Source organism: Gossypium arboreum, chromosome 3 (assembly GCF_025698485.1).
Source record: "Gossypium arboreum isolate Shixiya-1 chromosome 3, ASM2569848v2, whole genome shotgun sequence".
NCBI classification, from domain to species: Eukaryota; Viridiplantae; Streptophyta; class Magnoliopsida; order Malvales; family Malvaceae; genus Gossypium; species Gossypium arboreum.
The window spans coordinates 64,658,702-64,730,790 of record NC_069072.1 but is presented as its reverse complement, the minus strand read 5'-3'; the positions used below and the strand labels follow the sequence as shown (position 1 = coordinate 64,730,790).

Sequence of the window (72,089 nt, the reverse complement as noted above, 5' to 3'; positions counted from 1 at the left end):
TCAAATTTTTTAATTTTTTCTTAAACTTTTAGATTTGTTTCAAATTAGTCCCTAATTGTTCCTAAATTATTTTTTAGGCCCTGAAAGCCAATTTAAGGTCAATAATCGTAGTTATGCTATGAATTACATTTGAATTTGACTATTTTTATTTAATTTAATATTTGAATGGTTAAATGTTAGTAATTGTTATGATATGTATTGTAATACTCTGTAACCCTAATTCGACGACAGAGATGGGTTAAGGGTGTTACACGAAGAACCACGAATTAAACACAGAACCAAAAATAATTTTCTTACTTTTAGTAGGAAATTAAAACTCTCTCTTATAAAAACCGATAGAAGTGTTATTCTCGAAACATAGAATTTATGCTTTCGGGTTGAATAACAATATACAAAGTTGTGTTCTTTTCGTCCTACCAGTGCCATATATTTATAAGGAGAGATTGAGAAACTCTAGTTGAATTAGTAGAATACAAATAGTACTTATTTAATAGAAAAACCAATCTTCTAATTGAATTAGGAGAGAGGGGCGGCTAACCCTAGTTAAATACATTAGGGTTTTCACCCGTCATACATATTATGAGGGGTTTTGGACCTCTCCTGTAACAGCCTAATTTTCAGTGGTATCGGAATAGAGATTTGAGATCACTAAATCCGACGGGTGAGTTGAAAATTTAATAAATTAATACCTATGAGTCAAATGTGAATATAAAAGCATTTTTGAATTAGTGAATTTGGTGATTTAAAAGAATTAATTAGGTAAATTGGGTCGAGAATGAAGTATCGAGACCTCGACTTCATAAATCGAGCCATAAATATTTTTAGAAATATTTATGGAGTGTTGGTGAGGTAGTAATAAAATTTAGTCAGAAAATTTTGACGTTTGGGTGGTTAATTAAATAAAAATGGGACTAAATTGGAATATCTAGAATTCTCTTCATTTCTCTTCATATTCATCAGCTGAAAAACAGCCATGGAGGAGGGTTCAAGCTGGTTTTCATACTCTAGCTTCATGTAAGTTTAATTCTTGCTTTCTCCTTGACATTTTTATGTTTTTGGACTTTTACAATTGGGTCCAACTTACTATTTCATTAGTTTTTGATTCCATGTCTAATTTTTGAAGTTGTTATGGATGAGTTCTGAAAGTATATGATGATTTGGCATGGAATTAAAGCTTTAAATTGTTTATATTCTGATTTTATTGAAAGAATTGAATAGAAAGTGAATGTTTGGGACCTAATTGTAAAAGAGTTTGAAGTTAGAGTTTTATGTGAAAATTCTGAATTTCAATAGTTATGAAATAACTTATAGTGTCTAGAAAAAGTATTAATTTAGAAAATTATCTTAATTGAGGGGTTAATTGAGCAAGGACTGAATTGTATGAATTGTGAAATTTGGGGTAAAATGGAAATCAACATTTTGCACTAAAACTGTTTTGGGCAGCAGCAGTAGTTTAAATTTGAAAAAACACCAAAAATTGTAGAAATCGAATTAGAGGATGAATAAAATATGAAATTAAATCTTATTGAGTCTAGTTTCTTATAAAAGAAATTATGTAAGCAATGGAATAGTAAATCATGAGATACAATAACTTTTGTGAGACAAGGTCAGAATGATTTCGGGTTCCCCTGTTCTGAAGTTGGAAAATCATAAAAAATTGGATAAAAATAATTAGAGGCTTAAATTTATATGTTTATAATCATGAATGAGTCTATTTTCAATAGCAACAAACGAGGACATCATTCGGATCTTGTACGAGAAGAAAATAAATTTTTAGTGAAGAAGGGTCGGAACTGTCAGACAGCAGAACAGGGGAGACTTCAATGAATAAACTGTATTAATTGGCCCAACCAAAAATTATGAAATTTTTATGGTAAGAAGACATATGAGTCTAGTTTCTGGGAAAATTTATGGATCTTAATTTGGAGTTCTGTAGCTCAAGATAAAAATAATTTAGTGACTATGACATAGATAGACAGCTTGAATATTCACATAAGTAGATAGTGAAAATTATGGATAATGTTACCTACAAGTGTATTGTTTATACTAAGGATGTGGATGGAGAGGAGGAGGAGGAAAATATACAAAAATATATGAATGACTCGTGTATAAATTGATCACATGCCCGATTATAATCGATAAGTGTTGGATTAGAAATGATATAATGTTTTATTTGGTATATTCATTATGAAATTATGATTATCGTTATAATACAAAAATTGAACTTGTGAGTTTATATGGCTAAATTTTAGTGATTATTTGTTAATTTTATGAATTTCATGATGTGTTTTTTCATATGTATTGATGATAAAATCGTGAATAATGTAAAAGCATGAAAATTGAATAAATGATCAAATTGAGCATTTCAGTTCAATGACAATATGAATTGAAGGAAAAGACCATGGTTGGACCATGGCAACAAGTGATAAGTGATAGCTTCGGCTACACTTATCTGATCAAGGAAAAGTGAAAGTGATAAGTGATAGCTTCGCTACACTTATCGATCAATGACAAATAACAAGTGAAAAGTGGTAGCTTCGCTGCCGATCGATGAAAAGTGGTAGCTCGGCTACCGATCGATGAAAATGGTAGCTCGGCTACGATCGATGAATAGTGGTAGCTTCGGCTACAAGTGACAAGTGACAAGTGATTTCCGTATAAGACCATATCTGGGATATGGCATCGGTGTGAATATGCTACTGTATAATACCATATCTGGGATATGGCATCAATGAGATATGTGATTCGTGTAAGACCATAGCTGGGCTATGGCATCGATATATGAATATGTGTAAGACCATAGCTGGGCTATGGCATCATTATGTGAAGATGTGTAAGACCATAGTTGAACTATGGCATTGAGAAAATGAAGTACTCAATTTCGTAAGACGTTCACTAATTTGACAAAGTTTGGTAAGTGTTACATGGAATTATGTGATACAAGGAAGTACGAGTTGATAAGATACGAGTATAGAACTTGGTTGATAAATGAATTCATTTGTGATTATATAATTGTTCATCTTGAATGTACTGTCCATATGTATTGATAATTCAAATGTTTTAATGAATAAAATTCTGATATGGAATAAATTGAACACGAGAAAAATAACTATGAAATTGAACTCGGAATTCATGAAAATGACGGTTATTGATATATGGAGACATGAGACATTGATATATGAATATGGAAAATGTTTGATAAATGTGTTTATTCATAATTATAGAATTATATACCTCATGTGTACTATTTGCATAAAGATGATATTTTAAATACTTTGGTTATTTAAGCTTAAATATGAAATAGTCTGAAATCAAGATAAGTTGTTATGAAAATATATTTAGATTACAGAGATATGGCTGATATATGTTGTATGATTACATAACGTGAAATTGTGTATATATATATGAGAAATTGAATGAGAATTAAGCCCATACACGTTTCTTGTTATTTATATGAAGTGTACGACTGACAAGGGTGATGAAGTTATAAACAGAGAGTTACACGGGTTGAAAACTCGAGCGTGTGACTCTCCAAAGTGTGAAAATTTTCTAAGTGTTGCAAAAGTTTCATATGTTTACGGTTTGGTCCCGAACCACCTTGAATGTATGTTTTGGGCCCCGTAGGCCCATATAAAGGACGTTAAACATATGTATGAAAGTTTTAAATTTAGAAAAAAATTTTATGGCTGATTTTTTTACATGATTGATCATATTAAGTTTGGTAATGCCTCGTACCCTATTCTAGGCTCGGAATACGGGTAAGGGTGTTACATCTTCTATATCAGGTTCAATTATATGTGTTTCTTAGACTTTTAACCTAACATTTTATAATTTAATCCAATTCGATGCATGTTTTTCTATTTCCTAAAATAAATATTATTAGAATTTTAATTAATTAATTAAAATTTTCTAATTAAATAATTTTCTCAACCGATCCTAATTCCGTTAAAGTCTTAACAACTTTACTGTAAAAGAATCTATAATAAAATATATTTAATTTCTACATTCAATTGATTCTCAATAACCAATTAATTTAATTCTATTTTCGAGCTTTAATTATTTATTTAAATAATAATTCAAAAACTTCAATTAATTTAAAGGTCATTTCCATACTCATTGAGAAACCACATTCATTTATAAATGTAACCTATTTCTTAAACTTTATAATTTTTATCCAATTATGGTCATTTGATTCTAAATGCAATCCATTTATGGATTCAACGAGTTAGCAGAGGGATCGATTGGACATATGTGATTAGGGCTAAAATGATTTATAATTAAGTTCTAGCTTTTCGCCTATTAATTATAAATTCATTTAGTCACAAAGTCATTCCACTATAGTATCTTGACTGAGCTCTCCCAAATTACATACCATTACAAAAGCTACTTAATCGGTGCCCATCCGATAACTTTGTCATAATTGTGTTACCCTCATAGGATATCCTTAATCACTTTGAGATAAATTCGTTCTCCCAAAATGATCATATTTGTAACATCCCGAATTAGGGCCTAGTTAGAATAGTGGTTTTAGGACCACAAATTCAATGTTAAAATAATTATTTTATGATCATTATGAGGTCTAGGATATGAAAATAAGCATGTGTTAAAGTTTTATAAAGAAATTCTATGTGTAAGGTGTCCAATTGAGAATTAAGGATCAAATTGAATAAATTGCAAAACATGGGTTCTAGAAGCAATTAGTATGAAATTGCTATGGATTATTAATTAGAGGTCCTTAAAGAGTAATTTTCCCAATTTCTAAGTTTTTGGAGAAAAATTGGCATGCATAGAAAATTTTGGAAGTTTAGTAATGAAGGGCATTTTGGTTGTTTGGGAAAAAATAAGCCAAAATCATGTCATTCATCTTCTCCATGCTGCCAAAATTTGCATGCTATCCATAGTTAGGGTTTTCAACATTTCAAGCTCAATAGTAAGTGCTCCCTAGCCCTGTTTTTAATGCTCTTCGTATTTTTGAGATCCTCGTAACATGATATCTCTATTTCTACCCATATTTCAAGCTAGGGTTCATGTTCAAAAATTTACCCATGCATGAGATGTTTGTGTTCTGATGATTTATGAAGGAATATAAGAGTTTAAAGGATAGTAAACAACTTTTACTAAGTAGTTTTTCATGGAAATGGCTTGAGGGACCATTTTGTAAAAGTGGTGAAAATGGGTAGAAAAATGTGAAATGAAAGAAAATGTGGGCTGCTATAGGCAAGAAAAATATTCGACTAGGCTTGGATAACTTAGAAATTTCATGCATTTCATTAAATGAGCCCTAGGAATAAATTGTAAAAGTGTGAAAGGTTAGGGGCAATTTGGTCATTTTCCCAGGGGTGAGTTTTAAATTCTAAAATGACAAATGTGATGTATTAATAGTCAAATTTTATTGATATAGACCCCGAGGAACCAATTCCAAAGGTCGACCGTGAAAAACGAAAGGTTTCAAAATAATCGAAATACGAAACCGAACCAATTACCATGTAAGTACGTATAACCCAAAGTAAACTCGTAATATACTTAAACATGCATGTTCTTGAATGTATAAAAATTTAGATATTCATGGCATGATAATTCATGAAATGTGCTTGTGTAAATAAAAGATGATAAATGTCCCGGTTGAAATAGAAAGAGAGATCCGATGGATAAATTATGGCTTACATGACATGAAATCCTGCATATGTTGCAAAAAAGGATTTAGCCCGGACAGGTAATCCGATGATCTCAAAATATAAAGGATCTAGCCTGGACGGGTGTTCCTTGAGTGATCGAGCCTCCCGAAGAATATGAGTGCATTAAGGATTTAGCTTGGATGGGTAATCTGATTAATGACTGAATTTAGCTTGGACTGGCAATTCAGATCAGAACTTATGAGAGCAATTGTTATTAAGAAGGATTTAGCCTGGACTGGTAATCTCGACATTGCTCTATGAGTTACTACTACGGGAGATTTAGCCTAGACTGATAATCTCGCCAAAAGATATAAGGTTCATGGGAGTGCGTATTTGAGATAATCACTTGTATGACTTGATGGTAATTGGGCTATCCATTGAAATTTCTAGGGAATTCAATGGGATTAGCATGAGAAATAGAAATGGAAATATTGAATTGATGAGCTCATCTAAGACTAATGACATGATGTATTGTAATGAGACTAACTTAATGATTGAGTGTATGTGATAAGGAAACTATTTCATGCTTATTGGAATTATTGCTTAAATATGGTTGTATGCTAATTAACTGGTAAGTTTACTTTCCAGTTATCCGGACTTACTAAGCATATAAATGCTTACCCCCTTCTCTTTTCCCTGTCTTACAGAGCTCGTGGACTAGTGAAGATTGGAAGACGGTTGGAGAATCAACACACTATCGACTTGTTCTACTTTGGTATATAGATACTTTTATTTCGTTTAATGGCATGTATAGGATTTTTGGTTATTTTTGTTATATGTGTCATTTGGCTAGCCAATATAAGGGCCTAAATGGTATACTTATTCTTTTGTATATGGCCATGAGATATGGCTCATATTGATGTAGGTTGTAAACCTACTAATGATGCATGTCTATGTTTAAATGGTTCATGAGATATGATGATGAGCCTTATCATGAATGGATGATTGAAATGGGACCTAATAATTTGAGAATGGACATAGCATATAATGGTATATGGTTATAATATGACCTAAGTGTAAAATGTAAAATGTTCTATGTTAATCCCTAATATGAAAAGGATAATTTAGCATGTACGAAACCGATGAGATGATGTTAGCATGCAAAAAAGTTATGTCAAAGTTGTGTAAGAGTATAATTAGGCCATGTTAAATACCATTGTAGTCTCTAAGTGTATATAATGAAAGAGGGTGACAAAAGGCTTGGAAGTTAGCCCTAAAAAGGTCCACACGGGTAGGCACACCGACATGTGTCTAGACCGTGTGTGACACACAGTCAGCCCCATAGGCGTGTTAACTGGCCGTGTGTCTCAACCGTGTGGAGGACAAGGCCTAGCGCACGGGCGTATGCCTTGGCCGTGTGCCTAAAAATGAATAATGATGTCATAAATAGAATGTCTGGATTTTTGAACACGGGCGATGACACGGTCATGTCTAGGCCGTGTGAGGGACACGGGCCAAAGACACGGGCGTGTACTTGGCCGTGTGAAAATCCTTGTAGGTTCAAAATGAAAAATAAATGAAAATAATTCAACACGATTGGGACACACGGGCGTGTCTCTAAGCACACGGGCGTGTGCTTTGCCTCTACACGAGCGTGTGAGTCATAACCCTAGCAATTTTTCTAAAATTTTCTATAGTTCTCGATTTAGTCCCGATCACTTTTAATGTATGTTTTAGACCTTATAGTTCCATAATCGGGACACTATGATATTGTTTGGTCTGTTTTAAATTAGAATGAAATTCTATAACCCATACTTTCTGAAAGTGTCTGAGTTTGTGTCTGGTAACGCCTCGTACCTTGTCCCAGTCTCGGGTACGGGTAAGGGTGTTATAATATTTTATCTCATGGTAACTATTATATTTTCCTTCATGAAAAATCAATTACTATCAAATAGTAATTAAGTCATTTATCATAATGACAAATGACCCATGGCTACGTTTACTTTCATCTATCATGCAATGCTAATTAGAGGATGTCATTTACCCATTTCTTGAACTATGAATTCCATTATTGTGAATGATGCTACATACTGTAGAAGTTGTATACCCACCGCACCAGCTTTCAATTCATTATCTATTTGAATTTAGGCTTTTACTTACATCAAAATATACAAGTCACGCATACATAGCCTATCATCCACTCAAGATTGAGGTATATCACACTATGAAGGTCACAAGTGAAAACATCCATAAACAGATTCAGGATCTATTCACTTAGGTCATGTTGTCACACCCTTATTTGGCTAGCTGGTTTTATTTGGAAGACTATGCTGGTGAAAACTACCTAAGTCATGAGACTTAGACAGGATAAGGTTGGTAACTTCATGGCAAAGTACTTTGTAGAACTTCGTAGATACTACAGAGTTCCACTTTACAGATTGGTGAGTTATTTGTTGTGGCGTGAACCTTATTAGGTGAACTTTCCCACTAATAAGTCTGCCACTTATGTTTTCATGTCGCTGCTAATGTAAGTGTAGTAGTTAGTGGGACACATTTTAGTCATTTAGCTTCCTAGTGGAGATAATGTATCAGAAAATAGAACACTTGGAGAGTATCATAGGATATGATTAATTAGTGGAAGCGTGTGAGAATGATTATTGATTAGAGTTAATCTTGAGTAAGATTTGGATGTGAGTTATCTATAAATAGGATAATTTGGTAGTGGAGAGAGGACTTATGTTTCATCTTCTCTGCTAGTCTTTGTAATCATAAAATAAAACCAAAAGAGTTTTTCGTTATTAACGAAAGTGCTGTCTGAGCTTTTATCTTAAGTTGTTTGTAGTAAACTCTTAAACTTTTCTCTAAGTTTTACTAGATAGAAAGAAGTTGTTGTAAGAGAAGTTCAATAGGATTTTCATTTAGATACTGGATAAGAAGGAAACTTTTATCCAGAAATTGTTTGCATGTCTACAAATTCATATTATTTTATAAAGCTTTGGTTGTTTTTTATGTTTATAGAAGTCAGTTTATTGTTTTAGCCAAAGAAATAGGAGAAGGTCCTAGTGCCAAAGAGAAGGAACCTGTATAAGCTCTAAGTAAAGATTTCTGGTGAGTTCCTTCATACCTTAAGTCTGTTATCTGTAACATTTCATTTAACTTTTATCATTATATAGCCAGGTAAGTGGTATAAGGTGTCGATGCATGCAAGGGCACAAAAGGTTAAACAAACCTAGAAGTCTAGTAAGTACATGGTGTAAATACCCATTCCTTGGTACACAAGCTCCGTATACAGACTGGTGTGAGGGGGAAATAGAGGGATGTTGTGTATGATGATGAAAAAAGACATAGGATAATATGTTTTGCCTCTGGTATAACACTATAGTGCAAACCGTAACTGGTGAAAAATCTGACCTTGCAGGAAAACACGTATATGTTCGATCACAACGAGGGATGTTAGGGGGTACGGAGGTTATAACTGGTAAATAACAAAGAAGGGAGTATGTGGGAAAAAGAGTGCATGTGTGTAAAATAAGAAGTGCACGTTGCATGAAATGTAAACAGTATGTCTAATAGTTATATAAGGGCAGTCCGCAAAAGTGGCGTTCACGTAGAGTAGTTGTGCCCGTGTACATCACACGCGAGTTTCCAAAAAATAGATAGTATAAGTCTGATCGTGCGAGTATCTACTAGCGGATACTTCAGATTAGAAAGAAAGTTGTATCTGCCAGATATGACGTACTAGTTTGTTAGTTTAAGTCTGATCTCTTAATGTCTGATGATCTTTATTGTGGGATTTTATTTCCTGGAAACTCACTAAGTTCTTTCAAACTTACCTAGTTTCTTTTAATTATTTCCATGTTCTTAGGTTGAATGTCGTGATAGCAGAGAATTAGCCAAATTAGTAGCCTATTTGTGAGCTTCTTTGTTTTTCTTCATGTGACATGTATGTTTTGGGGGTATTAGGATGATTTTTAAAAGCCACTATTTAAAAGTCATTAACTAGTATTTTGAGAAATGATAGTTTGTATTTATGAATGGTATTTTTAGCCTCATTGGCTTATTATTAATCACGTTATTAGATTAAAATGAGTTGAGTTTTTAAATTATTGCTCAAGTGATAACTCAATACAAAATTTTATTCGAGTTTGTGGATATTTTCTAAGTGTTCGCCAAACAGTATTTACTTGTGTCTTTAACATTTTAAAGTAATGTGGTACTTTTTTCTAATTCATTTTCAACCATATACATTTTCAAAATATCGAGACACTGCTCTGGTAAGTGGGTACCCGTCGAATTGAAAAATTTGTTTTTAAAAGGTATAATTATCTCAACAGTTTTGACTCGTGACGCTCTATACCTAAATTCGATGATCGGGTCGGGCATGGAGTGTTACAGTTTTATTGGTACCAAAACTTTGGTTTAATCGATTCTTGGAAACCATCATTAGTTAGAAACTTTGCAATGCATGTTACATAAATCTGGGTTGGTCCTTTATAATGTTGCTAACAAATTTTGTGTATTGTAGCAAACAAAGAAGAATGTCAATAAATTTTAGGAACGCTGAAGGGTAGGAGATAGAAAGCCCCTCAACCAATTAGTAACCCTGTGCCTTTTATGAGTTGCGGCGTGTTGGGGACTGAGGCTAAGGAGGCCCTGATAGAGATGATGGGCCATGTCATGGGACAATGGTTCAACAGGTACATGGGAGCTACACCAACCTCGTCCCATAAACGTTGTGATAAATAGGTGAGACCTAAGGAGATTGTGAGGACGACAAGAGTTGCACCCCTAACGAACCTTGCGCCCCTAATCCCAATTGTCATAATGTCACGAGGGGACTCAGTGGAGGTCATTCGTAAGCAAAGTGCCAAAAAGTTTAGAGGCAGTAAAGAAGATGATCCAATCGTGGCAGAAAATTGGCTTTCCTAAGTTAGTTGAGTAACTGAGGAGCTGTAGTGCTCCCTAGTCGAGAGTTTAAAATGTGTTGTCTCCTTACTTGAAGATTAGGCGTATCAATGGTGGACCACGGTAACCAACATGATCACTAGAAAGCAAGTGAACTAGGAATTCTTTCTAAAGAAGTTCAGAGAAAATTTTATTAACAGACTCTTCATCGAGTAGATGAAGAAAGAATTTTTGGAGCTCAAGCAAGTAAGGATGACAGTATTTGAATACGAGAAGGAGTTTATCAGGTTAAGTAAGTACACAAGAACTTGGTTCCAAATGAAGAAGGCTTGTGTATTAGGTTCGAAGGAGGGTTGAATGAGGAGCTTAAGGTGTTGTTATCTGCCATTGAGATCTAGGATTTTGTTGTACTTTTGGTGAAGGATCAAAGAATGGAGACAACATTCAAGAGAGAAATAAGGTCAATGATAGGGAACGGAAAAAGCCCGGAGCTTCCGGTACAGTTTTTAATGTTGGGTTTAAAAGATCCATAGATGTAAAAAGTTACTTTGCTGCTTTAGTGAGAGAGTCCCAGACTGCGGGCTTCCATCAAGAGTGAAGTGGATTCCAAGCTACATCCAAGGCCAACACTGGAGGATATCGGAGAATGAAGGATCCCATTTGTAATAGCTACAGGAAGAACCATACTGGAATATGCTAGGGGCTACAGGGGGATGTTACTGTTGGAAAAAATCAGGTTTAAAAACTACTTTCTTGCATAGCAAAAAATTTAAATCTTGAAAATTGACCCGATTTGTGATATTTATAACAATAAACCTTAACTAAATTTTGTACATGTGTTTTTGGATAAGCAAATCCTTGATGTTTTTTGGATTTCAACCAAACGATCTTCTCTGCTATTCTCATACCACGAACTGCTTTAATTGTGGACTCGAACCAATTGAATTAAAATACAAAACTAGAAAAAATTTTCCTTTTGGGGTGAAAACAAAAATTCTCTCTTCTTTAATCGAAATCGGTAAAATTGTTATTATGAAAAATATTTTTATAAGTTGAGAATAGAGGTGTTCATGGGCCGGGCTACCTGGCTCGGCCCGAAGGCCCGCTCAAAATGTGGAAGGGTTTGGGAAAAAATATATGCCCGAAAAATAGGCTTGGACAAAAAAATAAGACCCGTTTAAAAAATGGGCCGGCCTCGGGTAAGGTCTTTTTAGCCTAGGCCCAGCCTAAATTCGCTAAAGGACAAAAAAAATCTGTATTTTTTTTTATTTTTGAATTTTTTTTCTTATTGTTTTCTCTTTATTTTGCTACCATTTTACTATTGTGTTGCTACTATTTTGTTGTTATTGTTTGAATATTGTATAAAACTTATTTTATTATTAATTTTGTTATTATTTTAAAGGCATTTATTAAATTTTTTATTATTTTAGAGGCATTTGCTTGTTAAGTTACATCTATCTTAGTATTATTTAAGTCTACATATTTTTAAAATTTATTTTCAATTTGTTGGGAAATATTTATTTTGTTGTTTTTAGTATTTTGATGTATTATATATATTTTAAAATAATATAAAAATAATATTAAAAATTAATACGGGCAGGTCGGGCCAGGCTCGGGTTTTAGTATTTTTATCTAGGTCGGGCTTGGGCAAAATTTTAGGCCTGTTTTTGAGAATAAATTCTTTCTATTTTTCGACAGAATAACAATCTTTCAAAATTTGTCTCTATAGCTCTATCGGTGTCATTTATTTAGAGGAAGAGAAGGTAGAACTCTTATAGAGTTGTAGAAATTTATTTCCACTAGAAAGTAATATCTTAGTTTATCTAGGATATAAGGCAACCCTAGTTAATGATACTATGGTTTTGCTGTCCCACCTCCTTATGTGAGGTGTTTTGGGCCTCTCTCATATAGGATTCAATTACGAGTACTTTCTAGGTCTTTTGACCCAGTACTCTGTAATATGATCTAACCCGATTCAGTTTTTTTATTTCTCAAAATAAACTTTAATATTTATATGTTAAATAATTTCCTCACCCTAATTTTACCTAATGGAAATTTGACAATTTTACCTCCAATAAAATTTTGAGAAAATTCATTCAATATGTCACAACTCAACATGTTCACTATGACTGAATGATTTATTGTCATTTTCGGGCTTCAAAATAGTCCAAAAATATAAACTCATTCTTTCATCATTTTTTAAGTAATCCTATATAGTCCATTTCCATTTTTAATTTCATTTTTGGAAATCTACATTCATTTCAAAATGATTTCATTTCTCTATTTTGGAGCAAACAATAATAATTTCTGAATGTTTCCGATTTCTCTTTTTCTATTCATTTCATGCATTTGTATTCAAGCACGCAATTCATTTATAGTTTCAACGAGTTAGCGGAGGGACGGGTTGGACATATGTAGTTGAGACTCAAGCGATTTATAATTAAGTTTTGACTTTTCGCCTATTAATTATAAACTCATTTAGTCACGAAGTCATTCCACTATAGTATCGTGACTGAGCTCTCCCTAATGACATACCATTATGAAAGCAACTACTCAATGCTTGTCTAATGACCTTGTCATAAGTGTGTTACCCTAATAGGATATCATTGATCTCTTTGGGATAATATCCGCTCTCCCAATGTGATTTTATTTTATCTCATAGTAATCATTACATCTTCCTTCATGAAAAGTAAATCATTATCAAATAATGATCAACTCATCCATCATAAAGACAGACGACCCATAGTCACGTTTACTTTTCAACAACCTTGTAAATCCAATGAGAGGATATCATTTACCCATGTTTTGGGCTATCAATTCCACTATTGTGAATTGATGTTACATACTACAGAAGTCATACACTTAACGCACCAACTTTCGGTTCCTTATCTATTTAAACTCAGGCTTTTACTTACATCAAAGTGTATGAGTCACACATACACAATCTGCCATCCTCTCAGGATTTAGGTATGCCACACTATGAACATCACAAGTGAATAAATCCATAAACATATCCAGATTCTGTTTGGGTTTTGTTCGATGTACTGTTAGTCCAATTAATCACATCTATGTCTATCTTATGGGAGTCATCTGCTTCAATGTCTCCCCAATTGGTTTGCTCATTTCTAATTAGACTAAGGAAATGTTTAGGTTTGTCTACTACTACAAGCTATCTCTAATGTTTCAAGTTTATGTAACAAGCTTAAGTAGCTTTACAATTTAGCCCTTATCATGGTCTAAGCTTAATATCTATCAATGTTAAGCCTAATTCATCAATTTCTTTACAATTAAAATTTGCTAAAAACTTAAAAATTGAACAAATTAATGCATCGGATAGCTAAATTAAGCCCCCATGATTCAATATCCATAAAAAAAACTGGCTTAATGACTTACTTGATTAATGGTCAAAAGTTGAATATTTTCTTTCTTTTCTACTTCAAGGTACAGCAATAGGGAAGATGATAAAAATTTATTCTTTCCCACTAACTTATATATATACTTTAATTAAGGAATAACTAAAGTAACTAATCATGTTTTGTTTTAATTAATTAAGTTAATTATTAATTACAATTATAATTCATGGTATCTATTATCAATCCCACTAATTCATATCTAAGATTGGTTAATTTACTATTTTAGTTTTTTGGATAATCGGCCAAATGTGGTTTAGAGTTTTTGCAGCTTTCGTATAGAATACCTGGTCATGCAAGTACGGATCGTGATGTACAAGTACTGGAAATTGGAGTGGAATACTCTAACAAAGATGTTTTACTTACTGCACTGAAGTAGTACAACATCAAGAACGGCGTGAACTACTACGTCACGAAGTCCCGCTCTGAGAAATTCAAAGGAAAATAAGTAATGAAGGACTCGAGGTGTAAGTGGAAAATCATGGCATCTTACTATAAGAAATCGGGTTATGGACGATAAAAAAGTATCCCAGTCCCTATACGTGTGTTGCAAAGGGTGCAAGTCTGGACCATCCGAGGCTAGACTCAGACATGATTGCTGACATTATTTTACTGATGGTAAAGCCAATCCCCGAATTGAAATACTGGTGCTGATTGCGAACATACGTAGTCAGTACTAGTATACTCCAACATATTACAAAGTGTGGGTTGTAAACAGAAAGCTATGGAGAAGTTGCATCACGAGGGAGAGGGTTCATATAACTATCTACGACAATGGTGTTAGGTATTGGATCAGTATGTACTAGGTTCCGTAACTGACCTTGAAATGCATCCAGGGTACTGTGACGATTAGTTGGTCTTAGGGAAAAAAGTATTCTACCAATTCTTTTGGACCTTTGAGCAATGTAGAGAGTCATTTCAGCATTGCAAGCCTATGGTCCAAATTGACAGCACCTAATTATACCAAATGTATCAGCAACATCTGTTGCTTGTCGTTGTTTAGGACAGTAATCGGAAGATTCTACGTATATCGTTCACAATAACTCCTAGAGAAATGACATATGACTGAGATTTCTTCCTTAGCCAGTTGTGCCGCCTTATTTCCCGCAGCCCGACATATGTGTCATATTGGATAGGGGACCCAGAATACTTTCAGTGATTTATCGTCACGGATCCCTCTAGGATCGCACTCATCATTAGTACTATATACGACATGTGGGATCCAATTGCTACAAAAAATATCCTTCGACGACTGAGTGAGATCTAGTCATCGACATGAGTTTGTAATTCCAACTATGCATTCACGGCACATTGAATTTTCAATTGCGGGGTTATTTCATTGCACTAATTGGTTCCTATTTATCGATAGGTTACGAGCCCGTCTAATATGTTTTCTATCAAAAGTTGAACAACTTAAGCACCATTAATACCCTACGGTGCGACATATGTTTCAAATATACCGTTTAAAGAGTGGATGCAGTCGTATGACAGGGACATACAATACGGGCACATGACGTTAAACTTGACCGAGTACATCAATTCGGTACTGAATGTTGGTACTAAATGAGGCGCATTTTCGAACCAACGGCTCGTTATTTTCAAAGGCCTTATCTTGCCTATATTCGAAGCACCCATTCTCCAACCAACGGCCCGTTATTATCATCAAAGTCTCACAATGAAATAACCCCGATTTGGCGGGAGTAAGAGAATCGCCGCCAATCTTAGGAGGGAAACTAGCCAGCTAGGGTTTCAAATTGATGGCGAACTTGCAGATAATTACGGCAAACTGATCTGAAATTATCTGCTGCAAATGCTAACTGGAAGAGAAAGTTTAAGCAGATTGATCGGCAAGCGCCGCCGTTTTCTTCCCAACCTTCAATCTATTCTCTTTTCGCCTATCCGGGTAATCCTCTCTCGCTTTCTTTTATTTGCTCTTATCTTATAGAAAGGTAAAATTGACGTTGATTTTACATTTTTTTAGAGCTCTTTGAATCTATTGTCTGATAAAAATGGAGGCTTGACTGAAACTGAATCTTCCAAAGGCAAAGTTGAAATATCCAGTTCTGATTTGGTAACTTGCCCTGTTTGTGGGAGCAAAGTTCGTGGTGAAGATTACACTATCAATTCTCATCTGGGTATTTTCCTTTTCTCTTGTTTTCAATGCTATTGGTTAGCTATATATATTGCCCCGCGTCTCCTACTGCTATTTTCCCCTCATGTATCCATGCCCGACATTCGTGTCATACATTTCCAAAAACAGACCTAATTTTCTTCATGTATCTCAGTCTGGTTTCAGATATGGATATAGGGAAATGGCCTTCATACTCTTCATTTTTTCTCATGTATTTGTATCCGACCTTCATCCAACTTATATTTGAATAAGAATGAAAGAACATGACCTTTCAATAACTCATTTGTACACGTGCGTGTTTTGGATACTCAATTATATTTTTGTTCTTATTTGATTTATATCTGCTAATATGACTTAATGGGTTCAGACAGATGTCTTTCTAGAAGAACCAAGCGGAAGCTGACACAGCGGACACTTCTGGAATTAAACTTTGGTTGCTCTCAGTCAAAGCTTCAAATTTCCTCGGATGAATCAGAACGGCTGCTGAGTAGTGACCTTAGGAAGAATTGTTCTGACTGTGAAGAGAATGTCACTCGTTGCTTCTCGAAGATTGATCCAAGAGAAGAAAAAAGCCATGATCAGTGCAGACAATTGCCGCATACTGAGAGTGTTAAACAAATTGATGTGGCTGGTTCTGCAGAAAATCCAATCAGTGATGGAAGGGCAAACACCATGGTTTACTTTTCTGCATTGTCCACTGATAATGAGGAGTCCAGAAATCATATGGATGGAACTGTGGACAGCATATCTGGGATGGCTATTGATACTTTTATCGTCGGTCGTAAGTTTAGTGATGAAAAAGAGGTGAATCTAGGGGCAAACATATCTCTTCTGAGAGACCCTGATAATATTAAGGATTCAAATGCTATCAAGGTTCACTTGCTTTTGCCTTTGCATTTTGCATAATACTATATTGACCTTTTATTTCTTTCCCTTTTTTTTTTTGGTTTTGGAGGGGGGGGGCAGGAAAAAACTACTAATACCACCTTGTTTTCTTATTTAATCAGGTTCTTTCTGCAAGTTCTGCATGCTGTAAAGTGCTTGGTTATCTCCCTCTAGAGTTAGCTCAGTATTTATCTCCTCTGATTGAAAAGTACTGCTTGAGCTTTGAGGTGATGTAGTTCAAAAGAAACATGTTCAGTTTTTTTTTTTCGGCATGGCTACTCTTATGAATGTAATGTTCATATATACAGCATTGAATGGACTATAAAATGAATAAGGGAAGGACATGAATTAATAACTCCTTTTAAATGGGACTGAAGGAAAGAGTGTGAATAAACTAACATGTTCAGAAAACCTCAACCTACCTGTAGGTAAAGTGAGTCCAGTGGAAATGAGGTGTCAGAAATTATTTGTTATCATTCAAGAGTAGTAGAAAAGCTGATAAGAGGTAAAAGGGAAAAAAAAAAAGAACTCTACACTCATTTAATTTGATTCCTCCACCTAAGTGCCAAACTTGTCACAGTGGAGGTTTATCACTCTAGGGACCTAAGTTCTCAATCAACTGGCTAGGATTCCATTTATTATTTATTTATGTATTTATTCTTGGGTGTGTTTGTGTGAAGAATCCTAGATTAATTTCTTAAAAGTCATCGTCCTTCCTCCCTTTCTTCCCTGTGTTGGCATCTCTAACTGTAATCTTTTTAAAACATCCTACATGTGTCATGAACATTTCATTTTTACAAGCTTCTGAAGTTTTGGGAAGGAAATACATCCGTGACATGCTTTTCTCGAAACATTTTGATTATGTAATTCTGAATAGGCTACATATACCTGGCTAAAGAAATGGCTATATAATTGATTTATGTAGTAGATAATCACCTTAATGAAAATGTTGGTATTATCATATATTCTTCTCTCTTTCTCTCTTTAGAAGTATTTATTTAGTCATACTCTTTTAATCAATCAAATTGTCACACTCTTAAATTTATTAAAATAATGGAAACTGATAAGATTCTAGTTCTTCTCATCTCACTTTAGGCTTCTTGCAGGGGTATGTGATATCTGTTCCTAAACGTTCTCTTGATGCTGTTCCAATTCAGATTGTGTGTCAGAACATTATATTTAACGGTAAAAACGGATGTGATGAATTTGAGGCTTTACATTTGTGGCAAAAAGCTCTTCAAGTAGTTGAATTTGCAAAGAACCGCCCACCTAATACGACAAAATATCAGCAAAATTTTTGTTTGTTACTAAAGGAGGTTCTAACTAGTAGCCCTCACCTTTTCACAAAAGATGAAAAGAAATTCATCGGTACCGCTTCAAATCTTGGTTTCCGTTTTTTCCTGTCATTTAAAGTTCTACTTGGTTTTAATATCTTTATCATCTTTTGGCAGAATCATTCACTTCATTATCAGAGGATAGTCAGAGGCTTTTTGTTCGACTTTATACACGGAAAGGTTTTGTATTACAAATTAAGTTTGTATAATATCCTCTCCCTCACAATCTCTGAGTTCAATTTGTTATTTATACCTGCATGTATAGCTCCATTCTTCACTACTAGTCCTTATACATCGATTCTATTGGCTGTTTAACATTGAACTTAGATCGACTTAAGTAGGTAGGCTTTGGATCATGATTATTTTTTTCTGTGTTTCTGAATTACGAACTGAATATACTGGATTAGTGATCTACTCAAGTTTTTATTGTTGGATTCTTTTAAGAGCTAATTTATTTTGCATTGTTAAATAAGTTTCTACAAGTTCATTTTACTATCAATAGATGTAAACAGCTAAAACTGTTAAAAGCTACTAAGATTCTTTTCCATATTGAGTTTATTTGTGCTTACTCAGTGACTATTTGTCATCAGAAACAGCCTTGATTGTGTCTTCAACCCTATCCATTCAAATGGAGATCCACAGTCTCTATAAGGATGGTTGTTCTTTCTTTGTCTTTAAATATGCATGTGTGATACTTGTAGAAGAAGAGTCTTTGACATTGTGCTATACGAAGTTGTCAACCTACTAATTTACATTGTCCAAAATTGCGCATTTGTTTCCATGGTCAATAAATTTCATTGTCATGCTTTTTTATTTTATTTTAAAATTCAGGACCTTGGTTTCGATTGTCTACCATTATGTACCCTGAAATATGTAATCCTCAACAAGCTGTCAAGGAGCTGTCTGGTAATTTAAGTTTACTAAAATTATTCCTATTTCTATACCAAAGTCTTTCCTGACAGCAAAAACTTATTTATGTGACATTGCAGCAGCTGGCTATCTGTATCTCTTTGAAGATACAACTAAACTACATGATGATGAAATGAAGGACCTTTTGAGTCTGCTCACTGTTTCTGAGCTTCGTGACATTTTATGTACACTTAGAAAGGTTTGGATTTTTTATGTCTACTTCCTATTGTTCTTTGTGTCACTATAGCAAATCTATACTCTGTAAAAGCATTTCTTTTTATCCTGGTGTAGTGTTTTAGGCTTGGAATGTAATTATTATTATGCCAGTGTCATGTGCCACTGGCCAAATCATCTGCCAGTATGGTCATCTAACAACCCACTAGAATTTCTAGCTTAAAGTTCTTTTCCTTTTCCATTTTCTCATCATCATGTGTAGATGTTGTTGGCCAATGACCATACAATATTTGCAATTTTTTTATTTTGAGAAAACATATAAGGAAGTTGAGCTTTGCATTGCCCCATGAAAACAGAAAAAATGGAAGGAAAAAAAACAGAACTTGTCTTCAATATGAAGAGGTCAATATTTCTTATCGACTTCTTTCTTTTTCTTTTACCATAATGTCTTTGATGCTACTAAAGTTCTACTACAAAAGGGTTTATTGGATCATGAACAATCAACTAGGATTTTCTCTAAATAATTGTAGAAATCAGAGTATTTTTTATACTAAATAGAACATAAATCAGAGTTTTTATATACAACCTATGACACTACTTTAGGAAACTCTAAGTTAGGAAAGATACTAAATAGGAGATATGATCCCTTAAAATAAGGGATTTTAATAAAAAATATCTACAAAATATTCCTAAAATATTTACGAATATTCCTACACTCCCCTCAAGTGGAGAATATACATTGTATAATCCCGGCTTGAATAGGAATTTATTGAACATGTGTTTTGGCAAAGCCTTGGTAAGAATGTCGCAATCTGTCCTTCGAAGGAATGTAAGAAAGAGTGGTGTCTTTTTGTTGACTTGATCAAGAATAAAATGCCTATCAATTTCAACATGCTTTGTTCGATCATGTTGAACGGGTTCTTGGCAATCTGAATGGCGATTGATTATCACACAAAACTTCAAAGTGATCCTCCGATTTGTGCCAAGTTCTTTTAGTAATTTAAGTAGCCAAATTCCTTCAGATATCCCCAAAGCTAGTGCTTTAAATTCAGCTTCAAGACTACTTCTTGAAACAACAGATTGTTTCTTACTTCTCCAAGTTGTAAGGTTACCCCAAACAAAAGTGCAAGACCCACTAGTGGATCTTCTTTCGGTGAGATCTCCACCCAACTAGAGTCTGTAAAAATCTTAACAGATTCATCTTGTGTCTTCTTAAACATTAAGCCGTGTCCGGAGTTTTCTTCAAGTACTTGAGAATTCTATTTGTCACGCCATATGCTCTTCAAGAGGATTAGTCATGTGTTGACTTATCACATTTACGGGAAAAGCTATATCTGGCCTTGTCAAGGATAAGTAGATTAGTTTCCCAACTAACCTTTGAAATTTCTCTCTGTCTACTAAGGACTCATCTTCTTTATTGAATCTCAAGTTTGCCTCCATTGGTGTATCAGCCGGCTTACAGCCAAGAAAACCAGTTTCTTTGAGTAAATCAAGTACATACTTTCTCTGGTTGATCACAAGTCCTTCTTTTGATCTTGCCACCTCCATTCCTAGGAAATACCTTAGCTTTCCCAAGTCCTTGGTTTCGAATTCCCTGTTTAACAACTTCTTCAAATTGCTAATCTCTTCCTCATCATCTCCAGTAAGAATGATGTCATCCACATACACAATTAGGATAGCTTTCTTATTTGTAGAAGTTACCTTGATGAAAAGCGTATGATCGGCAAGGGACTGCTTGTAGCCATTTTGAAGAATGACTTTAGTGAACCTCTCAACCAAGCTCGGGTGATTGTTTTAACCCGTATAGAGACTTGTTGAGCTTGCAAACCTTGTTGCTACCTTCAATAGACTTTGAGCCAGGTGGCAATTGCATATAGACTTCTTCCTCAAGCTTGCCATTAAGAAATGCGTTTTTTACATCAAGTTGGTGTAATTTCCAATCGCAATTTACAGCCAAACTTAGGAGTACTCGAATAGTGTTAAGCTTTGCCACAGTGCAAAAGTTTCGTGAAGTCTATCCCATATGTTTGCGTGAAACCTCGGCCACTAGTCTAGCTTTGTATCGTTGGATACCGCCATTGGAGTTATACTTTACAGAAAGATCCATTTACAAACCGACGACCTTTTTTCCTTGAGGAAGGTCCGTAATGGTCCAAGTAGCATTTTTCTCTAGTGCACAAATTTCCTCTTCAATGACCCTTCTCCATTTTGGATCCTTTAGAGCTTCAACTATGCTTGTGGGAACTTGTCCTTTATCCAAAGTTGTTGTAAATGCTTGAAAAGACGGCATCAATGAATTATAACCAAGAAATTTTTCAATAGGATGCTTGGTGCAATTGCCTAACCCCTTTTCTAATAGCAATAGGAAAGTCATCTAGAGTAGTGGACTTCTTGATTTCTTCTTCCATTTCGCAATCGGACCCAAATCCAATTCTCGGCAAGAATCGATTGCAAAACAGTCTCGGGGATATGTCTTCTTTTCTTGTGTAGACACGAAGTTGTTTGGGTGGTGGTGTTTTTGAAGACCGTCAATTGGAGTAGGTGTATTTTCGGAAGAGTGTTTAAAGTGAGTGTAGGTGAATTAGTCATAGGTACTACAGGAGAATCAATGGGAGCATTCACAGTGATGATCTGCAGTAATGGCGAACAAAATGGCAATTCGAAGGTTGAGAATGAAGATTAGGAGGAGATACTGTTGTGGCTGAAAATCACTCCATGTTTCCCACAATTTCAGCTGAGTGAAATAGGAATTCGCTCATTAAATGTTATATCCATAGTGGTGAAAAATCGTTTAGAAGGAGGATGATAGCATTTATAACCCTTCTTAAGTGAAGAATACCCAACCAATACACATTTTAAAGACTTAGATCTAACTTGGACTTATTAGGAGCAATATTTTGGATAAAAAGCAGTGCACCAAAAATTTTAAGTGGCGAATGGAGGAGATAGGCTTAAAATGAGGAAAGTGTTGCAAAAATATAGATTGAGGCGTTTGAAATTTTAAAACCTTACTAGGCATCCGGTTGATTAAATATGTGGCGATTAATAAGGCTTCCCCACAAATATTTAGGAACATTAGTGGTAAATAGAAGAGAACGAGTAACTTCAAGAAGGTGCCTATTTTTTCTTTCGGCAATGCCGCTTTTTTGTGGGGTTCCAACACAAGAACTAATCTGAACTATGCCTTTTTCCTTAAAAAATCACCTAAAGACCTAGCAAAAATTCACCGCCATTATCGATTTAAAGAGCTGGATTTTAGACCCAAATTGAGTGAGAACCATGTTATAAAATTGCACAAAAACACTAGCAGCTTTCAGATTTATCTTTCAGCAAATAAGTCCAAGTTATCCTCATGTGATCATCAATAAAAGTGATAAACCACTTACAATTATCAGCATTCTTCACCCGAGAAGGGCCCCAAATATCACTATGGATCAAAGCAAAAGGGTAAGAAGGCTTGTATGTAGAAGGAAAATAAGATGATTTAGTATGTTTGGCAAGAGAGCAAACTTTGCAAGAAAAAGAATTAGGCCTTTTATTAATGAATAGAGCAGAAACAATTTTGCAAGGTATTGGAAACTAGGATGGCCTAAACGAAAGTGCCATAACATAACAAGATCAACTTTTCCTAAAGCGGTAAATGACTTGGAGATCTCGATTTTAGGAGAGGTAGGGAGGATGTAGAGACCATTATGCAAGTGGCCTTACCAATCATCTTCTTGAGTTCGAGGCTTCGCAAAGTACAATCACGATCATTAAAAATTACAGAGCAAAGGCAAGTCTGTGGACAATTTACTAACAGAGATGAGATTGCACGCCGATTTGGTACAAAGAGAACATTTTTAAGTGCAATCTGTTCATTGAGAATAACGATTGCCATGTCCTCTATTTTGCACAAGGTACCATCAGCCGTTTTGACAGCTTTACCAAAGGTATGGAAAAAATTGTGAAACAATGCCTTGTTACCAGTCATATGATCCGTAGCACCAGAATCGAGGATCCAATTAGGAGTCAACTGGGAGGAGAAAAATGCAGTAGAAGAAAGGTTACCTTCTGGATCTTTTATGACCAGATTACCCTCACAAGACCCTTGAAACTTTCCAAATAGTTTTTGAAGTTCAGCAATCTGTTCTTTAGTGAAACTAGTGATGAAGTGGCAACAAGGCTTGATTTATTATCTTGAGAGTGCTTGGACTTCCATCCCGAGGCTTACCATGAAGCTTCCAACACTTCTCCTTAGAGTGGCGGGCTTTTGCAATGATCACACCAAGGTCTCCCGCTTGGAAGAGGGAGATGATTGATGGGTCAATAAGGCGATCTTTCGAAGTGGAAGATGGTTCATCGACAAGATCACACACCTTCGGCTTTCTTCCTTCTTGACCATAGAAAGCCTTTCAAGGAGGGAAGAGGAGAAATAGCCAGACCCGCCGCGAACCTCGTCCGTGTTCTTATTTAAGCCTTGGAGAAATTGAAAAGTCTTCGTTGAGTAACAATTTGTCGATAAAGAGCAAAGATCTCTTGGATCTACCCAATCATAATGTGCATACAAATCTAATTGTTTCCAAAGAGCGTAAGGGTATTGTAGTAGAGTAATGTGCATGGTTCCTTGTTTAAGAGTGGTCGCTTGATCTTCAAATGATATAATTCAGCAATGTTATCCGTGCTAGAGTAGGTTTCATGATTGCACTCCAAATTTCAGCGGTACGTGGTGTAAAGAAGAAAGTTTCGCTTATACTGGGGTCATGGAATGAAGGAGCCAAGTCATAACTCGACCATTGTCACGCATCCACTTAGCAAAACCAGATCATCCACAAGAGGCTTCTTGATTTCACCAAGAACGTAGTCCAATCTTTCTCGCCCAAGAGAAAATCTTAACCGATTGGGACCATTCAAGAAAATTGTTGCCATTCAATCGATGGCGGTGATAGTCGACTGCATTTAATCGATGGAGCATCGGAACTAGAAAAATTTTCTGGATTTGAAGTAATCTCCAAGTAGGAGAAGGAGTTTGGACATGGTCTAGGTTGAAAAGAAATCGTAACCTAAGCTCGATACCATGTAGAAATCAGAGTATTTTTTATACTAAATAGAACATAAATCAGAGTTTTTATATACAACCTATGACACTATTTTAGGAAACTCTAAGTTAGGAAAGATACTAAATAGGAGATATGATCCCTTAAAATAAGGGATTTTAATAAAAAAAATATCTACAAAATATTCCTAAAATATTTACAGAATATTCCTACAATAATTTCTTTGTACTTTGATTATTCTTTATTGGAACTTTTGTGTCTGTTTGTGTATGTTTTTGAACATATGAAGCAACATTTTCTACAGAGTTAAAGCACTGATAATGAATTATCTAGCTGTATCTATATGATAACGAAATTGAAACATATTATCATCTTTTGTTCATATAAATCAATGACATGGTGATCTAATTCCAACAGTTAGGTAAGAAGTTCATATAAATCAATGAAAATGGTGATCTAATTCAAACAGTTGGGCTTTTCTTACATGCGCTCTTTGATTTCTGCTAAGCTACTCTTATGGAAGATTCCCATTTTTATTGCATATATTTTTCAACTGTTTACGTTTTCTTGAATTAATGTAGCACCACATTTATGCCTTTATCCCATCATATTTCTCTTAAAGAATGACTGTAGTTTTACTGTTCATCATTATTTACAAGCATGATTTGAGGTCAACATGTAGTTAAAGCACATTTAAGTTTGAATATAATACAAGTAGGAAATGGAGCATTTTGGTTGGGTCTTCCTAATTTTGGTTGATTCCATAGTTTATGCTCCTAAACTAATGGATTGGCCTCTGATGACTACACATTAAGAGATCTGCTGTGTGGACAGATACGGGTCAAACATTTTATGTCTATTCACTACAGTAACAATTATATGGAAATTTTGATTTGCCAACAGCGTAGGTTGAGTTGGTAGGGATCAGATGCTTTGCTTGTAAAGCTCAGGTTTGATTGCCACTGCCAACAGTTCCATGCCTTGGCCCTACTACTGGTTATCCTTCCGCCACCTAAACTTATTGATGTGATTTTTCAAAAGTAAATAAATGCATTAGATCGAACATTGATACTAGCTTCATTTCTTTAGTTCAGTCATGAGTTTAAGGTTTGCAATAGATGTTGCCTTTCCAATCTCAAATTGGCTTTCTTATTTTAGCGGATCTGTGCAAAATCGGGTATTTTAAGCATCTTATTTTCAGTGAGAATAATCCTATTGGCATGGCTTAATCCGTTAGTCTCGCAATCGAGATAAGATTCAGGGAACCACATTTCTGAAAGCATGGTTGTTGCCTGCTATTTTTGCACTAGCTGCTTTTCCTTATGTTGCACTAATTGTTCTTTGTCACCTCTTTTTTGTTTAGGATGTAGTAGTAGCACACACTTCTAACACAATACTAGTGTTTTAAAAGTCAGGCGTTGCTTGGCTATTTTAATCATCAAAACAATTTTTTTGTTTTGTGCTCCTCATTTCCCGTTATTCTAAGTAGTCATTTGTTGACTGAATTTCTATGTAATAGTCCAGTACACCCATGGTTTTTGCTTCTATTAACCGTTATGGTATCAAGTATGTGTTTCTTACTTTGTTTCTTTGATGGTCCTCTGTATTCTGTTGAGTGTTCAGAAATGTAATCACGGATCAAGAAAGCAAAATCTTATTGCATCTCTTCTTTCCTGCTATAAAGGTGGATCATGGTAAATATTATTTTATAGCAACAATTCATCAATTTTATGTAGTTTGCAAAAGCCCAATTGTACGTGTTAATTCTGACTTATTACTGTTGGTATATAATTTGCAGCCCTGTTCTACAACGGTTAATTTGGGACAGAACCGAGATTTGTATTAGGGCATCTCCAGAAGCTGAATCCCTTTTTTGGCGTGCTGAGGTGCTTGTACTAGTTCTGCCCCAGAATACTGCCGTGATACCCCATATGGTGTTTAACAATTTAATATAATGAGTCTTGTTTTGTACTGCAGAGGCTTTTCTTCCTAAATGGAGAACAGGATCTGTCGGCATTCCTACTGGTGGATCTCAGGATTGTCAAGTATCCTACTTACAACTGCATAATTTTAGAACAGATTTTCTCGAATGAAAGTGACTTACTTGCATATGAAGAGGTCTTGATTTCTCTCTATTTGATTATACCAGTTGAAATTTTGTTGTCCTTTGCCACATATAATTGTAATGTGTTGCAGGCCATTGAAGTGGCTCAAGTAATTGATCAGTCTCTTGATGAAAACAACTTTGAGTTGGTTTTAAGATGCATCATGATAGCTGATTCCCGTATATCCTGCTGTCCCGAGAAATTGATTGATTCCACAAGTCCTGATTTAATGGCTATATTTCGATCATGCTTCTCAGCATCATGGGTGTATTCTAAAGTAATCTTGCTTGGAATTTCCTTCCTTGAGTGTGAGCGTAGGTATGGAACATGATTCTTTGGTATAAGTAAAAATAAAATCCCCCTTATCATTTTTTGACTTATCTCTTGTCTATTAAGATGACATTATGGGGAACTAATTATCTTTTAAATTCTTTATCTTTCTAGGCTTTGCCATTGTTTGATTGAATGATTTATGCGCACAACCATCAATGATCACTTAAAAGATTTTTTTTATTTCAAAATAAGATGGTTCTGGTTGGATAGTAACAGTAGCAAGAGTGTAGTAGTAATAGTAGCAATTGTAGTATTCTATGGTACTCAAACTCTAGTGTGAGTGTCGTATACAAACTTTTGTTCGGTACAGATATGTTCAGTTTTGTGCAACCCGTTTCATGTATTTGGAGTCCCTTAAAGGTCATATCCCCATACCTGTATTCTGGATATGCGTTGGACATGAGTGTCCAACCCAGGTATTTTAAGAAAAATGAAAATTCAGTAACATTTTGCTAACTGCAATTGGATGTAGTGGTAGCAAATGGCAAAAGTAGCAACGTTGGCTGGGTGGTGATAGTGGTAGACAATAAAGCGACCATCAATGATCCAACAATGAATAAACTACTATGAGAATTCATAAGTGAACCATAAAATTTCATTGAGCATGGTGCTACTTTCATTAACCTGGTTAATGATCTTGATGCATAAGAAAAAAGCCACATCCAAGACAAATGTTGGGTTTTTTAAAAATATTTTTATAATTGTCTTGTCTCAGGTACAAGGATGCGATACATTTACTAAGGCGATTGCTTGATTGCTTCACCTGTGATGCAAGAAGGGGATATTGGACCGTAAGATTATCTGTTGATTTGGAGCATATTGGCTGCCCCAATGAGAGTCTTTCAGTCGCTGAGGCTGGATTATTAGATCCTTGGGTTCGTGCCGGTTCAAGAATGGCACTACAAAGGCGAGTTCTTCGCTTGGCAAAACCACCTAGGCGCTGGAAAACTCCAAGCTTTTCAGAATCTCTTAAGAGGAAGATAATAGAGGTACTCACTACTATTTCCTTGTGTTGGTTTTGCTCCTTGAGCTGTGCACTTAAGAAGTTTCGAAGTATGCCTAACCTAGATTCATTTTCCTTGAAATACCCGTGCCGTGTCTGATTCATATATGAACATGGGTATGGGATATGATCCTCCAATGACTCTCGAAATACATGAAAATCTTGGACACATCCATGTTTGGCACTCTCACCAGAGTCCAACTAACATTGTACTTAGCTAATTATATTAGTTTTCATCCTGAGACATACAGGTTCATATTCAAGGGAGACCATTGAACTGTGAAGCTGGTAGAAAAAGCCGGTTCTATGGGGAAGATGGGGAGCAATGTGGAGTAGAACAGTTAGCTCTACAGTATTATGCAACAGAAGGTGGATGGCAGGGTGTCCATACAGAGAGTGGTATATGGATGACTATCTTCGGGCTTCTCATGTGGGATATTTTATTTTCAGATGTACCAAATGTTTTCCGCACCAGATTCCAGGTACAATGCTCAATGTCAGTCATAAAAGAAACACAATATTTTGAATTGCTTTTAAAAGTCGGTGATGCTTTGTAATTCATTACATGCAAGTATGTGTTTCTTCATGCTTACGTATTGATTTGATTGCAATGCCACTTTGAAAATTTTGGTTGTGTTGCTTGGTTCATTCTGAGTACATGATACGACATGACCACCTAAAACATGATAAAGATAAGAATATTTGAATGTTTAAAATTTTATATAACACGATTTATTAACATATCAAAATTTGTATAAATATAAATTACTATGAACATGATTATGAGATGACAAGATATTCAACTAAATGACTTGCCAGTGAATTTAGCTGTTATAAATCGTAACAATCGGAAGGGTGATGAGACAGAATCTGAAACTCGAAACTTTCTCCACCCTTTAAATGATAACATACTAGTATACCATTTATATCCTTCAACATGATTGCTTCGAATACATATATATTTGAAGACAAAAGCCATATTACTCGGATGAGAGAGTTAGGTACAGATGTTTAATTTTCTTTTAAGTAATTTCCATGTACTTGGAAGGTCTTTGGAGAGTCATCCGTATACCCTATCCGAATGTTTTAAAACAGGTACTTAAAAAAATAAAATAAAAGCAGGAGCAATATGGGATTAAAGGGAACTAACAAACATTTGAAAGAGTACATGGCTTTGGCTTAATAACCAATTCAAGTTCTCTGAAAATTTTCTTCACTTTTTTTTTTTTTTTTGTTTGAAGGGGGGTGGGGGGAAGAATTATGTATTAAATTTGTGTGAGTTTCTTAGATAAGTAAATATTTCCTTTTGCAGACTGCTCCATTGGATATGGATACTGATCATTTTTATCTGGCAAGAAAGAGCCTTATCGAGCCCCAACTACAAAAAATCCACGATGGTTTGGCTGAAGAGATTCTCATAACATCATGGGAATTGCATATGGGAACAGCTTGTAGAGGAGTTAATTGGGACCAACACTCCCTTTCCGACCTTCGAGCAGCTGTTTCATGTATCAGAGGTCCTTGTTTGGCCTCTCTATGTAGACATCTCGCTCAGGATTACCGCAGTTGGTTGAGTGGAATGCCTGATTTGTTGCTCTGGCGGTTCCATGGGGACTACAAAGGTGAAGCCAAACTCGTCGAGGTTAAGGGCCCTAGAGATCAACTCTCCGAACAACAAAGAGCATGGCTGCTGCTTCTAATGGATTGTGGATTCAATGCGGAGGTTTGTAAAGTGAGCCCTACAGTAGCATCCCCTTGAGGTTAGTTACCCTACTAAAAACCTGTATTACTCGGACGTATTTGAAAGTGTTGTATAGTTATGTATACCATGTGAGTATATTCAATTATTTCAAGTTTTTGTTTTACGTGTATTTGGACTGTCAAATTCTTATATACTTGTATCTAAATATGCATTCGATACATGTAATTAAGCAGCATTGTTAAAATTCGAAGTCTTTCCAGGGAGTCCGATGTTTTTATAATTTCTTCAACAAATGTTAGTATGGAATTTGTTACACCCTGCACTCAAAACAGTGTCGGATCCGAATACGTAATGTACATTACGTTGTTGAAGCAACTCTAATTAAAACTACTTTCATTACCAAGTAAATTAGCATTCAAACAAAATAAATTTTTTACAAATTCAACTATACACATAAACATGTTTAACAAATCTCAAATGATATTTTTTAATGCAATTAGGGATTAAGCAAAATTAAGTACCGAATTAAGATTTGAATCCTAATTCTATTTATCAAAATCCAATAGTGATTTGAGACAGATCTCCTTTATTTTATTAATTTGTTTGTTTGTATGGTTGCGAGATGCACCAAATAATCAATTATGTACTTGAGGTTTTGATACATGTTCTTAATTTTTTGAGACATTATTATAGAAATGCCTAAAATAAGCATTGTAAAGCACAAACACCAATCATTTCACACCTAATTTAGGCAAACATTAATCCAATATCAATTGCACAGATTTAACTAACCAAAACATAATCAACATTCTAACAACCTAGCAATCAATACACCTCAACCATACAAACCTAAATAAAGGATTTAACCATTAAGTTCATACAACTCAATCACTTCTCAACCATTAAAATTCAACTCACAAAATATTATAAGTCCATTATAGCAAAAACATACCAAATTCATATTAGACCATAATATTCGACATAGGTAGATGCCAATAACTACACATACAAATAAATAACAGTACAAGTATGGTCCAAGTTGAGTTGACCTATTACCTCTGAATACTTTTAAGACTTCAATCTACTAAAAATCTATAGTGCTAACATAACTTGAATTCAATATATAATCAATGATATGAAAAATAAGAAATTTATATATGTATACATACAACATTATACCAATTAGTCATATCTTAACATCAATGACATTAATCCCGATAATAAGGCACCCTCAGGGTATTAAAATCTTGTTAAACTTACCTCAAATCAATCTCAATATTCATTTTATAATACAATTGAATATCATATATATATATATATCATGATCATTTTATTAGTTTAGCCCTTTTAACTGACTTGGATTTGAGGATGATACACAAACCAGTCCATCGACACACTAATATATGAACTGATGTGCTAATCAAACATAAATGCATCGATCCCATAAACTACATCAGAATACGCTCGTACCCTTAAGGAATTGAGCTAGTGATATGTTCTCGACCCTCAAGGAATTAGAGAACTATTGCAATATAACACACATTAAGCGTTGGATCAAATATAACATGCATTAAGTGTTGGATCTCTCACTTATCAAACAGACCTTATAGCATGCCAATTATACTCGTAACTCCATTCAGCACTATTAATTAAGCATTATTATTTATTAAAAATTTATCAAAACACATTATAATCAAATACTTAACATGACCATAATATGATATTACAATCTCAAGTATACATATATATATATATATATATATATATATATATATATACTTCGACATATCGCATTCAAAATCGAATAGTTAAGTTCATAAGTACCTCACATCATGTTTGATGTCAATATTATTCGGTTACAATTAATTATCTATGAAAGCATTGATTGAAATTAAATTATGTGAGCACAAATTTAGATATATACAAGAATTCAACAAGATATCAAGGTTGAATTACAACTTACCACCCGTAAAACAAAACATTAATATTTTGCCATTTACTCCTTGCATTTCATTTAATTCAATATATTTTCTTTCAAGGTATCATCTGTATTTATAGTTCACGCATGCCTAATTATTAACTTATTTTAGGTTCTCATATCAACAAAAATTTCTCATTTAATCCATGATTTAATCAACAATTATAAATCATAACCAAAACAACAATTAACATTAATGAATTCACAAGCCAAATATTTAATTATCTTATGTGATGAAAAAAATATGTTAGCATAAATCGGACTCGTTGTTTGTTGTTCGTTCTTGTCTTTTCGTTGTCCCTTGACATTTTGTTCTCGTATTTAGACTCATTCAAAGATACAATTATAGAAACAATATTAGTTTCTCATTATCAAATATACAAAATTTACAAATAAAACGTGTTATACATATTTTCTTTTTGGTCCATTTTAACCTTAATGTCTGAAAATTTCGTTACTCAAATTTCAGTGATCAAATCTCGATCTGACTCTAGAACTATAATCTAGGAGTCCCAAATTATTTGAAAACTTATATAACTCAAAAAGATTAATCAATTCTCTCAAATATGCAAAAACTCATCAATGTTTATTTGAATAAATATATACTAAACCCATTACCTTATGACCTCCTCTCGACGTGCTAACGTTGAGAGTGTAAATATTGCAAATAAAAGATATATAATTAAGTATGGTATCTACAAGTGAACATGTCAAATTGTAATATAGTTTTGTTTACAACGAAACACTTGGAAAGTATTCCGAGGACTATACCCAAGAAATTGCAGACTGAAGAAATTTATTATTAAATTAATTATAAAAAATAATTATTAATCTAACTGAGTCACGAATTAGTAGTGTTGATGTAGAATTAAAATATTAATTAAAATAATTAAATTAATTAACCTAAAATAGCCTAATGGAATTTCCTATTCCAAGTGTCAATGATGCGAGCTCCCAGCTTATGATTGATTAAATACCTAATTATCAACTAAGAAACCAATTACCCTTAACTGAGTGATTTACCATCCTTAGCTAAGAATATCCTCTCAGACTCATCATCATTAAGGATTACCACCTAAGATACCCTTTCGGTCTCACCTAGGCATATGGATACCCTTTTGGTCTCACCGTTTGACACAAGGTATACTCGATAGGATACCCTCTCAGTCTCACCTATTTAGATAATTTACTAGAGTCATCACTTCCTAGTATACTAAGTACTCTTGAACAAAAACCAAATTTTACATACATAATTACTTAATCGATAAATCAGTTAAGAAACCAAATAATGCAAAATATGAATAAAGCACAAGAATTAATCCCAACATTCATGCAAACATCAATTGATTAGGTTAATGAAATGTAAATAAATGAATAAAGGAAAATAATGAAGAAAATGCTCATGAATAAATCGATAGAAGCACGGTTTTAGAGTACTCTCCACTCGCAATCGTCTTCATATCGGAATAGAAAGAACTTCGCTTACGTGAACATAAAACTTAAGCTAAAATCTAAATAAAATAATATAAGAAAAGCTATCTAACTAGGTCGATCCCCCTTTCCATAGGTTTATAATGCAACTTTTATAGGTTAAACTTGGAGTACAAGATGCCTAAAATACCTTTGAAATAATTAGGGTTTAACTAATGAAAGGTCAAAATACAACTGCTTTAATCCATGTTTTTGTAGCGTCATCATGACGTCAAAGAACCCCAACGTCAAGTCTGTTTTAGCCCTAGTAGCTTTGATGTTCGGTGTCGCGATGCTGCATGTTGGTGTTGCGACACTAGCATCGTCCTTTGTGTTCTTTGGCCTGGAACGACATCTTGTACACTCAAGTATCCCATTAATCCTACCTTAGGCCCAAGTTGGCCAAATGGTTCATCGGAATATTAAAAAAAGTGTAAAAATACTTATTTTACTAAAATTAACTCTAAGCTACTAAAAATAGAAAATGTAGCTAAATAACCTGAAATGGCTTGAAAATAAGCTCATTAAATGCCGAAATGACTCTAACCTATCACTACAAATTGTGACAGATCATCTTGTTGACATGCTTCTTCCATGAATCAAGCTTAAAAAAAAATTTACATTCATAATTCAAGCTTTCTATCTCTTAGTTTTCTAAGCTTCCAACAATAGTAAATAAGAAAAACCTTAATAGTTATCATGTCTATTGAATGGGTCTTACTTGACTATTGACTTAGGCTAATAATCCATAAAAAAGTCAAAGAAATTCACATTTAATTGCTATGGAGAGCTCACAACATAAGGGGAATGAGAGTATGAAACTTTTCTTTTCTTTGTTTGCATCGATTGTAGAAGAAAAAGTAAAGATGATTCTCATCTTTTCGCAAAAATATTCTTTTGATAACTAAATTTTAACTTACTTAATAATCATATGATGGTTGAGATTATGCAAAATTAGACAAAAAAGCCCTTTTTATTTGAAAATGAGGGAGATAGGCCACGTTTCTTTAAATTTAGAAAAATAGACCGATTTGGGTACAAGTGGCAAAAGCGTGCTTTCCCCCTCTGTACTTTCCACATCAACAACCACTTTCTAAAAAAATTATTAATTTGAAAAAAAATAGCCATTATATTAAAAAGAATTGGTTGTTGGATTGAAATTTAAAAAAAATCGAGAGAAGTTTAATAATTTTCTGGAAACCCAAGAATTTTGGGATAAAATTTGCAGTTCGTCTAGTCTTTTACATGGCAGAATTTTCAGGTCACAAGAATACCCAAGAATCTTGGGAAAGAAAAACTTAAAAAAAAAAAAAAATTCTAGCAAGACACATTTTTCTAATTTGTGAGTTATGTCCTGTCTTTTCTAACAATTTGAAAAAAAATTCATATCTGGTGGTAGAGTTTTTCTATAAAATAAAGATTGATATGGATAGGTTTTCATAGTTAAATTTTGAGTAGATTTGCATGTTGAGGAGAAGATTGTTGATGTTAAAAAATCTGAAGTTGGAAAATCAACCTAACAAAGTAAATTAGGTCAAATAAATAAATTTGGTGTCGTTGTTTGAATTTGGTTAATGAGTATGCTACATTTGAACTCAAAGGTGACATGGATGTCGAGTCAATGGTTGATGTGCATTGCTCAACTAGAAATGCTATACTAGAGTTATATGCCCAGTTCGTCGATGTAGAGAAAGGTGGTCTAAGTTCGACAACAATTCTAGTTAATTTGTCTCAAGAACAGGAAGTAGAAAGTCCAACTACATGATTGTATGACGGTTTCATGATATTGTTGCAAAGCTTGTATTAGAGAATTCCTGAATCATCATTGGGAAGGCATTCCTCGGTTTCTAGAAACAAAAAAATATACACACTTTTTCATACCATTTTTAACTCAAATTCATGTAAGTTCAGTAAAATTCTTGTCGAAAAATATATAATTATTATGAAATAATCATTTTGTACTTAAATTATTAACATAATGAATTTTAATAATTTTACAAGTAATTTTGATTAATTTTGATAATCTTTGATAGATTTACACAAAGGGCGAAAAACGGTTGGCAGATACCGCAAGAAGTGCAAAACCGAGAAACAATTTTAAAGCATCAAGGCAAATTAATTTTTCTGCCTAAGTCGGTCCAAATTATGTGTATTAATTCATAATATAATTAATTTTAATTTATATCCAATTTAATTTGGATTAAATAAATTATTATTAATTAATTATGAAAAGTGGCCCAATTGAGCTAAACCAAGAAAAACCGAACCGACCGAGTACTGGGCAGTCCAAAACCGTCCCACATGCTAACCCAATCAGCTTTCTTGGCTGATTAATTATCTTGCAAAATGGCCCTTGAAGACTTTTTCAAATTGCAAACAAACCTTGTGCCTTTCTAGATTTGCCCCTACCTTAATATAGCAAGTTTAAGAACTTCAAACTTGCCACATGTGTGGCCGGCCATGGGAGGGCTCTTTGGCTGCTGATTTTGGCTATTTTTAGTAGCCTTCTCAACCTATAAAAACCCCCCTTGGCTGTTTATTTGAAGACACACCTCAACTTTCTCATCTCTTCTCTTCTCTCTCAATTTTCCCATCCATTTTTCTTTATTCTCTTGCCGATTTCACCTCTTGAAAAAGATTCATTCATCCATCATTTGGAGCAGCATTAAACTGTTCGTAGCAGCCTTGGTTCGACAAGAACAAGTGGAGAAGGAAGAGTGGAACAAATCAGTCAAGCCACAGAGAAACACCGGATTTGATTCTTGTTCCTTATCCTTTTAATTTTTATTGTTGTTATGATGAACCTGTCTATGAATATCTGTGATGTTGAAATGTTTAATTTAATTGATATGGCTTAAATTTAATTCGTGTAAGGTTGATCACTTTCGTCTACTTAATTTATTAAAATTGTGTTTGTGTTATTATAGGCCTCGGTAAGATGCTTGATTAAGTAAAACTGTGACTAAGTTATTCTTGCATTACAATTGTAAGGTAACTAATGAATTAATTATTTAAACGGATTGAAATTGTAATTAATTGACACGATACTTAATCAATGCATGTTTAATCATCTAAGGTAGCTGAGGGTTAAATTAGCAACGATATCTAACGATACATTTGCCTTGCATAACTTGCAAGATTATTGTGATTAAACTGTTTCAAGGTAGAAATACATTGTTACTTCATGTAATCTTTTATGTTCTTATGAGATTGAATTAATTGTTTGAATTGGCATAGAGATATGTACAAGAGATTATTTTAACTTCATAAGTATGTATGTGCATTAACACATTTGCCTATTAAAATTTGTTTAATCGTTTGAATTGACATAGAGATATAGTCAAGAGATGAATGGATTTTGGTAGGTGAGTATGTTCATAAGTTAGCGAATTATTGAGTTGCCATGAATTTATTCGTAACAACATAAACATGAGTTTAATAATTATAAGTTAAGAAATGTAATTAATCTAACACAATTATGTCATCTTGTTTAAAATCATCTTTTTGAAATCATGTATAGTTATTTTACTTTATTTGTTTTACTTTGTTAAAGTTTTAGTTTTTAATCACTTCTTCAAAATAAAATATTTTTCTCCACCAAAGTTTTTTAAATTGCATTCATAAATAATTCTTTTCACAGTCTCTGTGGGTATGATAACTCGACATTTACTTGTCACTTTATTACTTGTTGCGATTGTGTACGCTTGTACATTTCTGTCGTTCCAGCTTCATCCTTCTATTTTAGCTTTGGAATGTGGATGTCCTATGCTAGAAACACTTATGCAGGTATGCCATCAAGTTACATGGGTTGTAACGCCCCAAAAATGTATATTTTTGTTTTTGTAAAAATATGATACAAATATCTGTTTGCTTCAGTGGTTAAGTGTTCTGGGTGTGTGTATGAGGTCCCAAGTTCAAGCTTTGACTTGGAAAAATTTGGTATTTTTATGAATAAAGTCCTATATCTGGTCAGTAGGCTTATAGTGAAAAGTTGGTAAAAATATATCAGAATGGGTTTGTTGGTCTGATGGTTAAGGTGTGTATTGACGGGTTGGAGGTCTAGAGTTCAAGTCCCTACGCGAGCAAGGGAATTATTTTTGTTGCTTGGCCGTGTGGTGTGGTGGAGTCCTAGTCAAATTGAAACTTTGAGTAGTGGAGTTGTTGTGGAAGGTTAGGGAGAGAATTAAGGAGATGAGTTACCAGATTTTTGGGCATTATATTTTTGTTTAGTTTTTTTTTTTCAAATTTTGGACTTTTTTCCACCTTTCTGACGTTTTCTCTTTTCTCCCCCACTTTCAATTTTCTATTTTCCTCTTTTTCCTAAATAATAGATCCTTGTTGCCGAATTTCCTTTGAATTCCCTATCCGTTTTTGTTGTCTTTCTTCATCTTTTCCCTTTTGTGCAAGCATGCAATTGTGTTGTACGATAAGTTTCCGTTTTATTAATCTCGAATGTTACTCTGAATAAGGGATTAAGGGGTATTTTGTTGACTGTTTAGAAGTTGATCGTGAGGCTAGAATTAACATTCGTCGATTTGATTCGAAGTGGTGATTGTTTGGTAAGTGTATAAGGTATGTGTTTTCTTGTGTTGTTTGGGCGATTGGTTTTGGCTTTGGATTTGTTCTTAACTTTGTTGAACTCTTCATGGTTATTTTTACAGCAGCAATTCGTTTCGGTTGCTATCTCCCTCGTGTTGAGTAGTGGTGGAATTGTGTGAAGTTAGAAGGTAAGTGATGAGCGGACAAGCTTAGACCTTTTGGTAGGTGAATACGGTTCAATCTTAGTTTAAGACTGATTCTAAAGTTGGGATTGTAGATTATAGGTTTTTGGTGATCTTGGGATTGCGGAAGCAGCAAAAACGATAAGGTGTGCACCTGAAATGTAGAAAATAGGATTCGACGAAAAGCCAAAATTGCTTGCTTTTGAGAAATAAGAGAAATAAGAGAAAATGATGCGAAAAATTGTAGAGAAAGGAAATAAGAGTGCTATAAACTTGGAAATCAACATTCTGCACTAAAATAGTTTTGGACAGCAGCAGTAGTCAAAATTTGAAAAATCATCAAAAATAGTGAAAATTGAGTTAGAGGTTGAATAAAATATGAAATTAAATTTTATTGAGTATAGTTTTTCATGGAAGAAACAGTGTAGGCAATGAAATTGTAAGTTATGAGATATAAGGGTTCCCCTATTCTAACTTTGGAAAATCATCAAAAATTGTAAAACAATAATTAGAGGCTTAAATTTATATTTTTAAATCCTTAATGAGTCTATTTTCAATAGAAACAAATGAAAACATCATCAAAATTTCATACTAAGAGATAAATATTTTTTAGTAAGGAAAGTTTGAAGTTGTCAAACAGCAGAATTAGGATAAATTTGAAGATTTTACTGTACTTATTTGATAAGCTATAAATTCTAAAAATTTTATGGTAGAAAAGTGTTTGAGTCTAGTTTCAAAAACATCAAGCGGATCTTAATTTGGAATTCTGTAGCTCAAGATATAAATAATTTAGTAACAATGACTCAAGTAGACAACTTTGAAGGAACATATTAGTAAATAGTGAAAACATATATGAATATTTAGCTAGCATGGGTTACATTAAAAATAGGTCACGCGGCCAAGGCCAATTTGGGCCGAGTGGGCCACACAGACGTGTGGGCCCACGCGGGCAAGCCACATGGGCGTGTGAGCCCGTTTCTTTAAAACATTGTCTAAGGTTGCATGGGTCGCCCAAGTCGACTGTGGACCTACTGAAGGGTCGGTAAGCCCTACTTAGACCTCTATATGGGTGATATATCTGTCTAATTTTCGTACCGAGCATGAATTATGATATCTGAATGTATGAACTGTAACTGTATAATAGCATGCATCGGGGTGGGTTATTGTTATTTGGAGGAAGTGTCTGAAAGGCCATTAAGCCTGTTATCTGACAGCTCTGCTGCAAATTTCTGATTATGGGCCGCATTTTGGTACAGCATAGTGTGTAAGGATCGGTGGGTTGATTTAATCCCCACATGGTGTGTAGGGATGGACGGAGATGGTGTGTAGAGGTTGGTGGGTAGGATTCTGATTTCCTACTATTGCATATTGTATCTGAGATGGGCCAAGGCCCTAAATTATATCTGAGACTGTGTCCGAATGGGCCAAGGCCCAAACTGAATCTCTAATGGGCTCAGGCACTAGACTGCAATTGATTATTTCTTGATGCGTATTTGTATGTATGTTTTCTGTGGGGATTACACACTAAGTTTGCGAAAACTCACCCCTTTTTCCATTTAATCTGTACAGGTAATCCTTAGACTTAGGCGGATCGACGTAGCAGAGGGTTTAACGGTGACCCCCACTATTGAACTGCTTTATTATAGCTTTTGTTTTTATATTATTCTTGGGTATTTATTATTGTAATGTTGGGACTTTGGACCATTTGGTTTGAATATGGGATTTTAAACTATTTTTATGGATTTTTTTTACAACTCAACAAAACACGATTTTACTAAAAACTAAGATTTTCGGTTTCATAAAATAATTGGTTTCAAAAGCTTCTGCTTAAAAGACATGTTTTAAGGCAAATCAGCTAGTTCACATTTTCCCGAATGAAATAAAAGCTAATTAACTAGTACGGTTTTTAATTGTCAATCTCGATTTCAAACCCCATTCCATGTGACATCGCCAGATTCAGCCATAATGTCTAGGTCGGGTTTAGGGTGCTACATGGGTGGACAATCTCGTAAATAGTATTGGTTTTAACGTAGGGTTGTGTAGAACAAATGATGTTCTCCTTACCACCTGCACTGATGAAGGGACATCCAATCTGGTACATGGTTCAACAACTCAGGTTGATAGTAAAGTGGAAATTAAGAATAAAGAGAAAGTTGAGAATGAGATGGAAGTTGAATCCGATGATGATCTAATCTGAGAGTCGATGGTTTAGAAATTGTATTATTTTCTGAACTAGAGGCCATTCCTATTGAACTAGAGGCCGTTCCTATTGAACTAGAGGGGAGTGATTCTGGCAATGAAGGTCCGAACAATGTTGAAAGAACCCAACCAGATTTTATGGTGTATGAACCTTTATTTTGCATGCTTAATGTGAACATTGATGCTCAAAATGGGTTATAATGTCCTAAACTTCCTCATAGAAGACTGGGCCATATGAGTTCTTCTGGCGATTTACAAGTTATAATGGAGTTTTCCTTCAAAGATGTTGCTATAGTGAAGCGGTATAACATAAAGCATGGGGTTAATTTCTATGTTACTAAATTACGAGCGATTAGATATGAGGCGAAGTGCGCAATGCGTGATAGTAGATGTCCATGGAAAATCATGGCATTAGTGAGAAAGAAGATGAGAAAGAAATATGATGCTCCACATACTTGTGTTGTTGGAGGTATGTCACAAGATTATCTGAAATTGGGTTATGATCTTATCTTTGATGTTGTCTTACATATGGTAAAAGCAAATCCTAGGATTCCTGTACCGGTTTTGGTTGCTAATATCAGTAGTGACTATAATTACACTACATCTTATTACAAGGCATGAGTTGCAAAACATAAAAGGCAATGAAAAAAAAGGCATAATTGGTGGGATAAATCATATAAAAATCTTTGACAATGATTGTGTATACTGAATCAGTACATCCCAAGTACCATCATCGATTTGCAAACGAAACCTACATATTATGGAAATCAAATGGTCCAAGGTAGAATAATTTTCCATCATCTTTTTTGGACATTCAAGCCATGCATTGAAATGTTCTAGTATTGTAAGTCACTAGCCAAATTGATGGTACATTCATGTACAGGAGATATGAGCATCACTTGTTGTTAGTCATTGCACAAGACAGTAATTGGAAAATCCTACCAATAGCTTTTTCAATTGTTGAACAAGGAACCTCGAAAAGGCATGCAACTTCTTCTAGACTAATTTGAGAAGGCATGTCATGTAGCAATTTTTGGATCTAGCGCCCTAAGTGTAGTATTTTCGTCTATGTACACTTGTATTTTTTTGCAGAAATTGGTTCAATAAAATTATTCATAAATTACATTAATATTCTTTGTATATTTTACTTAGTAGTTTTTGCAAGTAAAGAAAAGTGGAAGCAAATATTAGATTACTGGTTATCTAATGTTTAACTAACACTCAAAGGTATTACATATTTGGCTCATAATACAAAAAGAAAACTTGTTTTATTCTAACCAGAAATGAGAAAATCAATTGAAATACTAATATGTCATCTTTCAGGTTCAATTTGGGAGATTCTTTTCTTGGGCATTGGAGTAGATGACTCTTAGAAGATAAAGACATAGATGTAACTAACTTAACTGTCAGTATATCATATAGGACCCAAGTAGAATAAATCTTGAATCTGTTTATAGATTTATTCACTTGTGATGTTCATAATGTGACATAACTTAATCCTAAGTGGATGATGGACTATGTATGCATGGCTCATATACATTGATATAAATAAAAGCCTGAGTTTAAATAGATAAGGAACCAAAAGCTAGTACATTGGGTATACAACTTCTATAGTATGTAGCATTATTCACAATAATGGAATTCATAGCCCATGAAATAGATAATGATATCCTCTCATTGGTATCACATGATAGATGAAAAGTAAACATGGCCACGGGTCGTTTGTCTTTGTGATGAATAAGTTAATTACTATTTGATAGTAATTGACTTTTTATGAAAGAAGATGCAATTTTTTACCATGAGAAAAAAATAAATCATATGGGGAGAATGAATTTATCCAAAAGAGATTAATGATATCCTATAAGGGTAACACACTTATGACAATGTCATTGGATGAATATTGATCGAGTAGCTTTCGTAATGGTATGTAACTAGGGAGAGCTCAGTGACGATACTATAGTGGAATGACTTTGTAACTAAATAAATTTATAATAATAAGTGAAAAGCTAGAACTTAATTATAAATAATTTGAGCCCAAATTAGATATGTCCAATTAGTCCCTCCGTTAGTTCGTTGAAACTAAAAATGAATTACTTATTGAAACAATTGAACAAAAATGGATAGAAATAATAAAGTTAGAGAAATGGGTTACATTCGAAAATAAATGTGGTTTCTCACTAAGTATGGAAATGACACGAGAATTAATTTAAGTTTTTGAAATTATTATTTAAGTAAATAATTGAAGTTCAAAAATGAAATTAAATTAATTAGTCATTGTGAATCCACTAAATGTAGAATTAAATTAATTGTTAAATATATTTTGTCATAGATTCTTTTATGGTAAAGTTGTCATGACATCAAAGGAATAAGAATTGGATTGAGATAATTATTTAATTGGAAAATTAATTAATTAAAATTAATTTAATAAATAATATTTATTTTTAAATAATAAAACTTGTCTTGGGTTGGATTAAATTATAAAGTGCTAAGTTAAAAGTCAACGAAACATATATAATTGGACCCAATACATGAAAGCCCAAAACCCTCATCATAAGTATGTGGGGTAACAACGCTTGTATAATTAACTAGGATTAGCTGCCCATTTCTCCTAGTAGAACTAGGGGACTTGGTTTTCTATCATAGTATTGTTTATGTTTTACTAATTCAACCATGATTCTTCTATCTCTCCTTATCAATAAATGACAATGGTAGAACTATTTACACATAAGTTTTCAGTACTATTATTTTGCCCGAAAATAATGAAAATTTATTTCTAAGTATAAATTATATTTTCTAAAACAGCAATTCTACCGATTTTTATAGAAAAAGATTTACTTTCCTATTGAAAGTAAGGACATTATTTATGGTTCTGAGTTTTATTTATGATTGTTCGAGCCCATACTCCAAGCGGTTTATTTATGATTGTTCGAGCCCATACTCAAAGCTATTTGTGGTATGAGAATAGCGGGGAAGACCATTCAGCTGGAAGCCGAGAACATTTAGGATCCGTCTAGCACAAAGCACAAGTATTATTCGAAAAAAAATTTATTGCTATAAATATCACAAATTGAATCGATTTTCAAAATTTTAAATTTTTACTGTGATAGAAAATCATTTTTAAACCGAATTTTTCATAACAATTGATATCAGAGCAGGTTGTGCTATGTTTATAGTATAAATCAATACCGAAATTCTCTTTTCTTCTTGTTTGGTTAATTTTTTATAAGATGTGACATACTTATAATTATTTTCATGTTTTGGGCTATATATGTGAATGGATGTATGTTATTATTTTATTATTATAAGATAATTTTTTCAAAATTGTGATTCCTAGAAAATTGAAAAAACGCAAACTTGACTCAACCAACTGGAAAAAGACTAATGGTTGCCCGATGGCGGAGGCTATCGTGGCCTTACGGCGACTTGGTAGTAGGTTGACAAGGATCGACGACCTGACGACGGTGATAGCGATGTCAACTGTGGGGACAATGGAAGTCTATGATGGCAAGAACAATTCAACAACAAATCCTTTTGGTGGTTTTCAAGTCATTTGTGGTTTTGGGGAAATCCCCAAAATTTAGGGTATTTGACTTTAACCCAAAAAAATCAAAGTATGCTTTAGGGTAATAATTGTAATTTTTATTTATTATTTTTCTAGGATGAAATGATGAAAATTTTGGGTGGTTAGAGTCATTTAATTTTATGCTTTTCTATGATAGCATGATGATATTTAAATTGATTGCAAAGAATGCTTATGCATACATATGATAAGCATGCCATATACTTTAGGAGAAGAATGCCACATGTACTTGTCATGTATTTATTAATCATTTATGATTGAAATTGGATATAAAAAACCTTGCATGTTTGTAAAAGATGGAGTGGGAGAAGGTCCTTAAACAAGACTTACGACATCCATTGATGATCTTTTGTGATGGCACGAAATGGACCTATCTCAAGGTAGACGTTGTCATATGGATTTCACTGAGGAGATTTCCTAAAAGAAAGAAGAATTATCTTGTAATGTATGCTAGTTGGTCAATCACGTTGTAGGTATTATCATGCGATAAACAATAAGTTTTTCTTTTATAAAGGACAACTAGTCATACATGTTACTTGTTGAGATTGTCTCAAGATGACTCAATCGTGGTGTATGGAATGATTGATGTTGAGTTGATGGTTATATGCTCAAGATCATTCTAGTTAAGTAACTTTCCAAGATGCTATGCTTAAGTTAGAATGATGGCCAAACAGGAGATGATTATTAGTGTAACGACCCGAAAGTCAATGGTACCAAAAAATCCAATTTTGAGACTTCGTTTCTGTAAATCGATGTCATAAATATTTTATATTAAATATTTACGAAGTTAAGTTGTAGGTGAATTGATCTGTGTTTGGTTAGGTAATTTTATCGAATTAGTATTTAACTAAGGTATAAGGACTAAATCGTAAAACTGGTAAAAGTTTAATTATTATAGATTATTATTTAATAATAGGATATGTAAAAGTGGTTCTAAGACCACAAACTTGAAATTGAGATAAATATTTTATGATTATTATGAGGTCTATGACATGATTTCAGGTTTGTGTGAAATTTTCATAAAGAAATTTTATGCCTAAAATGTCAAAATTGACTTTAGGGACTAAATTGAATAAGTTGTGAAACTTGTGTTCTAGAAGCTTTTAGTATGAAATAGCTTTGGATTATTAATTAGAGGTCTTTAAATAGAAAATTTCCCAATTTCTATTTTTATGGACAAAAATGGGCATGCATGGATAAAATTTGAAAGTTTAGTAAAAAAGACATTTTGGTCATTTGGTTAATAAAATAATAAAAAGGGAAAAATCAAGCAAAATTTGCTCATCTTCTCCATGCCATAGCTAAAATTCTCAAGCTCTCCATAGCTAGGGTTTTTCAACTTTTCAAGCTTGATTATCAAGAAAAACGGAGTCTAGACCTAGACCGGGGAAAGAACAAGATTTTGGACTAAATCGAATTAATTGCCATATTTTGTACCGAGGTAAGTTCATGCGTAAATAATGCAATATTGTATCATGTTTTAATGCTTTATTAATGTAAGAATTTCTATGTTTAATTGTTATGATGAGTGTATAAATGACATAATGGTCAGTGAAAACGACTTTGTGAACGAGTTCGACAAAGATGTGACATCGAGAAAATCTCGTTTGAACCTTAGGAATAATTTAGGATACAATGTGACATGTCACTAGGAACTATGTGATTATGAGCTCATGAGATTATGTGTATATGTGACTATGTGAATCCGGGTGCTGGTCTTGTACGTTCTACCGGTGGCTGGGTAGCCCGGTATGTGTTACAGGTACCTATCAGCTTGTGTGAGCAGCCCTTGTAGTTACGTCCTGCCTGTCAACTTGTGTGAGCAGGCCCGTGATTAGCTCAAGAGCGAGCAATGTGTGATATGTGATATGAGGTTGCAAGTGGCTACATATGAGGCATTATGTGCAAGCTTTCCGTGTATCCGATAATATTCCAAGTGTTCAACGGGTAAATCAATGAATTATGTGACAAAGTAAGTCAATGATGAGGAAATGTGACAATGTGTTACAAGTTGGTACAGGTATGTACGAAAAACTTATATGAATGATCTCGGTATGTGATGAACTTTTGGTAAGATTGAAATTGTTTAAGTTAAGCCTATGAATTTATGATAACACATAAGTAAACTATGTTATGTCATTGGTATTTATATATATATATATATATAATTATGTTGCTATTTATTTACATGTGAACTTACTAAGCATTATGCTTACTCCCCTCTCTTTTCCATTTTCTTATAGTATCGCCAAGCTATCTCAGGGATCGACGGACGTCGGAGACTCGATTCAGACTATCAACTGGACATTTGGGTGTAGCTAGTCTTAACATTTTGAGTATGGCATGCATAGGAACTTGGTCTTTTGTTATGTGTCATATTGATTAGCCAAGTGTGTTGGCTCATGAAGGTATTACGATTATTTTGTATATGGCCATGAGAGGTGGCTTATATTGATTATTGGGTTGTAACCCTAATTATTGGTGCATGCATACAAATGTGCTTAGGCTTTAATGTGGTTATGGTTGCTTATGACTATTGAGTGTGTGATAGATGACATGTATGATTGGTGTATGAATTATGAATTAATAAGCATGACAATAAAGGTGACGTAAGTGTGTAACTTGGAAATAGGTTAGTAAAGATGATAGATAAATGTGAAATTGGTGTGGAATGCCATATGAAGGCATGATAGCTTGAATAGGTGATGTGTGGACATTACCAAGTCAAAATTTAACCATGAATGTGGATGCTTGAGTATTCTAATGTGCCATGTTGCATGCCATCAAGTGAGTGTAAGTATGTGAGTGTTTAAGGGTGGCAAATGGCTTGGAAAATAGCCTAGAAATTGTCCACACGGTTAGACACACAGTTTGACCTATGGGTGTGTGATCCGGCTGTGTGTCCCCTGCACCCTAATTAATGCAAATAGAATGCCCAGTAGTAAACACATGGGCAGAGACACGATCGTGTGTCTCAGCCGTGTGAAGGACATAGTCTCAGGACATAGGCATGTGCCCAGGCCGTATGAAGTCTGCACTTAATTTCGAGAAATTAAGCACATGGGCGTAGCACACGGGCATGTATGTAACACCCCTAACCCATATCCATCACCGGACTAGGTTAAGAGGCATTACCAGACATATCGGAATATTTTGCATATATTTCACAATCATTATATTATCATAGTCACACATTATTACAGAGTCCCTTATATAGGTCAATGAGACCGTAAAAAAGCTTTAGAAAAGGGTCGGGACTAAACCGGGTACATACAAGATTTTTTGAAACCTAAACATTTTTTAAAATTATAAAGGTCACATACCCGTGTGAGCAGGCCGTGTGGCTCACATGACATTAGACACGCCCGTGTGTCTAGCCCGTGGCAAAACAGGGCATACATACTGACTTGTCCACACAGCCACAAGACACGCCCGTGTGCCAGGCAGTGTGAAAATTAGGGAGGTTACTGACTTGGGTCACACAGCTGACCACACGCCCATGTGCCAGCCCGTGTGCCACACACGACCGATAGACATGCCTGTGTGTCTAGGCCGTGTCAAAACTGTAAGGTATATTAACTTTAAATCGTAGGATACCCTAGGGGACACATGGCTGTGTAACATAACCATGTGTCACACACAGCTAAGACAAACGCCCGTGTCTCTGCCTGTGTGGACAAAAATAGGCTATTTACAAAGCCAAATTGCCACCCAAAAAGGGTCATCCCTACAAGCATAAAACAAAGCACATTTTGTACCAGATTTTCAACCAATTCACAACCAAAACATACACCATTCATGACATATCATTATCAACAAATTTTCATGTTTGTAATCCATACCATATCATTCCAAATCCTAAGCCAAAAACCATACCAAAATATATGACTCATAATCTCAATTTACTACATTCATTCTTATGCCAAAATATTACTAAATTCCAAAATAAGCACATTCCACAACTTACCAAAATTGAGCATTACATTTGGTCATTCATGAGTGCATCAAAAGATACCATTTTTGAACACAAAACATATATCAAAATTCATTCATAATCACATCCATAACTAAGCCATATCACGTGGCTAGATATACATATTACAAAACATATTCAAATACTTCTAGCCTATACATGCCATACTTCAATATTCTCATTTTCAAAAGGTACCAAAATAGAGTTCGATAGTGTGGTGATGATCCTCGACGATCCACGAGTTCCCGATAGCTACGATATCTATAAAACAATTGAAATCACACACAAAGTAAGCTTTCAAAAGCTCCATATACAAACAAACTTATCATATAACACATTTCCAAACCATTTCATTCATCTAATTCTTGGAAAAACATAACCACATATCCATAATTCTCATATAACTCAATTGTTCATGAGTCACTTACACATAACACATTTTATACTCATATAATTCATGCATATTTCATATGTCCACATATAAACACATACTTACCTTTCATTGTAATCATAATGTACATTTCAAACGTACCTGTCGAAACCATTTTTTAAAGGGAGGTTTGAAAAACGGGGTTTGACTTTTTGAAAAATGAAAATGGGAGTTGCCACCAACCTTTTTAGGTGTGGTTGGATCACCTTTATAAAACATTTTGGTCTACGAAATTCAAGAAAACAGGTTCGGGAGTCGGTTACGCACAAGGAAGGATTAGCACCCTCGTAACGGCCAAAATTGGTACCGAATTAATTATTTATGGTCCTAATGTCCAAAATATGAAAAGATTTTAAAATTTGAACAATTTAAAGTTGAAACTTGAGATTCCTTTGTTCCGAAAGTATACAAACATCACATCCAGCATGTTAGGACACGATGTTTTAAATCCTCGTAACTAAAATTATCTCATGATTTTGAAAATTTATTAAAAAGGATATTTGGTTATTTAGTCAAACGAAAAAATTGCAACCCAGCATGTTAGGGCACTATTTTCCGAATTTCTAAACACCAAACATTGCCTTATTTAAGAAAAAACTTTTTCAATTAAATGAAATATATTTTTTAAAACAATGAATAATATAGAATTTAATAAAAAAATAATAATTTGATATAATACTAAAATTATTAAAAAATAAAACATAAAAGAGAATTAAAAAATCAAGGAGATAGGGATTAAATAAAAAAGGTTGAAAACGAAGATGAACAAAGAATAAATAAGAACAAACTGTAGAAAATAAGAACGCAAGAGGGAGAGAAATTTGAGTGAATGCTCTCAAGAATTCTTATTGCTTCCCAAAACTCAAGTGTGTTTACAATGAAGGGAGAGGCCTCTATTTATAGTTGAGCCTCCCCAAATCCAACGGTACAGATCAATTACATCAATGGTTAAGATTAAAGGATATCTACAATTAAATCTCCAAGATTACAAAATCATATCTTCAAGATTGCATATCATATCATATCATATCTAAGATTGCATATCACATCTAAGATTGCATATCATATCTAAGATTGCATATCCTTAAAGATTATATTTCCATATGAGTCAAGCTCATAGATGGACCTTAAATCTTTTCATGTAATAGGCCATTCCGATTGGGCCAAATTGTATTTGTAATTTTGTACTGGACTTGGACTTTGTTTTATTTTTATTTTTTGGGGGTTTATTATTTTAAATACTGAAATGGGCCGGGCAAAAATGGGCTATTACAGCTGCCCCTCTTTGCTCATTGCTGTGTAATAGGAATAAAGCAAAGACTATAAAAGGACCAATTTTTCCCGGGCTCGCCGAGTCTTGAGTTCTTGATCCTTGATCTTCTTCTTGACGGCTTCAATCTGCTTCATTGCAACTCAGGAAGGCGATATCTGCTATCTTTGATCTGCTCTCTGTCGAACACAGAGACGCTAAATCTGCTTCTTCAATTTGTTTCCTGACAATACAGAGATGCCAAATTATCTTAGATTTGCTTCAGCGTAAACACGTGAAAGCCAAATCTGCTATGTCTTCGATTTTCTCCTTGTGAACACAAAGGTGCCAAATCATCTTGGATCTGCTTCAGTAAAATCATCTAAAGGTTAGATCTGCCATGTATCTGCTCTCCGTCGAAATGGAGATGCTAGATCTGTTATCTTGGATCTACTTTGGTGTGAGAACATCCGAAAGTCAAATTTGCTATGTCTTCGATTTGCTCATTGTGAACACAAGGATGCCAAATCATCTTGGATCTGCTTCAGTAAAATCATCAGAAGGTTAGATCTGCTATGTATCTGCTCTCCGTTGAAATGGAGATGCCAGATCTGTTATCTTGGATCTGCTTCAGTGTAAACACGTGAAGGCCAGATCTGCTATGCTTTGGTCATTACCCTACTGCTTAGGGGTTAAGGTGCATCATCTTCGATCTGCTCTGCTACTGCTTAGGGATAAGATCTATGAATTTAACCTGTTACCCTACTGCTTAGGGGATTAAGGCGGGTCTTCGATCTGCTCCACTACTGCTTAGGGAGATAAGATCTGAAAATTTAACCTGTTATCCTACTGCTTAGGGGATTAAGGCGAGTTGTCATCGATCTGCTCTGTTACTGCTTATTTAACCTGTTACCCTACTACTTAGGGGATTAAGGCGAGTCATCATCGATCTACTCCGCTACTGCTTAGGGAGATAAGATCTGCGAACCTGTTACCCTACTATTTAGGGGATTAAGGGGAGTCTTCGATCTGCTCCAGTATTGCTTAGGGAGAATAAGATCTGCAAATTTAACCTGTTACCCTACTGCTTAGGGGATTAAGGCGGGTCTTTGATCTGCTCCACTACTGCTTAGGGAGATAAGATCTGCAAATTTAACCTGTTACCCTACTGCTCAGGGGATTAAGGCGGGTCTTCGATCTGCTCCACTACTGCTTAGGGAGATAAGATCTGCGAACCTGTCACTCTTCGATCTGCTCCACTACTGCTTAGGGAGATAAGATCTGCAAATTTAACCTGTTACCTTACTGCTTAGAGGATTAAGGCACTAAATTTTGTAATTTTCAATCAATCTTGCTACATTGTCCATTGGGCCATCCACCTGTAGAATTGATTTCCTGGAATTTATGCTTATGCCAAATAATTAAGATGCCATGATCGAAATGAGTCAAATGCTCCTAATTAGACATATTATGATGCAAAATGTTTATGAAAATAACTCCTATTTCAGACGTCATCACTCATTCATCTACCGAGCTTCCCACCTCATTCTTCTCGACATATCAATCATACTCTGCTCGTATGCCTCGAATCCTCTCCATCAATTTGGTCTACCGTAACATTCCCCAAATGTTACGACCCACTGAAGATGTTTATGAAATGATCCTTTCTTAAGATCAATATTGCTTAAAATGTCCAACCACCTTTTGGACTGAAGAAGAAAATCTCTCGAGTATCTCCAACCCATACATATGAGAATTCCTTAAACAATTGTCTTGTTTCAGTTTCTTGTATTATTTAGAAATTTCCAGAGTAATATGCAAAACTTCATTTGTGAAGATATTTTAGTTCATCTATCATTATTTCAATGCAACATGCTTTATGAATAATGGGAGACAAATAAATGGATCCTGTGGATAATTAGATTTGGACAAATTATGGGAAGGAATGCGAAAAGATTAACCTGAGAACATATCCTTGCGAAGAAAAAGAATCCAAAGATAGTAAATAAGATAGAAATTAGATGCCCCAGATATCGCCGCTTGAGCGTCTATACACCAGCTCTATGAAGACTTTCTTGAGTTCAACATGTGTTTAAAAGATCTAAAGTAATTCTTTGATGCCTCGATATGTAACATACTTCACTTCTCGTCGAATCCAGTATAGAAAAGTTACTGCATGACTTTCCAAATTTGAGCTGCCCTTTCGGGTTTTCAACTCAAAACCCCTTTGGTCTCAAGGCGCCCTTTGCGGGTTTTCACCTTGGCCTCTCCATTTTTCTTTTTTCTCTTTTTCTCTTTTTCTTTTCTTTCTTTTTTTTTTTACTTTTGAAATAGAAGTCCCAAAGTGCCATTTGCGGGTTTTCACCTTGGCTTCCTTCAGACAAAGTACTCCTTGACTGAGTTCAAATTCACTGGATCAGATAAATTCTTCCTATCCATTTCTTGTCAAAATCAGTGCACCTCTAGAGAAAGTCCTCTTGTCAAAAATGGGCTATTACAGTACCTAAATTTGAGTACACATTCTCATATTCATTCATTTCTCGAAATACCTGTTGAACCGTTCGAAATCAATAAGGATACTCGAATAGCTCGAAAAGCTAGTACAATGCCAACGTCCCAGATGTGGTCTTACATGTAATCAAATATCAATGCCACTATCCCAGACAGGGTCTTACATGAAATCAAATATGATGCCGATGTCCCAGACATGGTCTTACACGTAAATCATAAGTCGATGCCAACGTCCCAGACGTGGTCTTACACAAAAACACATATCGGATCTTATGCTATGATATATGTATTCTAACTATTCCTACGGTTCGTACGGGGCTTTTCAGACGTCGTTATATTATCAGAACTTTCTCGGATATCACATATTGAGTCTCATATAGCCATTCATCACAATTCAATGTCATATTAACATAAATAAATCAACTCAAACATGTTTATTTGTATATTGACTTACCTCGTACGGATTCGAACGAATGGAGTCGACTACTTGATGACTTTCGACTTCCCTTGATATAATTTCGTTTTCTTTTGTTCTTGATCTATATAAATTCAAATTTAACTCTTCTATTCAAAAAATCATTCAAATCAATCCATAAACACACATTTAGGGAATTTTACAAATTAGCCCTCACATTTTCGCATTTTAACACTTTAGTCCCTAATAAAAAAAATCACAAAATATACAAAATTTCCATATACCCATGCTTAGCTGAATTTTCATAGTGTTCATATAAGCCTACATATTTCATTTATTTCACATTTTAGTCCCTTAATTTCTCATTTTTACAATTTACCCCAAATTACTCAAATTCATCAAAAATTCAAAGACAAAACATGTTAACCCAACATCAAGCTTCCATATACTATCATCAAACTTCATAAAACTTATAGTTTCATCAATGGCTCAACTCAAAATCATCAACAATTTTAGAAATTGAGACATGGGCTTGATAGAACACAAAGCAGCAATCACAAAAACGTAAAAATTATTAAAAACCGAACAAAATACATACCTAAATCAAAGTGAACAATAGCCAAACCCTAGCTTGTATTCTTCTTTATTTTTCTTTGTGTTTTTTAGCAAGATGATGAACAAATGGCTAATTTCATGCATTTTGTTTTATTAATCACATATTAATTCATCAATTACTATTTTACCCTTAATGAGCATTCATTAAAAATCCACCAACTAAGGACATATTTGTCCATCGATTAAGCTAATGATTTAATAAAAATATATGGACCCCATATTTTAATAAAACATAGCAATTTAGCACTTTAACAAATAGAAGGCCACTTTTACATTTTACGCGATTGGGTCCTTTTATCAAATTAAGCACACAAACGATCAAATTTTCATACGAAATTTTCACACATACTAATTCACATATAATAAGAACAGAAAATAATATTAAAATATTTTTTGACTCAAATTTGTGGTCCCGAAACTACTATCCCGACTAGGGTCTAAACTGGGCTGTTACAGTGTGACTTGGCTGTGTGACCTTATTTTGTTGATGACGTCATAGTCAGAGAGTTACATGGGCTGAGGACATAGGCATGTCCGAAGCCACACGGGCGTGTGTGGCCACACGGCCTACCCACACGGGCATGTGACTCTCCAAAGTATGGAAATTTTCTAAGTGTAGTAGAAGTTCTGAGAGTTTTCGGTTCAGTCCCGAACCACCCCCAATGTATGTTTTGGGCCTCGTAGGCCTTTGTAAGGGACAATTTGCATGTGATTAAAATTTTTTAAATTTGGATGAAATTTTATGGCTCAACATTGTATGATAGTTTATTTTTAAGCCCGGTAATGCCTCGAACCCTATCCTGGCGTCTGATACGGGTAAGGGCTGTTACAAGATAAGTACTTAAGTGGTAATTAAACCAATACATAAAGAATAGTGGACACCAAGTGGATTGTTTTACTTATTTATGTACTAAAATGTGAATAAAATAATAATTAAAAAAAAACATCTCATTAATACTAAAATGTGGTTTTAGTAAAAAGAAAAAAAAAGAATATTAAAAAAAGAGGAGAGTCTTCTTCAACCTGAATGATTTTTTTCGAAAGAGAGGACACTTAAAAAAAAATTCTGCTTGTTTCTCTGGCTACAATTCAATTAGAAAGGGAGAAGAGAATTGTTGCATGCTAAATTTTGAGCTCGTTTAGGAGCTGATTTTCCTCAAGAAACTTGCAAAAAGGGGAAGGAGAAGGCAACAACAAGAGGGGAAGAGATCTTACTCAAGGTTATGCTCGACTTCGAGTTTTTGTGAGTCGTCTATACATTTTTATTTCTTGATTACTTTGTTACACTTTCAAGTTGGTATGAATGTATAAATACAAAGAAAATTTTTGTGGAATGCATGGTGTCGAGGGAGCTACTTATGCATGTAGTTTTTTTAAGTAGGCTATTAAATTTCTTCGCCAGAAAAAGGTGGTTCGATTGGTGGTGATCTATGCTATCCAAAGTTTTTTTTATGAATGTTGTTCAATTGAGCATAAATAAATGAGGTCTAAATAATGGAAATTAAGTAGTTTAAATGTCAGTTTATAATGTCTATAAAGGATGTGAATTTATGATGTCTGGAATTTACAATTTAAAGTGTTTAAATGCTGCCATTTACAAAGTCTGTAGGTTGTAATTTAGGACAGTTAAATGATGCCATTCATGATGTTGGGAGGTAAATCTTGAAGGTGTCCAAAGGCCATAACTTTAGTTTTTCTAAATGAGCTTGAAATTTATTTAATACATGACATTATGAGTGTTTGTTGCTGTTGATAAGTCGTAATTTATACATATTTTTATCCCATGCTTAGAATATTTTTGGATGAATTATCATTAGATTTGTGGAATTCGATGTCCTAATCCTTTAATTTCATGTTTTATACTTAGGTGAGTATAGGAGAGGAAAAAGAGCGAGAAATGGGCAAAAAACGGAGAAAATGGGTCAACGTGGGAAATCAACACGGCATGGACTTCCTCAAACGGGTAGTTCACATGCCCGTATCTATTTAACAGATTGCAACATGGCCTAAGCCACACCATATGGCCATGTCTATTTAGCAGACTCTAAACACGACCTAAGCCACCTCACACGGGCGTGTCCCTGTCGAGCCCAACTCTAGTTCTACTCAGAAAAGGCCACTTTTGAGGGTTTTAAAGCATTCTAAAGTCTATATAAGCACCCGAGGAGGCACCTAAGAGAGACACGGAGAAAGAGGCAAGGAATTACTCGAAGAAAGCCGATTGATCCATCTCAGAAGCCGTATTCTCCTTCAAGATTGGAGATCTCCCTTCAATTTCCTTCAGGGGTTTTTGAGTTTTCTTTATGTTTTGTTATTATTAGTCTTCTGAGATGTTTCCTTTTACACTTATGAACAAAGTCCCCTAAATACCTAAGGAGAATGAAACCTAAGACGGATCTTGTTATTATTTTCCGAATTATATGATAAATACTTGATTTTTTTTTAATTATGTGTTCTGAATTCTTGTTTTAATATTCCAGGATATTGATTCAAGTTTTGATGTGCTTATTCAGAGGAGCAAAAGTCCCTGTCTAAGAGTAGATCTAGCATAATTAAGCGGAGTTGATTGCACCCCTAGACATAGGGCAACATAAATCTTCCGGATTAGGGTCAAACCTAATATGGGAATCCATAGATCGAGTTAATGCAACACTAGGGGTTTTAATTAGAAATATATTCCAATTAATCAACCTAGGGTTAGACGTTGTTAGTCTCGAGAGAGATAATAATACAACTTCGGGATTTCTACGGATCGAGTCAAGTGAATAAATCGTCTGGTTCAGAGTCAAGTAACAAGTGAAGTCTAGGAGGATTTTTCCTTGGGTATTGTCCAAATCAATCAGTTTTCCCAAAAGTATTTCCCTAATTTTCTTCCTGTGCATTCTTAGTTTAGTTAATTAGTTTAGATAAAGTAAATCCCCTTATTTTTAGGCTAGATAATAAAAAGAAAGTTAATACTAGAACTTCTAGTTCCTGTGGGTTCGACATTCTGATCTTACTATAAACTATACTACTATTCGATAGGTGCGCTTGCCTTCATTGTGTAATAGTTAGTTTTCAAGTACGATCAATCATAAATATAAAACTTATCATGCATACATCAAGTTTTTGGCGCTATTTTCGGGGAACTAAAATATTAGGAACGCTTAATTTTTATTACTTTAGCCATTTATTTTATTGCAATTTAAATTTTATCTTAGTTTTGTTAATTTTACTAAATTTTCTTTTGTTTCCTTTTGACAGGTTCTTATAGTTTATGACTAGAAGAAACCTATCAGGACCATTACTTTTTGACAATGAGATTGAAAACACAACTTGCAGAAACCGAAGAGAAATAAGGCGAAACCTAAGAAACATAGAGGAAGGATAAGAGGAAGATATCCATAATACAACCGAGGAGATGGCTGAAAATCAGAATAATCAGCTTCCTCCTGTGGTTGCTGTAGATCCAATAAATCAGAATCCTGCTCCTTGTACTATGTATGATTATGCTAAACCTACTTTAATAGGAACCGAATCGAGTATAGTTAGACCTACTATTGATGCAAATAATTTTGAACTGAAACCTAACACAATTCAAATGATACAATAGTTGTTTAGTTTGATGGTTTGCAAGACGAGGATCTAAACACTCATTTGGAGAATTTTCTGGAGTTTTGCGACACTTTTAAAATCAATGGCGTTTCTGATTATGCCATTCGCGTTCAGTTGTTTCCATTTTTGTTGAGGAACAAAGCTAAACAGTGGTTGAACTCATTACCACGAGGGTCAATCACAACTTGGTAACAAATGATCAAAAATTTTTTACTTAAATATTTTCGGCTAGCTAAAACGGCTAAGTTGAGGAATGATAACTCTTCTTTTGTGAAGATGGATCTAGAAACACTCTATGATGTATGGGAGAGATACAAGGATCTATTGAGAAGGTGCCCTCACCATGAGTTACCTCTATGGATACAAGTTCAGACTTTTTACAATGTTTCGATTAGACAGATGATTGATGCAGCTACTGGTGGGATAATTGATAATAAGACACCTGAAGAGATTTATGAATTTATAGAAGAGATGTCACTGAATAATTATTAGTGGCAAGTCATGAGGACAAAGCCGAAGAAAGCAGCCAGCATTTTTGACGTCGATTCGGTCACTATGCTCTCTAATCAGGTAGAACTTTTGAATAGAAAAATTGATGGTTTACTTGGTTCATCATAGGTTCACCCATTAATGCAATGCGAAGCAAGTGGAGGTGGATCGAGTAATTCAGAATACCCATCCTATGGCTACAACATGGAAAACGAGTAATTAAATTATATGAGTAATAATCCTCGTCCTCAAAATAATCTTTATAGTAACACTTACAATGCAGGTTGGAAGAACCACCTAAATTTCTCATGGGGAGGCTAAGGGAATCAGAGACCACCACCCCCTCCAGGCTTCCAACAACATCCTTACCAGCAAGAGAAAAAGCCGAACCTTGAGGAGATGATTACAAAATTTATTTCAGCAGTGGAAACTCGTTTTCAGAACACTGAAACTGCACTTAAAAATCAGTAAGCATCGATCCAAGGGCTCGAGAATCAAAGTGGACAGCTGGGTAAGATGATTTCAGAGAGACCACCAGGAAGTCTACCTAGTAATACCGAACCCAACCCAAAAGAGCATGTGAAAACAGTTACACTTAGGAGTGGAAAAGTGTTAGCTGAATCTGAAAAGAAGCCACCACAAGAAGCTGACAGAACCTAAGGAGAGGAGGTAAAACCCGAAAACAATGACAATCCAATTCCAAAGGAATATAAACCGCCAGTCTCATATCCAACAAAGTTAGAGAAAGACCGCATGGATGCACAATTCGGTAAATTTCTTAAACTTTTTACACAACTGCATATTAACTTACCTTTTGTTGAAGCTATATCGCAGATGCCTACATATGAAATTTTTTTAAAGGACCTTCTAAAAAATAAAAGGAAGTTTGAAGACTTATCTACAGTGGAACTTAACGAGGAATGCTCGGCCATACTCCAAAATAAACTGCCAACCAAACTGAAAGATCCAGGAAGTGTTACTATTCCCTACTTAATTGGTAGTTTGAATATTGATAAGGCACTAGCTAATTTAGGCGCTAGCATTAATTTGATTCCATATAAAGTGTTTAAACAACTTGGTCTTGGGGAACCTAAACCCACTAGGATGAGTATTCAACTAGCCGATAGATATCTGTTAAATACCCTAGGGGTATTATAGAGGACGTACTTGTAAAAGTAGATAAATTTATATTCCCTATTGATTTTGTTGTACTTGACATGGATGAAGATGTTGAAGTGCCTTTAATTTTAGGGCGTCCATTTTTAGCCACTACTAGGGCTGTTATTGATGTGTGTGATGGTAAATTGGTACTTAGAGTAGGTGACGAAGAGATTATTTTTAAAATTTATGATGCCATGAGATTTTCTAGGGAACAGGATGACTCATGTTATTTTATTGACTCTATTGATCATGCTACTCAAGATTCTTTTCAGGAAATCATACATAAGGACACGTTGGAACTGTATCTTGCCCAAGGAGTGGAGGTAGATGATGATTCCAATGAACACTCCCCAAGACAAGCAGAATATGAGGGTATTAAGGTAAACGATGAACTTAAGTAAAGACCCTCTATTGAAGAACCTCCCAAACTGGAACTTAAACAATTGCCAAATCACTTGGAATACACATTCCTTGGAAATAATTCTATACTACCAGTGATTATTGGTTCTAACTTGCAACCCAAGGAGAAAGAGGAATAACTCCAAGTATTAAGAGAGCATAAAAGGGCCATAGCTTGGAAAATTTCTGATATTAAAGGGTTCAACCCTTATTTTTGCACCCACAAAATTTTAATGGAAGATGAATATAGGCCATGCGTGCGATCTCAAAGACGACTGAACCCCAACATGAAGGAAGTTGTTAAAACTGAGGTAATTAAACTCCTAGATGTTGGAATTATTTATCCTAATTCTGACAGTTCTTTGGTAAGTCCAGCGCAGGTTGTTCCTAAGAAAGGAGGCATGACTGTTGTAACCAATGAGAAGAATGAATTAATTCCAACAAGGATAGTCACAGGTTGGAGAGTTTGCATTGACTATAGGAAGCTGAATGATGCCACAAGGAAAGATCACTTCCCCCTGCCATTCATCGACCAAATGTTGGAAAGATTATCGGGGCACATATATTACTGCTTTCTAGACGGACTCTTTGGTTATTTTCAAATCTTAATAGCTCCTGAAGATTAAGAAAATAAAACATTTACATGTCCATACGGTACGTTTGCTTATCGTAGAATGCCTTTTGGATTATATAATGCTCCTGTAACTTTTCAACGCTGCATGATGGTCATTTTTGACAAACTCGTAGAAGACATCATGGAGGTATTTATGGATGATTTCTAAGTATTCGGTAACTCTTTCCATCTTTGCCTTAAATTTAAAATTAGTTTTAATAAGATGTGAGGAAACGAACCTTGTACATAACTGGGAAAAATGTCACTTTATGGTTCAAGAAGGTATTATGTTAGGACATAAAATTTCTAGTAAAGGGATTGAGGTTGATAAATCTAAAATTGAAACCATTGAAAAACTACCTCCCTTTAGTTCAGTTAAGGCTATTAGAAGTTTTTTAGGACATGCTGGGTTTTATAGAAGATTTATTAAAGACTTTTCTAAAATAGCTAAGCCTTTGACTAAATTACTAGAAAAAGATGTGCCCTTTAATTTCAATCAGGAATGTTTAGAAGCATTTGATACTCTAAAGAATAAATTGATTAATGCTCCAATTATAAACGCACCTGATTGGAACTTACCTTTCGAACTAATGAGCGATGCGAGTGATTTTGCAGTAGGTGCAGTTTTGGGACAGCGAAGAGATAAGCATTTTCAACCTATCTATTATGCTAGCAAAAATTTGACTGCCGCTTAAGAAAACTACACCACCACAGAGAAAGAGATGCTAGCTGTGGTTTTTGTATTTGATAAATTTTGGCCATATCTAATATTGTCTAGAGTTGTCATTTTTACTAACCATTCTGCTCTTTGCTACCTTTTAACTAAGACTAATGCAAAACCTCGACTCATTTGATTGATTTTTTTATTGCAGAAATTTGACTTGGAGATTCAGGATAAGAAAGGAGCTAAAAATCTCGTGGCTGATCATCTTTCCAGGCTTGAAAATTCAAGTACCAAAGAGCTAAATGAAGCTGAAATAAATGATTCGTTCCCTAAAGAACAATTTTTTGCTATATCTGATTCTAAGGTACCTTAGTTTGCGGACATTACGAATTTTTTAGCCGCTAACGTTATCCCAAAAAGGTTGACACATCAGCAAAAGAAGCGATTCTTTACTGATGTGAAAAACTACTTTTGGGAAGACTCTTTTCTTTGTCGTATATGTGCAGATCAAGTCATTAGGAGATGCGTTACAAGGTCAGAAGCATTGAAAATCTTGGAGCATTGCCACTCAAGACCGACAGGAGGACATTACAGTGGAAATAAGACCGTACATAAAACACTCGAATCAGGTTTTTATTGGCCCACTCTATTCAAAGACGCCAACAGGTATGTTACTTCTTGTGACAAATGCCAACGGGCAGGTAATATATCCAAATATGATGAAATGCCTCAAACATATATGCTTTCACGTGAAATATTTGACGTTTGGGGTATCGACTTCATGGGTCCATTCCCTAGTTCATTTGGGAATAAATACATCTTAGTAGCTATTGATTATATGTCCAAATGGGTTGAAGCCCAAGCTTTACCTACTAATGATGCTAGAGTAGTAGTACAATTTATTAAAAAACTTTTCTCTCAATTTGGAACACCTAGAGAACTTATCATTGATAGGGGTACTCATTTTTGTAACGCCCAATTTGACAAGACCCTTAAGAAATACGGAGTTCACCACAGAACAACTACCCCTTACCACCCTCAAACTAGTGACCAAGTCGAAGTAGCAAACCAAGAGCTTAAACGTATCTTAGAAAAGACAGTAGAATTAAATATGAAAGATTGAGCAATGAAAGTAGATGATGATTTGTGGGCTTATAGAACTGCTTTCAAGACCCCCATAGGAACATCACCTTACAGACTTGTTTATGGAAGAAGTTGTCATCTACCATTTGAGTTAGAAGACAAGGCATTTGGGCTATAAAATTTCTAAACTTTGATCCCAAACTTGCAGGTGAAAACAGGTTGATGTAGTTGAACGAGTTAGATGAGTGGCGAACCAATGCATATGAAAATTCACGCCTATACAAGGAAGCAACGAAGCACCGCCACAACGCTCCTTTAAGACAACGCAAGCAATTTGAAGTTCTTGTCCTGTTATATAACTCGAGGCTCAAATTATTCCCTGGAAAGCTTAAATCACGATGGTCAGGTCCTTTCGTAGTCCAAACTGTCTTTCCATATGGCACAGTAGAGGTAAGTCACCCATCACCAAGCACTTTCAAGGTAAATAGACATCGTCTCAAACTTTACAACGGTGAGAATTTTAAAGATGATAGAGAGTAGCTACGGCTCCACGAACTTCCCTAAATATACCCACAAGGTAGAGTCGACCTTAGACTCTAAATAAGCGCTTCTTGGGAGGCAACCCAAGCACTAACCTCACTAAATAGGGTTTAATTTTTCTTTAACCATTCATAGTTTAACTACAGGAAATTTGGACATTTGACAGGGATGAACACGGCCTAGCCCACGGGTGTGCTTTAGGCTGTGCTCCTACATGGGCAACGACACAGCCTTGTTATACGACTGTGTGAAAATAGGCCAAAAATTTTCCCAAAACACGGGATTCGATACGTTTCCACGGCTGTGCGACATGGCCGTGGGAAATCCTACCAAATTAACACGGGCGTGAGACATGCTCGTACCCACCACCCGTGGTCGAGATTGTCAAAAGAACACGGGCGTGCGCATATTTACACAGGTGTTGGAGAAGCGAACCACATCGCGCACGGTCGTGTGATATGACCATGTGACCACACGGCTCAGACATACAGGCGTGTCCTCAGGCCGTGTGACGATTTCTCATTTTGCGATAAACACGGGCTGGACATGAGCCACACGAGCGTGTGATACGGCCGTGTGAGACCCGTGTTGGGCTACACGGCCGTGCCTCTTTTTAAACTCATATTATTTTTATTTTTACTTTTATTTTTATTTATTTTTGAAGACTCATGTTTATATTTTTAAACTCTGCTTATCTTTATGATTATTATCAAATTATTCCCTTAATTCTCTTTCACAGTGGTGTCTTCTCATTTATCCCTCAGAATCATGCCTTTCCTTCAACCTCATTTTCAATTCTCGCTCTCACTAATTCAGGGATTTCATCCACAATTTCAGGGCAGTTTCACTTCGCTCCCCCTCTTTTGATATTATCTTTATATCACTATTATATATCTTTGTACATTTAGGACAATGTACATATTAAGTGCGGGGGGTTATTTATACCATTACCAGAAAACCCCTGAATTTTTATCTTGTCTCAAATAATTTTCTCATATCATTATTAGAATAAATTTTGATTGACCCATATTTTTATCGATATGTTTTGAATTAAATCATAAGTAAATGTGCATTGATTGTTTAAACTTTAAGACATTAGGGAATCAAATATGATAAGTTGAAAGTTTTGAAAATTAAAATTGCTAGGTTGTTTCCCTGATTGAGGTATTATCTTGAAATTTTTAATTTACAGGTTTGACATCAAATACCCATAATTTTTGTGAGATCTTGAGCCTTTAGAGCATATATTATTTCTTTCATGCTCACTTTTGTTGTTTCTATGAGTGCGTCAATATTGATTTGTTATTCTAGAACTTGCTTCGATTATGCATGTCAAGATCACACCATTTGATTTGATATGTCGAGATGATAAAAGGCACTTTGGTTTAACCCACTTACTCCATAAAAGTCTACCCTCATAATTAACCCTTAGTGAACCCCCTTGATCCTAACAAGCCGTTCATTGATTTACCCTCAATATTAATGTGACAGCCCTAATTAGACCCTAGTCGGAATGTGGTTTTGGGACCACAAAATCGAGTAAAAAAAAATTTATTTTAATTTCAATTGCATATATTTATGTGAATTTTCTTGAAAGGACTTAGTTGAGAGCTTAGAAAAATATGTTAGGTAAATATGTAAGGACCAAATAATATTAAAGTAGGAAAGTTTGGGTTTGCATGTCAAATTGCCAAATTTATACTAAGTGGCCGGCCAAGCAATGATGTTCTTCCATTATGTTTAAATTAATTATAATATTTTATTTGCAAGTGATTAAAATATTCAAAATAAAGATGAATAAAAGAAGAAATTGAAGCGAGTGTTCATCTTCTTCTTCTCCTTTCCAAAAATCGAAAAAAAAAAAAGAAATAGAGAAATTTACACTAAGACAATTCAGCAACCCTTTTTGCTAGTTGGAGGTAAGTTTTGAAATGTTGTTTAAACTTTTGTTTATATATGTTAAGCTAATTGTTAAATACATTTTAGCAATGTTAAGAAAATCAAACTTTTATGGAGGTTTGGGCATTAAGCCGTATATCAAGAGATAGGAGTAGAGGTTGTTTTCATGTTATATTGAATAAGTAGAGGTTATTATGAGGTTGAATTCGTTGAATTATTAGTTGGGTAACAAGTGGTGCATTCGGCCATATGGGGTAAAATGGAATGTTCATTTTATTTGTTATTTCATTTTTATGAGAAATGGGTCAAGGTTAAAGCCGAATGAATCATGATGGATAAGAAAGTGCAAAATTCATGTTATGTGGTAATATGAGTAGTTGACTGAGACATGGAAGAAGGAAATAGATTGATATTTTTATGTTTTGGGAGTGAAAGGCATAATGAAAACATAGTAAGTTTAAGTGCATATTTTAGTTTAAGTGATAAGTAGTATTTGGTTAAAATAGCTTGATATATGTGTGTTTGTCGATTTTAAATCAAAATAGTTTGAGTGACTTAATTGATGTATTTGAAATTATTTGAGTAATTACAATGGGCATTAAGATGTTTAACTCATGAAATTAGAAGAATATGAGCTTGATAGATTTTAAATAAATTAAAAATGATATTATATTTGATATTGTATATTCGGTCATCTAATTAAGTACATAGGTGATGTTGAATTTAATCTTGCACATTCAGCTATATAGGTATGCACATTTGTGATATTATCTTTGATTGTATCTAATCGACTAAATGAGTGATGTTGGCTTATAAGTTGAGTTTGATTCATGATTATATATATATTTGAATGTAAACATATTTGAGATAATGTTATGTTGGGAATGATGATGCATTCGGCCTTGAGGTAATAGATGAATATTTGTTGAAGTTTTAATGTCTTGAACAATTACGGTTGTAAAATGTAATGAAAATTATTAGACTATATATGTGAGTAATTAGCAAGGGTGGTTGCCGTATATACAAATATATATATATATATATATATGTATTATATATGTATGTGTAATTGAAATATTGATTGGATTATTGATAGTAATGTGATATTATGTGGTTATTAGCCGAATAGCTCAAAAGCATAAGGTAGAAAGATCAAATTTTACCATGTGTTCCTTATGATATAAAATCATTAATATTTGGATACAAATAACTAGCAAGGCGGTTAAACTAGTTAATTTATTTGATTAAGCTCAAGAACTTAAAGGAGGGGAATCAAGCAAGGGCAAAGCGAGGAGCATCGAGTAGCCGATTTGGAACCATTTTGTCCAACACGAGGTAAGTCCATAAGCATTTGTAAGGTTGATTAATTTATACATAAATGACTCTAGCGTATCATGAGAGAATTTCTTTTGTTAGGTATTCTTTTGGAGTGACATACATATTTATAATTGTGGCCGTATATGCTAATTGAGTTAAGTAAATTGTCTTATTATAATGGGTCAACATTGGCACTAAGTGTGCGGATTTGAATTGTACTATGTGTGCAAAATTGAATGGCACTATGTGTGCTGATTTGAATGTCAATACATGAGTGAATCTTCAAGGCACTATGTGTGCGGTGTAGCATGGCACTATGTGTGCGAACTTGTTTAGCACTATGTGTGCGAAATCGGTTGATGATATAAGAAGTATAGGGAAAGAATAAAGTGCTAGAGCTATTACCTGAAATATCGAATTTGAGACATGAAACGTATATGCATGGATACATCTAGTTCATCATTGTTTCATACTTTGAGAAAAGGATTTAAACCATTTGATTGTTTGATAGTTGATTGGATAGCAAGATTTGGCTTGTGGTTGGATCGATAATCTAGGTAATTGTAGCATAGATCGGTATGGCTGAAATAGTTGATCTTACGTCATTTTTCTTATGATCTCATGTTAATGGTCTGTATTATATTGCTTATGACTTACTGAGTTGAATATTCATTTGGTGTGTTTTCTTGTCTTCTACTTAGATTTCTTTGACCCATTTTTGCGTGCTTGGGACCATCGTCGAAGTCATCACACCAGCTTGCAACATTTTGGTACCCTCTTCTTAGTTGATCTAAGTGAACATTACGGCATGTATAGGCTAATATGTATTTTGTTTGAACTTTGATATGTATACTTCCAGCCATGCGAATATGGCTTAAATACTAAGTTTGAATTTGGTTATGTTTAATCATGGTATAATTCGTCTTGGTTATAATGTGTAATGCTATTAATGAATGATATATATATATATATAAATCTATACATATGTTTGAGTGTTGAAAATGCTAAGAAATATTGATTATGTGTTTTTGGGTGGTTCGATTATGACACATTTATATAGGTGATTAATTGTAATTTGGCTATTGTATTTGATCTTAGTATTTAATTTGAGATAGCATAATGAGTCGGCTGGTTATGTCTGAACCTAACATAAAATCGTATGATATGGTTGTTATAGGATGTAAACTTATGTGATGGTTTTGATTGAACTTGATAATGATTAATTATGTGTTCCGGCTATACATGAATAAGGAATATATATGGTGGCATAATGAATTATGCATTATTAAAGATGAACTTAACGAAATGAAGATGATAGAAGTAGATGCATGAAAATTTTCAAATAAGTATTCGGTTCGGTAATATCTCGTAACCCATTCCAGCGATGGAAACGGGTTAGGGGTGTTACAATTAACCCATAACCCATTATTGTTGAAATCCCTTCATTTGATCCCTATTTTTGTCGAGATTTGATTTGAATAATTGCTTAGCTATGTTTTATGTTATTTTTATTTGTTCTTAAAAAAAAAAAAATACATACATATTAGTAGTAATTCTTTGTTTTTGAGCTTAAGTATTTAATTCCATATTCCATGAAGAAAAGCTCAATTGTAGGATCTTCTAATTAGGAATGTAATTTGTCAGTTTTAGTATTTTTTCTAGTTAGGTAATTTTTCAATTCAATCTCGATTCTAACTTTTTCTTTCAGCTTGTGACCACACCCCCTAACTAAAGCCACGTTACAACCCTCTAAAGACCTTTTGATTGATGAATCATCTCAATATATAGTGGTGAAGATTTGATTTTCACGCAAACCAATGGTAATAACTTTTCATATTGATTGTTGAGTGCTAAATTTCTTGTCCTTAAACACCTCGAGTGATTTGAGTGAATCTTTAGTGAGGATGTGAAACTCTGTGATATTTTGAATCAAAGGTGATTACTTAGATGAGGGGAGAAACCTATGTTTTCGTGATAAAATGCTCAACCTATGTTTTCGTGATAAAATGCTCAACTTGGAATGTTTGAAACTTTGATGTTCTTTGAGTTGAATTTTCAATGTATGATTACTTATGGATCATTTTGAGATACTATTGATGGGAATTATAAGTTGAGAAGAATTTATTTTGATTATGAGTTGAGGATTTTGCTTGAGGACAAGCAAACGCTTAAGTGTAGGGGTCTTTGATAAGTCGTAATTTATGCATATTTTTATCCCATGCTTAGCATATTTTTGGATCAATTATCATCAGATTTGTGGAATTCGATGCTCCTAATCCTTTAATTTCATGTTTTATACTTAGGTGAGCATAGGAGAGCAAAAAGAGCGAGAAACGGGCCAAAAAAGGGAGAAAATGGGTCAACGTGGGAAATCAACAAGGCCTGGACTTCCTCACAGGGGTAGTTCACATACCCGTGTCTATTTAATAGATTGCAACACAGCCTAAGCCACATCACACAGCTGTGTCTATTTAGCAAACTCTAAACACGGCCTAAGCCACCTCACACGAGCGTGTCACACGGGTGTGTCCCTGTCGAGCCCAACTCTAGTTCTACTCGAAAAAGGCCACTTTTGAGGGTTTTTAAGCATTCTAAAGTCTATATAAACACTCAAGGAGGCACCTAAGAGACACATGGAGTAGGAGGCAAGGAATTACTTGAAGAAAGCCGATTGATCCATCTCAGAAGTCGGATTCTCCTTCAAGACTGAATATCTCCCTTCAATTTCCTTCCGGGATTTTTGAGTTTTCTTTATGTTTTGTTATTATTATTCTTCTAAGATGTTTCCTTTTACACTTATGAACTAAGTCCCCTAAATACCTAAAGGGAATGAAACCTAAGACGGATCTTGTTATTATTTTCTGAATTATATGATAAATACTTGATTTGTTCTTAATTATGTGTTCTTAATTCTTGTTTTAATATTCCAGGACATTGATTCAAGTTTTGATGTGCTTATTCAGAGGAGCAAAAGTCCTTATCTAAGAGTAGATCTAGCATAATTAAGCGGAGTTGATTGCACGCCTAGACATAGGGCGACATAAATCTGCCGGATTAGGGTCAAACCTAATAAAGGAATCCATAGATCGAGTTAATGCAACACTAGGGGTTTTAATTAGAAAGAGATTTCAATTAATCAACCTAGGGTTAGACGTTGTTAGTCTCGATAGGGATAATAATACAACTTCGGGATTTCTACGGATCGAGTCAAGTGAATAAATCGTCTGGTTCAGAGTCAAGTAACAAGTAAAGTCTAGGTGGATTTTTCCTCGGGTAATGTCCAAATCAATTAGTTTTCCCAAAAGTATTTCCCGAATTTTCTTCCTGTGCATTCTTAGTTCAGTTAATTAGTTTAGATAAAGTAAATCCCCTTATTTTTAGGCTAGATAATAAAAAGAAAGTTAATATTAGTACTTTTAGTTCCTGTGGGTTCGACATTTCGGTCTTGCTATAAATTATACTACTGTTCGATAGGTGCGCTTGCCTTCATCGTGATAATATTTAGTTTTCAAGTACGATCAATCATAAACATAAAACTTATCACGCATACATCAGCTGTCCAGAGCAAGACAAAAATTAATTGTAAAATTGTTGATTAATGCCTTTTTTTGTGGATTCATTATTACTGTCTATGTAAGAGTAATTAAATATTGGTGCCGATTGAAATGTAATGTTGCTCTTGTGTACAATATTGACCAATTTAAAGAGAAATTAAAAGTGGTTGGCAAGTAAAAAGTTTAATTATGTTAGTTGCATGTTTGTTGCCCGAGCTAGGCCTTGTATATGTGAAAATTGAAGTAAATTTAATAAAACTTCCCAAACTAATGAAGGAAGACCGAATTTGAAGAGGTAGTGAAAATTGTGGAGAATTTAATATCTTTAAATTTGTTGAGTAGTTGAATTGCTACATGTTGAAATATGGAGAAATTATTGGAGGTTAAAGGCCAACTTTGGCCACTGTCCGAATTCTAGATTGCAGTATTTAATTTCGATGTTTAAAGATTTGTAAACTTGCTGAAAATTTGGAGTGTTAGATGTTGTGTTTTATGTTGCCGAGTGCTGAAATTTGAGGCATTTAAATGCTGCAAATTATGAGGTTTGGAAGTTGGAAATTGAGGTAATTAGATGCTGCAATTTACCATGTTTGAAAGCTAAAATTTGAGGTGCTAATTATATGCTGTAACTATTAATGCCTTAGGTTGAAATTTAAAAAAAATGTAATAGCTACAATTATGATGTTCTGATGCTATAATTAGATTAAATATTAATGTCGTAAGCTGGAATTAAAAGAGGTAGTAGCTATAATTGAGGTGTTTTGTTGTTGCATCCAGATTAATATGTAATTAATTATGTAATACCCCAAAAATTTCTACAGTAAGATATTATCTTTGATATAGTAAAATAAGAAAATAAAGTGACAAAAAGGGAAATTTTGAGTTATGACAACATTGAGAAGCAAATTATGATATCTTGATTCAAGAAAGGACTAAATTATAAAAGTGAGAAAAGTTTTATTGCCCAAGAGTAAATACTCAAAACTTGAGGGTTAAAGTGTAAATATGAAAAATTTGAAGGACCGGTAGAGCAAACATATTATGGGTGGAATAATTTAGAAACTAAGAAAAATGGATGAATTATGACCAAATTGAATAGGTGAAGAATTATGAGGGACTAAATAACAATTTTACCAAATTAAGTGATGACTCAAGTAAGAAATTTTAAAATATCACAAAGGGCAAAATGATTAATTAGAAGAGAGAGAAATCTAGGAAGTAATGATGATGTTGATGATATTTTATAATTATTTAATTAAAAAAATATTATTTTATTAATATTTAATAAGATATTTTTTATTATTTTATTATTTTATTAAGCATATATATATGGGTGTATGTGTGAAAAGAAAAAAAAAAGGAGGGAACAACACCATCCATTTCCATGCATTCCACGTTAGAAAGAAAGGAGAAGAAGAAACTTTTCTTTCTTTACAATTTAGTCCTTCCACAAAAAATTCACCATTTTCACCTAGAAATCAAAAGAATTTCTGTAGCTACTAAGAGAGAAGAATGTTAAGGAGACTAAAGGGAGTTAGAATATCAAGTTGGATTCAAGAAATAGAAATTGGAGGAGAGAGAAAATCAAGTTAAAGGTTGAAATCAATGGAACAAGGTAAGAACATCAAGATTTCAATATATTTTTAAGTTGATATTGTTGAAAAAGCATGAAATTGATGTTAATGTAGAGTTTTCTTTTATATGGTCTTATGTTCTTGATATGTTAGTGAAGAGAAGATAAGAGAAAATAATGAGAAATAGTATAGAAAAAGAAAATAAGGGTGTTATAAACATGGTAAATAAACATCTTGCACTAAAACAGTTTTGGACAGCAGTAGTAGGCTAACTTTGAAAAATCACCATAAATTGTGAAAATCGAATTTTAGGATGAAAAAAATATGGAATTAAATATTATTGAGTCTAGTTTCTTATAAAAGCAACGGTGTAAGAAATGGAATTGTGAATTATGAGAAATAATAAATTTTGTGAGACAAGGTTAGAGTGAATTTGGGTTTCCCTGTTATGACTTTGGAAAATCATAAAAAAATGGAAACAAATAATTATGGAATTTAATTTATATGATTAGAATTATGAATGAGTCTATTTTCAATATAAATAAATGATAACATCATTTGAATCTTTTACGAGGAGATAATTAATTTGTAGTGAAGAAGGGTCAAAACTGTCAGACAGCAGAATAAGGGTGACTTTAAAGAATAAAATGTACTTATTGCATTAATAAAAAATTCTAAAAAATTTATGGCAAGAAGAGATGTGAGTATAGTTTCATAGAAAATTAGCGTATCTTAATTTCAAGTTCTGTAGGTCAAGATATAAATAATTTAGTGACTATGATACAAATGGACAGTTTTGAATATACACATAAGTAAATAGTGAAATTATTGATAATGTTGCTTGTAGCATGTTATATAAATTAAGGATGTGGAATGGAGAGGAGGAGGAGGAAAAATATATATGAATATTTAGCTAGCATGGCTAATTTGCATGTTTTAGGCTCAGGGACTAAATTGAGTGAAAATAAAATTTTATGGGCAATTTTGTAAAAATGTCAGAAATGACCAAATTGCATGAATTGGGTTATTTTATTATTTAAATTAAAAAATTGAATGAAATTATTAATTTAGACTAAGATCGGGTGAAAACATGTTTTAGGGCTTAAATTGAAAAGAGTTGAAATTATGGAAAATTCTGATATTTCATAGAATTCATGGGTTGTTATCAATATGTTTGAGAATAATTAGGCTTGAAATAAGGATTAAATTACAAGAATTTTATTTTTCTGAGCCTAAAGATAAAATCGGCATTAATTAAAAGTTCAAGGGTAAAATGGTAATTTTGCCTAGAATATTGATTGATCGTATCAGAATATGAAATGAATGAAAATTATGATCAAATTTATTTATAAAGATATGGACGGCTCAAATACGAGACTTGAACGTGGAAAAGAAAATGTTATCAGATTAGTGAAATTATAAACACGAACAAGCAACGAGGTAAGTTTGTGTAACTTGAATTATATTCTTAAATGCTTGAAATGTATGTTATTGATGTGAATATGATTTGAATGTTCATTGTATGAAAATTGATGAAACATTGATATATTTGATAAAAAGGGAAGAAATCCCAGTTGAATGAAAGGAAAATTCGATGGATATCTGAAAAGGAATTGACGGTAAAAAGGATCTAGTCCGGATGGGTGATCCTATTCTAATAGAGCCCTCTCGAAGAATATGTGTGGAAAATGGATTTAGCCCGGACGGGTAATCTGAATTAGAGTCTAAATTTAGCCTAGACTGGTAATTCAGATCCAAGCTCATTAGAGTAATTGTCGTTGCAAGGGATTTAGGCTGGACTGGTAATCCCGAAAATACTCTATGAGTTTATATTACAGGGGATTTAGCCTGGACTGGTAATCCCATTGTAAGGATGAGGTTCGCGGGAGTGTGCTTTCTGAAATGAAATGTGTAAGACCATGGTTGAAAGATACCATGGCAACATGATAGAAAATGTGTAAGACCATGGTTGAAAGATACCATGGAAACATGACGGGGAAATGAATAAGACCATGGTTGAAAGATACCATGGCAACATGACAGAAAACGAGTAAGACCATAGTTGAAAGATACTATGGCATCATGTCGAAGATAAATAAGATCTTGGATGAGAGTCGCCAAGACATCTGTTCAACAACTAATATTTAGGTAATATGTACCAGATGACAAATGGTTATATGAATTGGTTATACAAAATGGTTGTGTGAAATGTTTACAGGAATTGGTCATATGGAAATATATGTACAAAATAGTTGTATGAAATAATTAAGAAGATAGATAATTGAAATAAGTATAGGTACATGAAATTTAATTTATGTTAAGTTTAATACTAACTATTACCAAATAAATATACATAAGATATAAGGAAATGATGGTGTATTAAATATTGATATAACGAAATGAATGATATATGCTTATGAAGAAACAATGAAGAGAATAATATATTTCGTGACATGTACATATATGATTATCTTTGATATGTTGATACAAGGAAATTATGTAAGTTGAGACTATTATTA

At 34.1% G+C, this 72,089-nt stretch overlaps 1 protein-coding gene and 1 non-coding gene across 3 annotated transcripts; one reads left to right on the top strand and one right to left on the bottom strand.

Moving 5' to 3' along the window:
* Positions 1–15,405: 15,405 nt before the first annotated feature.
* LOC108465039 (fanconi-associated nuclease 1 homolog) lies at positions 15,406–29,786 on the top strand. 2 transcript variants are annotated; one of them, XM_017765343.2, is made up of 15 exons: positions 15,406–15,833; positions 15,912–16,065; positions 16,429–16,934; positions 17,069–17,173; positions 18,053–18,314; positions 18,398–18,460; positions 19,112–19,186; positions 19,273–19,388; positions 26,023–26,093; positions 26,198–26,285; positions 26,377–26,517; positions 26,596–26,822; positions 27,553–27,826; positions 28,092–28,322; positions 29,153–29,786. In XM_017765343.2, exons 1-15 carry the CDS (start codon positions 15,741–15,743, stop codon positions 29,597–29,599), a joined length of 2,853 nt encoding a protein of 950 aa, XP_017620832.1. In that variant the 5' UTR covers positions 15,406–15,740; the 3' UTR covers positions 29,600–29,786. The 2 variants fall into 2 exon arrangements, with proteins under 2 accessions (XP_017620832.1, XP_017620831.1); XM_017765342.2 differs by having other exon boundaries at positions 19,270–19,388.
* A 26,734-nt stretch (positions 29,787–56,520) lies between these two features.
* LOC128291081 (small nucleolar RNA R71) lies at positions 56,521–56,627 on the bottom strand. Its single transcript, XR_008280857.1, has one exon. It is a non-coding gene; the product is annotated as a small nucleolar RNA R71 (small nucleolar RNA).
* Positions 56,628–72,089: the final 15,462 nt, after the last annotated feature.

What these genes read in the sequence shown, in the direction of transcription:
- LOC108465039 (XM_017765342.2), top strand. Translation starts at nt 15,741, where the DNA reads ATGCTAACTGGAAGAGAAAGTTTAAGCAGATTGATCGGCAAGCGCCGC. An exon ending in TCGACTTTATACACGGAAAG is followed by an intron (nt 18,461 to 19,111) that starts GTTTTGTATTAC and finishes TTTAAAATTCAG; the next exon opens with GACCTTGGTTTCGATTGTCT. An exon ending in TGCTATAAAGGTGGATCATG is followed by an intron (nt 26,094 to 26,197) that starts GTAAATATTATT and finishes TATAATTTGCAG; the next exon opens with CCCTGTTCTACAACGGTTAA.